Raw genomic sequence first — 69,305 nt, 5'->3', positions numbered from 1 at the left:
TTTAGGATAATGTGTGTGGTATACAACCTCTCTCATTCTTCTTTACATTCATTATTGTTTGGTTGTTGTTATCCCTCATCATCACATGTTTACCACCCAAAAAATGATGAAGGGATCTTTATCATACTTATATAATACTCGGTTAACATATTAAGGGAAAAAAACAATATCCAGAAGATATTATGGAGCATCCTATATTATGCTATCGAACTTCAGATTTGTAGTCCTCATTTGAGTTGCCTTTCTTATTATATTGTCATTAAGACTTTGCATATTAGTGTGACAGCATCTTGTTGGTCCCAAATCAAGTTCAAATTGGCCATTATTCATTCCAACCTCAAGCATGAAGTTCAAATTTCATTCTGCTAGTGAACCCACTGAAAAGAACACCATTAAAAAAATGACAAACGTGAGACCTTGGCGTATGAGCGTACAACAATATTTTATAGACCAAGTTTACACACAAAAAACAAGCAATTAAATACAAAAACCATCAAAACCATATCATAAATGTCAGAGATTCCAGAATGTCTCCTAAAGAGAAGCTTCCATACAGTAAAATAGTTGTTTTAATGCATCCTATTGCATAAAGATTTCTGAAATTTTAGAATATCAGGCATAAATCCTTTAGCATATTAAGATTTTTTTAGACTGATCTTTCTAAATAATTGAGATTTATTTTGTTTAGGATTTCCGCATATAATTTGAATCTCAATTTCTTTCTTTGTTTTCCAATTTTTTTATTATCTCTTTGCTTTCACGAAGCTTCCACCATTGTGAAATCCATCAAAGGTGAAATCTATGGTGTCGCGTTGTGACTGATGATGACGATGATGGATTTAGCATTAATTATTCTATATAAAAGATAACAGTTTTGACATTAGCCTATAGAGTGAACGTAAAAAAGAGAGAAAAGAAGGAAGAGGCCCTGAAGGAGCAAGAGCAAAGAAACGGTGCTTATAGATGGACGGGTGATGCAAGTCGTGGATGGATGTTTCGTAGTCATAGAAATCGTTGATGGACGGTTAGTGGACAATCGAGTTATGGATGGATGGTTCGTGGATAGAGGGAGAAAAAAATGAACATATAGTGTTTGGGAAGAGAAACTGAAAATTGTTTTAATATTATTCATATGGTTAAAACTCATATAATGGATTATTATTATTAAATTTAATTGTGATTATATTGTATTTAATCAACAATATCACAAACTCTAATTTATTATAATATATCTACAAAACTACATCCACACTTAGACTACAAACATAAGTGCATCCACATCTATATTATATAATCCACAATATATTTGTCCACACAATTTAAATTTCAAATTTTATAATTTTAAAATATCAAAACATATATAATATGGATCTCAAAATATAGAAGAAAAACAATTATTTTTTAGTTTAGACATTATATTGATATTTTTAAATTATAATATGAAATAGTAACAAATAACATATGTTGGGAATAAATTTCAGTTTATCAAAAGTCATTTTGGAGAGACAATTAAAAATAAAATAAAATGTAAATGTTGTTATGTCTACGTTAAGATGTAAATTCACTTTAAAGATCTTATGGTATAGAATTGTGCTCAATTATTCCAAAAACCGAACCAAAGTGACCAAATTTTGGGTAACCAAAAATAAGTAACCATAGAGAATCAAGTTGTTGGGCGTGAGGATAAAATGGTCCAAAAAACACCAGCTGTCCAGAAAATGTACGTCACATGCCGCAAATGTCTCTACAAGTGAAAGTAAACATAAAAGTGTTTTATATGGTAAACAACTCATAAAAGAAGCGTAAACTTTTAGAGTCTTTTTGCGAGTACTCACTCACACAGAGGCCGGAATCATGTCCACAATTTTCATCATGAACACAAACGTAAACGCCTCTTCCTGAAGCTTCTCAAATTAGACAAAGGCCATGCCTTGTTTATACATTGTATTTGGGCCATAAAAGGCTGTAAAATAATGTTGAGGCCTTCTAAAATTAAATTGGGCAATATATGCATCCTCGTTGACCGTTGTTAAATAAGTATATCGGTTTGTTTCGGTTATCATGGACACGGTTTACCTCAACCTTTCTTTTTTAGTTACCCTAAACCCTATTTCTGGCGTAACACGTTCCATCCTCTTCTCCATCTTCTAACCGTGCTAAACCTCCAAAGTTCTGAGACTTGTCTTGATTCCGACAGAGAGAATCACCATGGCAGCAGCGAAAGGAAGCAGCGACCGGAGAAGTGTAGGAGGAGCGTTGGATGACGAGAATCTTGTCTTCGAAACGACCAAAGGGATCAAACAAATAGCGAGTTTCGACGAGATGGGGATGAATGATAAAGTTCTTCGCGGAGTCTACGACTACGGTTTCAAGAAACCTTCTGAGATTCAGCAGAGAGCTGTGATGCCTATCCTCAAAGGACGCGACGTCATCGCTCAGGCTCAGTCCGGTACGGGCAAAACCTCCATGATTGCCATCTCCGTCTGCCAAATCGTCAACACTTCCTCCAGAAAGTGCGTCTCTTTATTATCCTTTATTTTGCAAAAATTTCGAATTCACATTGGTGCTTAAATGATTTTGCTTTGTAATTAAGACAAGGAACACTTAAGGTTGCAATGTCTGTTTCTGCAATTCACTAAGCCACTTGGTTATTACATGGTTACTGATTTTTCTTCTGTGATTAAGACAAGGAACACTTACTTAAGGTTGCAATGTCTGTTTATGCAATTCACTAAGCCACTTGGTTATTACATGGTTAATGATTTTTTTTTCTGTGATTAAGATGATTAAACTTGATATGATCTGTTTACTAACCTACTTGGTATGTAAAAAATCTTGATTTGCAATTAAGACAAAGAATTCGTTTTGTTTACTAATCAAATATCCAATTGGTACTACTAGTACATGGTTAATGATTTTGTTTTGTAATTAAGGTGAGGAACACTTACAAAAAGGCTGCAATGTTTCCCTTTACTGCTGTACTAATCCACTTTTTATTACAAGGTTAATGATCTTGCTAAGAGTTATTTTATGCTGCAATATATGTGTGTCACGCTTGTATTACATTTGTTGCGTGATCTCTGTTTTTCTTATTTACTAACCTAACTTGGTATTTTTTGTTGTTCTTAAGGATTCAAGTGTTGGTCTTGTCTCCATCAAGGGAACTGGCTTCACAAACAGAGAAGACGATACAGGCCATTGGAGTACACACCAGTATTCAGGCACATGCCTGCATCGGTGGTAAGAGCATTGGAGAAGACATCAAGAAGCTGGAGCGTGGTGTGCACGCTGTGTCCGGGACGCCTGGTCGAGTCTACGATATGATAAAGAGAGGGAGTTTACAAACCAAATCCGTCAAGCTTTTGATCTTGGATGAATCAGATGAAATGCTGAGCAAAGGTTTGAAAGACCAGATCTACGACGTTTACAGATCTCTTCCACACGATATTCAGGTTTGCTTGATATCTGCTACTCTTCCTCAAGAGATTCTGGAGATGACAAATAAGTTTATGACGGACCCTGTGAGGATACTTGTGAAGCGTGACGAGTTGACTCTTGAAGTGAGTGATTCTTATGCTTAACTCTTAGTTTCAACAGCCATGACAATACACCATTTTTTCAGGGGATTAAACAATATTACGTTGATGTTGGGGAAGAAGAGTGGAAGTTCGATACACTTTGTGATCTTTATGGGAGGCTTGTTATCAATCAAGCAATCATCTTCTGTAACACAAGACAAAAGGTAAAACAGTTACTAATGTTCTTAAACTCTCTGGTCTCCCTATACTTTTATGTCACATAGTCTTAAACGTTTGAGCTGCGCTTTGGAATGTATAAGGTGGATTGGCTAACTGAGAAGATGAGGAGTAGTAACTTTATAGTCTCGTCAATGCATGGAGACAAGCGTCAAAAGGAGAGAGACGAAATCATGAACCAGTTCCGGTCTTTTAAAAGCCGTGTTTTAATCGCATCAGATGTATGGGCACGAGGGATTGATGTTCAGACAGTATGATCTCTCTCTTTCTCTCTCTACCTCTTTTAACTATCAAAGCTTATAAAACTATCCTTATGATAAAACTATCTTTATCATGCGTTAGGTTTCTCATGTCGTAAACTATGATGTACCAAATAACCCGGAGCTTTACATACATCGCATTGGACGAGCTGGTCGGTTTGGGAGGGAAGGTGTTGCGATTAACTTTGTGAAAAACTCTGACACGAAGACTCTTCGTGACATTGAGAGGTACTACGGTACTAAAATCCGGGAGATGCCTGCTGATCTTGCCTAAGGATCTTGCTTCCTTGAAGCTGAGGAGGTTGAAGAATCTGTGTTAAGGCCAGTTTTGTTCTTTTAACTTTTTGAACCTGTTGGTTTAGGCATAGCTCTCTCTATAGACAGTGTGAATTTATATGTATACCGAAGAAAGTTCCTATATTTAGCTAGCATTTTAGAAATTGTGATGCTAGAGTTCGGTTTAGTTCGCAGAATTGTTGGTTTGGTCTAAAGCCGGTTGAAATGATTCACGGCAACGGCTATTTCAAAGGCTTGTTTACATAGTCTTAGACCTGGGGAAAAAAAACTGAAACCCGAGATCCAAACTGAATACAAATTTTAAGACGGGAGAATCCATATCTGATTTGAGCTGGATCATTTAAAATGGTTATTTGAAAATCATACAAATTTCAAAAATCCAAAAAAAATTCAAATCTAAAGATTTGAATTGATATTCGAAATAAAAATTTAATTATCTTTTCTATCAAAAATAAATAGTTAGTTTCATCTTCGTTCCGATATGATATTTAAAAATGTGGAAGTACTCTAGACTATTGGTTAAGGTTTAAAGGCTTCTACACCCAGGTCTGAGGTTCAAATCTCAGATTATGCAATTCCTTGCAGATTATAGGATGCGAAGCTTTCGGAGGTTCCAAAGTACTGTAAGCATAGCCGTTCGTTGTGGTCGCCTGTTGTAGTGAGAACCTGTCTATCGAGGATGTCGTACATGCAGAACCGTTCGTGGTTTCAAGTGTTTCGGGGAGAGCTTCATCGTGGAATCATTATTCGTGGAGCTGTTCATCAATATCGCATATGTTGCAGGTAGTTGATCATCATATGTAATAGATTTAGAGATTATAATGATGTAATGTGTTACCCAGCGTTAAAAAAAACGATATATAAAAATATCCAAACCAAAATATATTATCAAATGAATTTTAATTTGAATCAAAAAATAGATCTAGATAAAATTGTAGAAAAAGATTAACCGAACTTCATAGAATCCAAACGGGACTTATAAAATTGAACCCAAAATCCAAAAAAAAAAGACAAATTCTCGGAAATACCACATTCATAGTATCACTTTTTATGTTTACACTAACCATTTTTACCCTCATTTTTAGTGAAGGATAAAAGACACTTATACAGATTTACTAATCTAAATTTAGTGTTTAGAGTTGAGGGGTGGGATAGGGTTTTTGGAATGTAAATATATAAATATATAATTAAAAAATATAAAAAAAATTTAAAATAGTTTCAAACATAATTTTCGATTTTCAAAAAGAAATTTTGAAAAAAAAAGTTTCAAAAAAGAAATTAAATTTTTTTATAAAGAAGTATAATTCGAAAACATTAAAAAAATTATTATTTTTTGTTTATTTAAATAATTATTTATTATATATATAGAGAACAATATTATAAAAGTCTTTTGCCACTTAATGAAGAAGATATTTTTAAAAATATCTTTTTAATTATGAACAATTTGCTCTCCAAACTCCTCAACAAAGCAGTGGTGAATAGAAGTATTGGCTGTCACGCTATGTGCAGTGTTGTCAACCTCACGCACCTAAGCTTCGCCGACGATATTGTTGTTTTTACTGATGGGTCACCTGCTTCACTCAATGGAATTCTGGCAGTGTTTCAGGAATTTGCTCGGATGTCTAGACTGCGGATAACTATGGCCAAATCTACTGTCTTTGCGGCGGGAAGAGGTAAACTGGTCCTGGAAGCTGCTGCAGGAGCAGCTGGCCTCTCAGTATCAGCTCTTCAAATTAAGTACTTGGGTCTGCCTCTCACAACAAAGACAATGATACACAATGATTATGAGCCTCTACTGGTGAAGATTCAGAATAGGTTACTGAGTTAGACAAGTAAAGCTCTCTCTTTCGCAGGTCGTCTACAACTAATTTATTCGGTCATTGCCAGCATTACGAACTTCTGGTGCTCAGCATTTTGCTTGCCTAAAAGTTGTATTGATGAGATTGAAAGTATGTGCTCAACATTTCTTTGGAGTGGCTCTCCAAACATAACTACTCGAGCAAAAGTAGTGTGGGATGAGGTCTCTAGCCTTAAGAAGGAAGGAGGCTTGGGGATAAGGAAAATCAGAGATGCCTTGCTGGTCTTTGCACTTAAATTGATATGACGCCTTTTCTCAGTTTCTGAGTCTCTGTGGGGTAAGTGGGTAAGGCAACTCTGTTGCGAGATGTCTCCTTTTGGGACGCTAGGGAGGGCTCAACAGGTTCTTGGGTCTGGAAAAAACTTTTCCAGCTCAGACCGATTGCGTAGAAGTTTTTCAGGATAGATATTCATGATGGAAAATTAGTGAAGTTTTTGACATATATTTGGCACCCTATTGGTCGTTTGATTGAAATTGTTGGAGATCGTGGAAAGCTGAAACTTGGCATCAGTAGACAAGCTTGTATAGCGGATGTCCTTGTGGGAAATGTGTGAAGATTCTGCCACACACGGGACGTTAATGTTAAGAGCATGATTGACAAATGTAACTGATAGTGCACTCTGAAAAAACGGGAGGATGATTATGGAAGAGATTTCTCTGCTTCAGTAACATGGGAACTGATTTGTACTAGACGACCTACTGTCCCCTGGAGTAAGCTCGTGTGGTTTGCACAGGGAGTACCAAGGTATTCGTTTATAACTTGGTTGGCAATCAGAGATCGGATATCTACGGGTAGCAGAATGAGAGCTTGGGGACAGGTTCAATGTTGTTTGTTATGTGGGGAACCGGATGAAACTCGTGATCACCTGTTTTTCGCTTGCCCATACACATACACCCTTTGGCTACAAGTGATTGACTCACTCTTGCAGCCAGCTCCATCTCCGTAATGGAACGAGATTTTAGCAAGGATAATGGCAGGTTCTGTGGGGCTGCTATCGTCCATACTCTTGAGACTAGCTTTCCAAGTGTCCATCTACTACATATGGAAGGAACGGAATGGGAGACGACATGCTCAACCTGCCACGCCTGTTAACCAGCTGGCTAAGTTCATTGAAAAGACTATAAGGCAGAGGATCTTATCTACAAAGTATTATGAGAAGGAAAAACTGCAGGGACTATACAATGCTAGTTCAGCTCATGCTGATTAGGTTTCTTATTTTTAGGTGGGAGTAAATTTATACCAATTAGTTGTACATTTAACATTCTTCCCGGTGATCAATAAATTTTCACAAAAGAAAATCTAATTAAAAACCGATCGCCAATCCAACATCGTACCAAACTTCTTTTCCGCAATCCGGTTTGCAATAATGTCCCCACCAAACGTCCGTTTGGACAAAAATATAAGCAGGAGGGAACCCTCTTCATAAAGCAGAGACTTCTATTGCTATACTGTCGAAAAAAAAAGAAAAAAGGATCCGTCGTCTTCGTCGTCGTTGTTGACCCCCTTTCAGCCATTAAAATCCATTTCCTTGCAATCTCCTCCCTTCACCAAACCCCATCCTCTTGTTTCCTTCCTAGCTCTGAAAGATCCGGCCTTTTCACGACCAGGTCGTGTATCTAACCTCTTCTCAGACCTCAAAGCTTCCTCCTTTCGGGATCCTATGGAATCTCAAGACGACGTCACCAATCAAACCCCATCTCCATCGTGCAACCTCTGCGGAAGACTCATCCCTGAATCCACCACCGCCCCCGACGATCTCGAAATCTTCAGCTTATGCGGAGACTGCAAGTTCCTCCTCCTCCAAGACTTCGGCACCACCCCTCCTCCCTTGACCCGTCGCCAAACATCTCGGAGAAGAAGGATGAGGATGAGAAGGAGGAGAAGCAGCAGCAGCAGGCAAGGGAGCTCCTCCGAATCCGTCGCCGATCAACAACAGCAGCAGTTCACCCATCTGATAAGCATCGCAAGACAGAGCCTCCAAGGTAATGAAACCAGCTCTCACGCGACACCAGACGGTTCAGCGAGATGGAGGGTCTTGTCCGAATCCGAAAGCGAAGATCTTGATAACTTGTCGAACGCTAGCTTTAGCCTCTACAGGTTCTCTTCGCTTGGTAGTGCTTACGGTGGTGAGTCTGATGCTGCTTCCACCGACATTGAGTTTGACACTGATATCGACCCTATGCACGCTGGTCTGAACCAGTGGATCTCAGACGACGAAGACAGAGAATGGGAGGAGGAAGGAGCAAGGCATAGTAGAACTCCAAGTGAGAGCAACAGCTCCGTGACTCGGTTTGATTCACTTGACTTAGAGAGAACCTTCCGTCAAAGAATCATAGAGAGGAGACAAGCGTTATCTCGCAACATCTTCACTGGTCTGGAAGATTTGGAGTTCTCTCGCTACCCTGGAAACGTTGCTGACTATCTCGACGAGAGAGGCTTTGAGGAGCTCCTTGAGCAGCTTGCTGACTCCGACAACTCGAGAAGAGGTGCGCCGCCTGCTTCTATGTCCTGTGTCAGGAATCTTCCGAGGGTTATCATCCGAGAGGAGGGGCTAGATTGTGCGGTCTGCAAGGAGGTTTTCTCACTCGGTAATGAGACCACGCAGCTTCCTTGTCTCCATCTGTACCATCCCCATTGTATTGTGCCTTGGCTTAGTGCTCGTAACTCCTGCCCGCTGTGCCGGTACGAGCTTCCGACGGATGATAAAGACTACGAAGACCGGAAGCAGAACGTGGTGGATGTGGTGAGCGAGGATAGCTCTTCTGATGATGATGGCACAGAAGGTGGGGAAGAGGAGGATCATGATGTAGTGAGAGGTGAGAGTGAGGCTGGTGTGAGGAGTGTTAGCAGAGGAAGATGGCTGTTTCTGGCTGCTGCACCTGTTGTGAGTCTGGTTGGGGTTGTGTTGGCAATGTGGCTTAGCAACCCACAGAGGAGGAATATAGTATTCTCTCATAGCCAACGAGGGAACAGGAGCAGAAGATGGTTGCCGTTTTTTTGACAGCAAGTTCCAGTTGTTGTTCCAGAATGTGTATTATTATTACAGACCCTAAGATGTTTGAGTTTTTTTTTTGTTTGTTTCTGGATATTGACTTGTGTTGTTGTTTCCACATGTTAGTTTAATGGAAAGCTTAACCAAAGTTGTGTTGTGTGTTGCAAGTCTTCTTGATTGAATCAAAGTTATAGCAATGGTTAACTTGTATCGCCTCTTTTGATTATCAAGATTAACATTGTTTAATGTTCTTCAGGTGAGTTTGTATGATCTTTACTAACTGTTTGTTGCTGTTACCTTTCTATATATATGTATTTTTTTGGTTTATCTATTGCAGCTTACCACATTGCGTGGGCGGCCAGAGAATCTTGTCTCCACACCTGCTTGTTGTAGAGCCCAAGCCATCAGTGACTCACTTTAATTCTGGATATTGCTGAGGAGTGATGTATGCTTATTTCCCTTGGAGTTTCGTAATAGTAGCTTTATTGGATGATGTTCCATAGTTTTCAAATTCACTAGATAACCAAGTAACCGTTCTTCAAAGACAACAAGACGTTGCCAGTGCTTTCTCATGTCTGCTACACGAGGTAACACATCTGTGTATAAGAAAACTATTCCATTGAATAATGTTCCTCTGAGATGTCTTGAATGGTCGATTGAATTATATGTTAGTAGTGTTTAGCATGTTTGGTTTACGGTTAGCAGTTGTGGTTTTGATTCATGATGATGATGATCAATGTGTGTTTCTTGTCTTTAATTTGTTGCAGTGCTCAGGATAAGCTGCTTCAAATTCTTCCTCTCTTGGACCTAGAATTGGTTCAGAACAACAAATACAAAACTCATCCAACATGATAGACATTGGTTTTGATCTGCTGCCACTTTGAAAAGTCTTACCATTGGTGTTTTAAGATTCTTACCCTGTCCTTGAAACCTTTTTCAATGCACTGGGTCACAAACTATGATATACTTTCGATTTATTCAGAGAAAAGAAAAAACAAGAACTCAGGCTCATGTTGCAGTACTGGGTGAGAGTCATAAACTCTCATTTAGTAGGAAAAAAAAAACTAATCTTAGGTTGGTTGAGGCACATATGAAGATGCCCCTGTATTTACAGCATAGTGTGAGATGAATGACTTTAGAAGAGTATGTTGATATACAGCACCATCCATCCAGCCATTGAGAAGATGGCGAAAATGTGAACCCAGAAGAGCACAGCAGCCGATTCTCTCCCACAGCCTCTAAGGTTTGCAACAGCACCTGAGAGCACAGAGGTAGGCATTGTGTGCTGTAATAGCAACACAAACTTGAACATCTTGTCACCAGCTGGAAGGAAACCAAGTCTGTCTGCTAATGTCACTATCCCCAGTCCTACTGGTGGCACCAACACCAACCGTCCGAATATAATCGCCGCTGTTGTCTTGAAACCAAGTCTTGAACTTCCTGGTCCTGAAAAACATTTGCAAGCTCAAAACAAGGTTGTAATGAAATGAAAGAGATCAGCTATGTTTTACCGTTGACGAGATTCCCACCAAGTGCCAGCAATATACAAGGGATCATGGCGTCCCTGAGAGCCAAATGTTTCAACGGTTAATTAACTCATTGTTTTTGGTAGAAGACAAGTGAAGAGTGTGTTTTGCTTTACCCAAGAATCATGCAGCTATCTGTGAAGAAGAAAAGTGGTGCACCGTTTGTAAAGAGCAACTTCTTGGTGAAAGGTATTGCACCAAGTACCATGGCAAGAATCTGGGAAGCAAACAAAAAACACTTCCAGTATTAGTTACTAACATGGTGAAGGCAATCGAATAGAACAGGCCAGAGATACTTACTGAAGCAATTATTGCAGGTTGGATGATTTGCTTCAGTTTCAACTTCTCATAGAGGTAAACAAAGAACTGTGTAATCTACATCATCACGGAAGCAAAGTATGCTAAACTTAGTAAGGACTATATAATTAGAAAAACCATAATTGCATTTTTGTCACCTTGCTTTTCCTTGAATCTACTACTCTTGTTCTAGGTTCTGCGGTCTGTACAGGGAGGTGAACCTGAATGGATGAAACGTCCTTAGTGCGATTTTGAGTAAGCAAGGGGACTTGCTCTGGAGCAGAGGAATCTAGTGGAAGGTTTTTCAAAGGAAGGTTGTCATGTTCGCCATCAAACCCTTCAGGAGGAGGAGCTAACATCTGGTACACATATGTGTAGAGGATGATGGCACCAACCTGACAATTAAACGTTTAAAAAACCTCTTGGTTAATTGAAGTCCCTAAAAGAGAGAGACGAATCATATAATGGAAACTAGAGGAGGAAAATGAAGCAATGTCCAACTTCATAAACACTGATGCAAGAAAATAACAGTGTCACACTGTAAAAGGAGTGAGAGAGCAAAGGGGATAAAGTTGAGAAGCGTACCCATTGACCAAAAGAGATGTAAGCAGTGCCATCAATGCTACATTTTTCAGAGTCACCAAAGGGGTTGGAGGTGTCCCTACATAGAGCCGCTAGTAACACAAGAGGCACATTGCCAATATTACCTGAAACCAAACAGACAAACAAACAAACAAACTGAGACTACTAGTCATAAACTGCAGAGGAGACAAGCAGTAAGTGTGTAATGGGGTACTAACCAACTCCGATTTGTATGATGGTGAACTTGAAATAAGGGTAAGGAGGACGAACAATGGTGGCAACAAGTAAGCCAATTAAAGACCCCGAGATTGTACCAAGAACAACGTTCACAGGAATAAACCACCTGACAGTACAGATCAAAAGAATAAACCTTTTATGAACCCAATAAAAAGAACCAAGAAGAGACTTATTATAGGGACAAGAAACAAAAACCATTGAAGCATCTTCTGGAGAGTAACAGCTTGTCCGAGCTGGGAGAAGATCAAGCACGGAAGCAAAAGCGAGAAGACCAACTGGGAACCGGACACAAACACACTTGTTGAGAGTCAGAGAGAGAGAGAAACACAAAAAATAAAGGAAGAAAGAAACTTTACCCCGTTCAAGAGTTTGCGGCCAGAGGGAGGCAAGATGTTGACGTACTTAGAAGCCATGAGAAGACCCAAGAAGCACATGGTGAACACTTTAGCTATAGGCATAACGGCGATTTTGATTGTACCTAGAACAGAGTCGCCAGCAGCAGCCACCGCCGGACTCTCCATGAAATCGGCGAGGATCCTCGCTATCATCCTCCTGGCCGAAAAAAAAACCCTTGAATTCTCAGCAAAGGAAGCCAAAGGCAGAGACTTTTTGTTGACTGGTTGACTTTGGGCTATGAATCTGAGAGAGATCTGGAGACGGAAGACAAAAACAGCAAAACAGAAGTGAATAGTTTCTGTTCTGATAACGAGAGAGAGAGAGAGAGAGAGAGATCTCGATATATCGATCTCACCAGAGATTCTCGCTCTCTCTTTCTCTCTCTTCCTGTGACTGCCACGTGCCTTTACTTACTCCTTCTCCTTTCTAAGCCCAAAAGGCCTGATTCAATTAATTGTTTATTCCAATCCTTTATTGTTTCAAGAGTAGTTCACTTTACTCAAGTTTCCAAGTATTTTTTTGCTTGTAAACTGTCAAGTTTCCAAGTTAAAAGAAGAAAAAAATATTTTATCTGCTAAGCTAATAAGACTACAGCCGGTAAGCCTTGCAAAATCAACAAGAAGACTGATCTGTCTATGATACGGGTATGCCTGATGACTTAAACCGAAAACCAAATCCAACTGAAAAAAAAAACTAAAATCAAAACGATATTAGCAAATATCCAAACAATTTCTGTTTTTCTGTATCAACAAAACTGAACCAGAAGCGAGAACTGAATTGATACACAAAATTTTAGTCTACAGTTTACATACTTAAATTTTTGAGTTATAAACAATCTAAAAATTTATATTACATTAAATATCCAACAAAATCGAATATCTAAATATTTCCATCCAAAATATATAAAATTATCTGATATTTTGATTAAAATTTAAAAATATAATATTTATTTGAAAACCCTTAATAATTATTTTTTATCCGAATTAATAAAATTTATCTGTAAAGATTCAAAATTTTCTTGGATATTATAGTTAGTTCCTAATCTTGTTATCTAAACCGTACCGAAATAATTAAACCAAAAAACATAAACAATATATGGAATTGTAAGAGGTTCAGATTTATGAGAAATTTCTTAAAATATTCTCAGTTGGTTACCAATTTTTTAAAATATACTCTAACATTTAGGTTTAGGGCTTGGTGATTATTGTTTAGGAGGCATGGTTAGGTTTATAAACTTTTATAAATATTTTACAAATTACTTTAAAACATTTATAATGATATAGGAGAGTTAATTTATTTTTTATCACAATTTAATGTATCTATAAAATGGTTATCTTTTAAAAGTCTAACCACTAGTTTCTAACCTGCACTTTTATATTTAAAAAAAAACTAATTTAATAAAAAATAAAAATGTTTTGGTCTATAGATAATATTATATATTGTTATTGCTTCATATGTATATTAAATATAAAAATTATATAAAAATAATATTTTATTTTTAACCCGTACTATGAATTTTCGTAATGAACTGTTATAAATCTATGTATTTTATTTTCTTAGAGAATATTCTATATAAAAAATTATTATATAATTTATTTAATGTCAAGTTATTGATTTTAACATCTTATTTATAAACAGTTTTTCATTTTAGATGAAAATTCATTTTATTTAAATGAATGTGTTTCATAATAATTTGTTTCATATTAAGTGAAAATATTTTAGTATTTAAACCTGCAAAAAGTTAGTTTGTATAAATTATTTGAGTGTTTTAATCAATTTTTTATTTATCGACTAATTCATATTAAGATTAATAATAAAATTATTAAAAATGTGAGATCTAATGTTTTGTATTGTTTGGACTTAAATTATTATGTTGTTTGGAAAGATGATTAGTAGTATAATGATATTTTACATAATTATATTTAGTGAATTTCTTGTTTTTATTGATCACCAATGATATTTATGTAATATTTACACATGACTAAATGTTAGGTCTTATGTAATATTTTCTTTTTAATACGATGGATTTGAAAAGTGATATTAAAATTGTGGCTAGATTTATCTTCTCAATCGAAATCAAGAGCAAACAAAAAGCCATACTTTTTAGTGCGTAAGCAAATAAACTAATTCGTCAAGCTATTTGATGGTGGCCAGGTGTGGGTTTGTGCTTTGGACGCATCCTCCCTAATAGTGAAATCATGGTACCAAGAAATTGAAGGTGGCCGGGTGTGGGTTTGTTCTCTGGACCCATATCATATACTAATAATGATAGGAGAAACTATTTTAAAATTGTTGAACTAACTTATGGTAGTTGACTAGTTGTTATCCAAAAGATCACCAAGATTCACCTGAGTTGTCAGATGTTTTCTTTGATATGCACTTAGATGGCAAAAACAAAATTCCAACCAACAACAAAAAATTTGCAAGTTTTTCATTTTGTAGAGTAGTATCACAGTTTTGTGATTAAGTTTAACAATCTAAGGCATGATTGTATATTTGAGACTTAGTTTCCAGCACAACAGAGAACTTTTGTCTCGTTATGTTATGTGTGAACATGTAGTCAACATAACAAACAGATCGCCCTGGGAGATAGTGTGTTTCTAGGTCGTTAATCTTCAAGGAACGGTTGATCCCTCGAATCATAATTTTTTTTCTTGGGTAATCTCAAATGATAAAAGTAGAGTAATCTCTTTTGACTTCAGAGACGAATGAATACCTGCCAAGGACACTGCATTAACGACGTAAGTACGCTTCTTCCAGTGTTCTCCTAGATTTTGGTAAATGGGAAGACTAGAACAAATTCTCACAGTTGTATAATTTGCTCTCTCTCCTTAGTAAATCTGCCATTAAGGATGACTCTGAAACTGTAGCAATGATCAAGGAACTCTTGGAGGGGACATCGAGTGTAGTGGATCAAAATGTAAGTTCTTATAGCAACTAGTCAAGATGGCTGCCTTCTTCTCTTTTATAACTTATAAAAGCTATATGTTTTGATCATGGAAACTTGGATAGTTAAGCTTATAACGCAAGGAGCTTGTAGTGGTTTTCAATTTCATTTGTTACCTTGAAATCAGGGATTGAGAATATATCTCAAGTGTTAATAAAGATGCATTTTATATCCAAGGTAAGCTGATAAAGATATTCCTCATATATCATTTCTGTTGTGTCTTCTTTTCTTCAGCTGTTAACCCGCGGACAAGCGATCTTGTTCTAGTCTCTTGTCCTGTTTTCTAGTCATTAAGATTTACTCTTTTGTCCAAAGCACAGGTTAAATGCCATGCAAGAACTCAAAAAAAGTATCGTTGATAAGGTAAAGATTTGTTGCCAAGCTTGAGAATAAGTATTTGCTGATTTAGTTTTTTTGTGTGTGTGTTTAATGTCTGTAATAGCATCAGTAGGGATGTCAAATGAGCGGACTGTCCATGGGCAATCCATGTCCAAATCAGTTTGGACTAATATCAGTTTGGACTAATATGGACACGCCCAAATCTGTGCAGAAAATATTTTGTTCAAATGGACGACGTTCAAATACACCCATGATCCAAATGGACAAAACCAAATGGACAAAACCAAATGGATGTGGGTGGCCCAAATATTAAAAATATCTAGGATTTCATTTATTGGGGGGGGGGGGAATCATAACTTTATTTTCTTGCCGTCAGATTCACGAGAGAGCGCTTCTTGGCTTCATCTTATTCACAGTTGCTCTCACTCTCTTAACTCAATCTTCTCGGAATCTTCCTCTTCCTTCTTCAAGGTATTATGTATATCTTCCTCTTCCTCTTCCTCTTCACATTTTTGAGATCTGGGTTCAGACAAAGTTTCCATCTTTCTGGGATTTGTAGTTTCAATTTTTCTACGATTTGTAGACTCACTTAGACTTTGTTTCATCTAGTTTATGCAGGCCCTAAACTAGTCCAGTGTACATCTCCAAGCTCTCTTATCCGACGCTTCGACCAAAACACTCAACCAATCCTTGTTCTCCTCCGATTTGGGTTTTGGTAACTATCTATGTTCTTATCCTTAGATGAAACTGGGTCTGATTATATGCATGATTCTAAATCTGGGTATGTGTTTTAATGGAAGGAACTGGTTTCTCTCATGATCTGAATCTTCAGTTTGTTAATGCTAAGTTTTGTTATCATCTTGTTTATGCAGGCTTGTCACTTAACCAGTCCAGTATACATCCTTGCAAGCTTCATAGCAAGCTAGATTCATTGTTCTGTTGGCTAAGCCTCAAGGTATTCTTCATCTTCATCTCCTCATATTCCTTGAATCACACATTGTGGACTTTTGGTTTGCGTGGATAACTGAATATAACGGGTAAGATCATTTGTCATGGCTTGTTTTGACGAGTTTACGGCTCCCTTTGCAATCTCATTGGGTCATTTATTGTTTGTTTGTTACCAAATCAGTTGAGTTTTGTTTAGTGAAGAAACTCCACTTGAGATGAGATGATTATTTAATAGTGATTTTTATACTGATTTTTTTGCATGTTTAACTCGTGTTAATTGATTTGTTCGCTTGTCCATGTTGCTGAATATCTCATTTGTTTGTGATGATTTTGTTTACGTGTCTCTGTTTATGTTAGGTGATTCTGAAGAAGAAGAATAAGAATAAGAGAAGGAAGGTGAATTTGAAGAAGAAGGTGGAAGAAAGAAGAGAAGGAAGTGAGATTAAGTGAATGAATGAAGCAAGTTTAATTCTAAATTTAAGTATATTTTATAAGACATGAAGTTTAACTCTAAGTTTAAGTACCTTTATGTAAAACATGAAGTTTGAGTCAACGTATCTTTTGTAAAACATGAAGTTTAATTAAAGTTTAAGATGTTATATATGAAATTTAAAACATGTACATCTTTTAAATTGAAAATTACACTTTTTACGTTAAATGAGCATTTGGACCCCATGGGCAGTCCAACTGGTCATGGTCTTATTTAGATTTCGACCAAAACCGTCCAAAAAAACAGTCCATCTGGACACGCCAAATCCACCAAGTCCGTCCAATTGACATCCCTAAGCATCAGTGATATGACATGTATATGCACATCAATTAACATAATATGCATAGTTGCATACTACCACAATCAGATGGTACGTCGATGTAGCATTTTAGGATTGAATCCACATACATTAACGGTTACACTAAGGTTATATCAGAAACAAATAGAGCTAAGTCAAAATAGATTTGGTTGATGATATTATCAACCAAAAGTAAATAAATGGCATAACATTAAACGATGTAAAAATCAGAAAGACAAACCGCTAGATCAAGGGTTATTTTTTAGAATCCTAAAATCATAAACCAAACATCTTTCAAATGAATAATTTAAAACCAATCTCAAACTTGATTAACAAAGCTAGATCGACTCACTGTCGTGGTACCGAACCATTAATCAAGCAATCATAATATCTAAACTGTCGTTTGAATAAGAAATTGAAGATAAGAATTATTGATCCAATTCAATATGTTCACTATTTGTCTAAACATCGACATTCGTTGGTTAAGAAAAATAACATATCTATGTTCTTTCTAGCAACCTAAAATAATTTTGGTTGCTATATTAAATCTAGAACCATATGCTAAGTGATCAGTTTAACAAGGGTAAGGGAAACTATAGTGGAGACAATCAAAATATGAGTCTTTGTTTGAGTTTAGTTCAGTGATCCATAATCCTCTATCACCTTAAATCTAACTAAGCGGTTACTCAGACATGAAGAAAGACAACACAATCACATATGAGAAAGAAATCATGATCAATAGAATAAAAATCCAAAGGAGTTTAGAAATCTTCTCTATGTGTGTAGATATTCTTCTCTCAAGCTTACACATCACCAAAACCAAAAGAATGAATAGAAAACCGAGTCCTAAGTCCTTTGCCCGAAAAGATGGCTAAAAGTGATAATATGGTCTATAGGCGATTACCTAAGTTTAAAGGAAAAATCTGTCAAAATTAGAGACTGGATATTTTCCGTTTTTTTCGTGAAAAGGGAGCAGTTGATCTATTTTCTTTCCTTGCATGCTTCAGGTTTAAAAAAAAATGTCTTCTTCGCAAGGCATAACGATGGTAAGTAAAGCATGCATAACTTCTGATCGCACCGATGGATTAAACTCAAACGTGTGGAATTGGAAAGCTAACACATTTTTCATCTCATATCCAGTTTCAGCTCAATCTATTGGTGGGAATGCCTTCAGACACTTCTAAACTCTGCCATTTGTGCATCTTAAAATGCATGTTTGCAGTGAAAATTACTCTTTTCGTTCAAACGATCTAATCTTTATCCAAAGTGTTCTTCCGACATGAAATGATTCAAAGAGGACAAAAAGATTCGATAAGGACTTGAAAACATTTTTGAAAACAATGTTACATCATGTCAAAAACATGACACATCAATCAGTGGAGTCAAGAACATTCACAAAGGGGTTTGTAGATTTAAACAAATAGAATCTATAAGCGACTGTCTAAGTTTAAAAGGAAGAATATGTCAAAATTAGATACTGGATATTTTCCCTTTTCCCCATCAAAAGGGAGCAGTTGCTCCATTCTTTCCTTGCCTGCTCCGTTTACAAAACATTGTCTTCTTCCCCAGACATAACAATGGTCAGTAAAACTTGAATAACTTGTTATACTTGCATAACTTGTGATCGCACTGATGGATTAAACTCAATGCATTGGAAACCCAAATCATTTTTTCATCCCATGTCCAAATTTTAGCTCAATCTATCGTTGGGAAAGCCGTCATACACCTCTAAACTCTGCCATTTTTGCATCTTAAAATGCATGTTTGCAGTGAAAATTACTCTTTTTGTCCAAAAAGTTCTAATCTCTATCCAAAGTGTTCTTCCGACCTGAAATGATTCAAAGAGGAGTAGAAGATTCGATAATGACTTGAAAACATTTTAGAAAAAAATGTTACATTGTGCCAAAAACATGACACACCAATCAGTGGATTCAAGAACATATTCACAGAGGGTTTTGTTAGTTTTGAACAAATAGGATCAATAGTATGTATCCCCAGACGAAAATTTACGTACACAAACACAGAGACTCATGGAGTGGATTATGGGTACAGATAGTTTTTTTCTGGTGAAATTGTGAACTTAGATATGACATATCTTGGCCGTAGGCATTGTGACACAGACATGAGCATATGTTTTCTTGGATGCTTTTGTCCCTGTTTTTGGTTCTTCGTCGCCATTGTCCCCATGGCTAAGGAGCATACAGCCGCAGTTGCAACCGTGAACACCAGATCACTCATGATTTTCATGCTTTGTTCTTGCTTCTTGTTCGTGGAGGCTTTGACCACATTGACCGTTCGTCTATTGGTGTCGGAGATGGTTGCCGGAAGCTTTGAGACTGCCGAGAGAAATGAAGATGTTCTGGTCATTGAAGCCATAGAAAATGGTGAAGTTGACTCACATGTGTGATCTCCTGATCTCTCTTTATTCTTGGAGTACTATTTTTTGTGTGAATGAATGAAAAATTGAATTTTGTTATGAAATAACTTATAATTTATAGTATCGAGAAATTTAAATAAGAGTAGAATTTAATACCCGTAGGAAGCAAATAACACTAGTATGAGGGAGAAAGTTTATTATAAGGAAGAAGAAGAAGATGTAATGGTTCTTTGATTATAAACTCTTGTTCTTGTTTTTGGTGTACAAAAGAGTGAGATGAGTGATGGTATTTATAGTGAACAACAATACATAAAATAACAAAGATGGTGCTTAATTTGGTAAATGAGTGGGTGATCATAATGCTTGATGAGTAGATGATCATAGTGCTTGAGTTGGTAAAGGGGTGGATGATCATAGTGCTTGAGTTTGGTAAAAAACAGCTAACTCAACAGATGTTCAAATGCTTAAAGGAAAGACAAGACTTACATGTTGAACATTTGCCTCCAAGCAAGTTTGCTGTGGTTGTACAAGTGATTTACTGACATCCATGGTTTCTTCTGGCATTCCAGAGATAGATTCTTGATTCTCACTCTCATCAAACATAACATCCAGGCGTGAAAAATCTTTTGCCAGACTAGCTGCTATATCAGTTTCAAGCTTCTTATCACTCCTCTTCTCAGATAGAGGTGTCAGCAGATCACGCGTGCGTTTCCTCAGGATTGACTTTGCACCAACCAACGTCTTTTTCCCAGTGGGAGACTCCCACAGCCTAAGCGGGCTCATGCACGCCATGCTGGACATCAGCAGCTTGCGTATGCCAAGAGGGCTATAATCGTGGACCGGATCGTTGAAAGCAGGTAGGTCCAGGCTTGGAAAACATAGACTTGATGATGATGCTCCCATATCCTCATGATGCTGCTCGCTTGACATGTTTGTTTCATGCTTAGGAAGAGAGTGTGGCTTAGCTTCTGCCAGAGAAGCAAAATCGTTCACTGGAACCAGCTTTTTGGAATCATTTAAATGATAATCTTCGGTGGAGTTGTTAGGCCCTTCATCAACACAAGTAGAGGTTGAAGGATCATTGATGCATATGAAGCTACCATTTTCATTAGTCTCAAAAGAATGACATATCAATCCGGATGACTTCTTGGAATACTTATCGGGTGTTATGATTAAGGGAGCCGGCCGAAGAGTTTCTTTGCCTGAGGCGGGTGTTGCAATGGACATTGAAGAAGAGCTCTTCATAGGAGATTTTGTAGCTTCTGAAACCTGGCTGTCTGAAGCTGATGCACACAAAACCTCGTGTGGCTCTTGGGTTGAAGATCTAGAAACACTGACCCCTTCGCTCTCTTGATCAAGGAAAAGAACTCTGCAACATTCCGTTTCAGATGTGTTGGTGTACGCAGCTACATCTATATTTGACTTGGAGTTCGGAGCCCCTAGAGAGGCTTCCTTCCTCTCCTTGGTGTATGTCATTGGTAACCCTGACATGTTCTGACTCATCTCCAGTGAAATATCCGACAGATCCTGAAAGTCAAATTGGTAATCCTGGCTCGTAGAAGCCGAGACGTTATGATCAGGAAACTGTGAACAGTCCTCCATGTCATAAGAGGCTTCTGAGATGGAGACTGAGATATCTTCCAACTCTGGATAATAATACTGAGAGTTTTCACACGGGTGAAAATGTTGCCCCATGTTCATTATACCATGTTCTATTTCTTGCTCTGCCTGTCCACTCACGCAGCCACTACCATCCATAGTACTCTGCATAAAAGAGTTTCTATCGTAAGGAGCTAGAGGCATGGCTTGGTACTGATCCAAAAGGCCAGAGGACATATAGGAATCTAGTTTCTTCTTAACTGAACTGTGCCAGTGGTTTTTGATTCCATTGTCAGACCTGTTGATAACATAGCAACGCAAAATAAATTGCTAGAACAAATAGAGATGCACGGTTATCTTATGACAGTAAAAATATTAGTACCTTCCAGGCAAGAACTTTGTTAACTCTGCCCATCTATTACCGTAGACTTGATGAGCACGAATCAGAACCAGCTCTTCTTCTTGAGTCCAAGCTTCCTTGTTTATGGCAGGATTGAGATGATTATGCCACCTATTGAGATCAATCACACCCTTTTGAAAAATCTAGAGATTGAAAAGCTTTCAAGTGCTTAATAAAACACTGTTGTTTATAGAGAACAGTACATATAAGCATACCTCTCTCTACATTGCTTTCCAATACGGCCAGGTAAATACCGAGCAATAGTGGACCACTTCTTCGGCCCATATTTTTGGATTAACTGAACAATCATATCATCTTCCTACACACATGTCAAATGAGAGCAATAAGCACTCATAGAGGATGTTTAGGAAGTATAAAGCCAATAGGGTTAAGTACGCAAGAAGCAGATATAAAAGTAGTGAAGAAAAAAGATGTGTCACCTCCTTTGTCCACGGCCCTTTAACAAGTTCAGGATTAAGGACCTTCTGCCACCTGTGGAGGCATTGGACATCAGTTCGATCCTTGAAATATTCAGCTGGAAGTTAAGAAAAAGCAGACCAGGCAAAGATGTGAGATCGAATTAGCCAAAGAAACGTCAGCAAAGTATATGTCAAATTGTGAAATTTTACCTATCTTCTTCCAGTTTTTGCCTTTAAAATTGTGGACAGCCTTTTTCAAAATCTCATCCTGCAAGGTCAACAAATGATCAAATATGCAGATCAAAGAATGACGAAACGCACAATTGAAAAGGCCACTTCTTGTGTGTCTCTGCTTTAGTGCATTACATAGATATAATCTAAGAAAAATTGCATTTTAGGTATAAAGAACAAGTAATTATTATGTAGCATGATCAATGATATCATGCAAATGAACACACACAGGGTGGACTTTGTTTCATGCATCAAGCAAATGAAACCAGATTAACCAATTGAATCAAGCGGCACTGGTAAAAAATGTTTTTAAAATAAAAGCTGAAGGAATCATGAAACTATACCTCTTCAGCCGTCCATTGACCTCGAGTAGAACGTCTAGTTGGGCCACTAGTCCTCCTATAAAATCAAAACACATATTGATTGTCATGCAACTCAGTTCTAGATAGGGCCAAACATTACAACCTAGTAAATCAAACAGATAAACACAAAACCCCTGTTCGTTTTACCAACGCGGCTGCGTCTCTGAATTATCACTACGGTTAGGGCGAACACAGCACAGTCAAGACAAATCCGTTTTGTTTATTTCGACGCTGCGGCAAATAAAAGTCAGTAAGGAGAACGCTGAAAATATCAGCGACAGCGGCAACTCCGGTTTCCTTCCCCCCGATTATCAGCTTGCGACTGGAGGCGTCTTTAAAACTCTGAATTTTCTTCTTTTATAGGGTAATTGTTGGCCGCTGCCGCCACTAGGGGCGTCTTTAAAACGAACAGGGGTAAAGAGAAAGGAAACAACAATAACAAAACAAAAAAACATGTGGGCATGAATAGATGTGATATGTAGAGGACATGAAAACGGTTTTCTTCACCTTATTAAGTAAAAGTTATATAAAACAAGAAGAAGCATACCCTTGACGTGATTTCGAGGGGTTCCCTTCAGTAAGCCCATCAGGAGGAGGAGTTGTTGCACACTCACTTTCCATATCTCTTCAATAAAAATGCAAAAATAGTAACCCCAGTTCCCATGCGCTGTCTTTCTTCTCTGCAAAGTTATTCCCCACTCCGTCAATTTACATCATTAGGACTAAACATACACCAAGCTTAACTTTATTACAGCAACAAATTGGTGTTTTTTGGGATCACATCTCGAACATCCAGACAATCAATTCAAATATGACATCATATACCCTAATCAATCTAGATACTACGATTGATCAGACCTAGGTCGAGATCTCTAACTATGAAACTAGAGAACTCACCGACGACGAGCTTCAGAAACGGAAGCGATCAGATCTCAACTAGGGAGACCACAATGGTCCCAATTAAGCCCAAATCGCAAACGAAAAATCTCAGATTGGAGGCAAAAACACACTTCAGACTGTCTGATTAACTGAGAGAGGAGTGATTTTAAAAACTTTTGGGATCAAATGGGACAAGGAAGATAAAGAGAGAAATCTAAACGGTCGGCGTTAGCTATTTTCAAAACATGAATGGCGCAACTTCGAATTTGCAAAACGTTTCGTTTTTCCTATCTAGCGGCTCTGAGTCTAAGTTAATCTCAGCCGTCTATTTTAAATATTATCTGCCACGTGTCTCCTATAATATTTTTTCTTGTCTCATCGTCTCCTATTTTTTTTTAAGTTCTCAAGGGACATATTACCTAGTGTTATGAAATAACTTATAATTTACAGTATCGAGAAATTTAAATAAGAGTAGAATTTAATACCCATAGGAAGCAAATAACACTAGTATGAGGGAGAGAGTTTATTATAAGGAAGAAGAAGAAGATGTAATGGTTCTTTGATTATAAACTCTTGTTCTTGTTTTTGGTGTAAAAAAGAGTGAGATGAGTGATGGTATTTATAGTGAACAACAATACATAAAATAACAAAGATGGTGCTTAATTTGGTAAATGAGTGGGAGATCATAATGCTTGATGAGTAGATGATCATAGTGCTTGAGTTGGTAAAGGAGTGGATGATCATAGTGTTTGAGTTTGGTAAAGAAGTGGATGATCATTTCAACGCTTAATTTATAACAAATTTTAAATTTTAAAAGTATAAGGATGTGACTTTGTTTCAAATTCTATATATTGCTATAAGAAATGATCTCGACGCAAACCAAAACAGCTGCATGGCCTTATCATTCTATGTTCTCTAATTATTTTATGAGTTGGTGATGATTGTGTTTTAAATGAGAGTTGATTTTAATGAATTATGATCCATTTCCTTGTCCAAAATGTGAATTTAGAGCAAATGGATTGTTGCCACGTGTGTTCGTGCTATCTTTTTGCAGGGAGGAAGTTGGTCGTTGAATCAATATAAGCTCATTCCAAAGAAAGAATACTGGAAAGCTTCTGTATGTTTGGTATGTGAAGTAAAATTTGCCTTTCTTGAAGAAAACAATTTTCACAGAAAAAGCAAAAACTTAAACGTAAAACGTCAAGAGCCCAATCCACTTCTTTGAATACAAAAATGGACGAGTAGTCACAAAGCTTCTTCTAGGCCATGCAGAAGCTAACTGAATTAAATTAGGAGGGGCCATTACTCCATTGCTCAAAGCCTCCAAGTGTAAAAATATAACAAAGTAAATACTGTTGTGAATAGAGAGAAAAAGTAAATCGGTTAATATTATTATTATTTCATAGACTAGATACATATATATAGGAATACAAGACTAGGGTTTAGAACCTCTAGAAGATGGGCTTATGGGCCTATATGGACGTCCACATAATAGTTCATAACACTCCCCCTTGGATGTACATTAAAAAATATTTCCTAAAGCGCATAAGATGCTACCTCATTAAAAACCTTACCAGGAAAATTCAGTGGAAAAAACCGTGGTGAAGGGAAAAAGAGTGCAGCACGCATCTACTCCGCCTGATGAGAACATAACTTGATATATCTGATAGGATACAATCCATGTGATGAAGTAACTTCTTCATCTTGGGGTTGGACCGGTTTACTTCTCTTAGCAGATTCGACACTCCTCACTAAAACTTGAATATCTTGGTGACCGTAGGATAAAATTACTTCAAACGACTTGGAAATCGAAGCTAACATCCATGTATAACTTTAGGCACCGATCTGTCTCTGTTAAGATGAAAATATCGAGCGGTATTTTCAATATCATACGATATTAGGTATTCTGAGAGAGCTTGTACATGTCCCACGAAAACAGCCATATCTCTAGTTTTACCATGGAGAATAACTTGATTCAAATTGGAGATGAAAATATATTCAAAGATTTTCTCTGGACACAAATTTCATATTTTAACTCCATCTAGAAGGTCTCCTTTGGTTGGAAAACTTTTGACCTTCGATTCTGTCTCAAGAATGGAATGTGTTCATACATTGATTCTTCTTCAAGTATGATTGATCTATCTCATTTTCTCCTGCTTCTTAAATCTTGAAAAATAATTTGGAAGATTGATGACATTCCTCTTTAGGTGTCTATCATTAGCGTGTTATTTGTTGCATCGTTAAAACCTTGACATGGAAAACCCAGTGGGACAAAACCAATGATAAGGAAAAAGAGTACAACTACACGCATCATCATATTCTCCCCCTGGAAGCATAACTTTTGGGAGATGTATTATCATCATACATATCATCCTTTTAGGAATTGCTATAAGTATATCCTTAGTGAATAAGCTCGTTTGATTGTCAGATAATCTTTTAGATCATTGGATTGTAGTCCGTAGTATCTATTTCACACAAAATATCATATCTTGGTATATTAGGACTCTGTATCCAAATTTCCATTTATTGACAATCTTCTAAACTTTCACATTATGCATACTTATACATACGAGTTATTCCTTTGCTTTTTATAAAAGTTACAAGTATGACTATCTTTCTTGTCATACGAAATCACATCTTTCAATCATGAAAGAGATGAGTAAATTTTCAATATCATGGTACTTCATGACCAATACTTTTTCTTTCTTTTATATGCTCAATATACTCGCGCGGTAATGTTCTCGAGAACTAGCATTTACTGCTTCTAGCAGTCCAAATCCTTATAGGGTTTACTGCTTCTTACAGTTTATACCTTTTGGATCTTTCACATAAATTTCATTGTTCCAGTGGCTCTCAGTTCTTTTTCTTTGTTGCCAGACTAAAGAAACTTGAAAGTTGATGCTTCCACCACATGATGTGTTTCTTATACCAATTTCAGGTCTTTGTGAGAAGTCTTGTGCAACTACTCTTTTGCTTCTCATAACTTTTCATCATCTCATTCATTCTTTCACATAATAACCTATTTATGTGCCACTGGTTTTACACCATTAGGTGTATAGACTACTTGTCCAAATACTCTCTCTTTCCAAGAGATTTAATCTCGCATCTATTGCTTATTTCCATCTTGGCCAATCATTTCTTTGTGTACACTTTTCAATAGATGGTTCATGATCCTCATTCTCATCAACTGCTACATTGCATGCATATATATTTACGACGTCGATTTGATATCAGTTCCATATTTTTCCAGATCTGACATAGCTATTTGAGATTTCTTTATTCTCAGGTACCTGAATTCTTTCTTGTCATGTTTTATATCTCTTTTCGAGATCCTTAATATTTCATTCCTCAATTCTACCATTCTCATTCATGCTCCTTTTCTTTTCTGAAGATTATTTTATTTGGAACCGATACGTCTTTCACGCTTCAAGCGCTCTTTAGACTCATTAGCAGTTTGATATTGTCCTTCTGGGACATCCATTTTAATTGGAGCATTTACAGCTGGTACTTGTGACTTAATCACTTTCTTAGGGTCAGTAAATGAGTCTAGCAACTCATATGCTAATCTTTGTAATAGAATTATCTCCATACATTCATTTTGGACTACTATTTACGCTCTTTAGTCTGAGGATCAATGATAATTCATTCAACTCATTTTTTCTCCAGCTGTTTATTTTCTCCCCCTAATGTTGGATAGACTAACTTTCGAGTCTTTAAATAAATTTTATAAAATCTTCTAGATTTTATCATCAATGGAGATCATATCCAACATATTCATAACCTTCTTTGAGGTCCCATCTTTAGCGGTGTGGTGGAGTAACTACAACTTATCCAAAAATTTTAGATGGGGATCTTTGGTTCCTGATATAAAACCAGTTTGATGGGGAGAGTTCTTAATTACTCTTTGGCATTATGCGAATCAATGCTGCTACATCTTAAATATGAACATTAGCTACAAGGTGTTCATCATGTATCCATACATGCATAAATAATCATCAAATGCTTGTGATTTCACCAGTATTACCAATTAGTCTCACAAACATCAGGTTGCGGATCTATAACAAGGATACATACGACCTTCTTGTCGATGCATATGGTGGATGATCAGTTCACCAGTGGGTGATCAAGCCCACAAACAGCTCCTTGTATAAATAGAATCCAAATCTATTTGACTGGTGAAAACTGTATTCTTGCAATGGCTTGTAAGAAAGCAGCATAAAGCAAATCATTCGTAAGAATCTTTTGGTTCTTCAACGAATATGCATATGATTATCTTTCGCATCATTACTAAACCGGGATGGCATAACTGGTTTGCCAAACATTACACTTTCGGTAAACTTCTAGTTTACTATTACATTTATCTCCATTTTCTAATCATTGTGTAGTACAATACAATAGGCCTTGGGTAATACTTTTAATTGAAGGTATTCAACATTTCCCTTTACTTAGTGTCTCAAGCATTGTTTGATTTTAAATCCCCTCGTTTTATTTTATAAATGACTCCTTGAGTCTCTTTCTAGTGTGAACATACTTCTGTATGTTCCACTTATTAGGGATGTGGGGTTCTCTAATTCTCTCCCTCGAGATAATGACACTCCAAGTTCATATATCAAGAATTAAATCCCACTTTAGAATCAACAACATACCCAATTTAAGGTCATGTTTTATATCTTAGATCATTTTGACCTACGAGATTTGGGAAAGCATAACACAGTAATGATTTCAACTTGTGTTTCCATAGGCAAACATGTATCTGCTCCTCTATAGCTTCCAATAATCTTGATACTAGAATACATTGTACTCACACACTAGTTTCTTTTCTTACAGGATAAGAGAAATATCATCCTTATTTTATCACTTCTTGTGAGAATATCTTTTTGAAAGAAACTTATTGGGATATACTTTGACCATATATATATAACGTCTATAACCATTTTTGTAGCCACTTCTTCGGGAAATAATGTGGTCTTTTCTTTCTCAATATATAAAATGTCACATTCACTTCAGGGAATGGAGCATAATCAAGTAGACATGATTCATCATCTTACATCAGTAATAGCTCATTGTTTTTCGCAGTCTCAAGGAGACAAAATATAGTTATAAATTTCTTTAATCTCTTTTCTCAATCGTGTGTCTGCTGGAATTAAACTTAACTGCCAGCATAGTAGAGATTTATTTACAGACTTCAGGTCTCATAATCTTTAGATGCAAAATACATAATGAACTTTTGATAATCACATTCAAAGGATTATACCTTTTCTTTCGATTGCTCTACAAAATTTATGGATTTTTATGGTCAAACTTTAAATTTAAAACTTTATACAATGTTAATGAAATATAATAATCAAATTATATAAAAATATGTATTAACATAAGCATCTTATTATATCAAGAAATATATACCTATAGTAATTATTATATTGACTGAATTCTTAATTCATGCTATTTAACAAGGTTTAACCAATCAATCAATTTAGTGAACAACTTTTATACCACATGTATCAATTTTCAGGCGAATTATTTTACTTAATCAAAATGTAGTTAACCTTTTATATAAACATGAAAATAAAATACTTATCTTGACAAGTAAAAGTGAAACGGAGATGCGAAATCCAACTGCTCATGTTTCCGGTTGGTTATAATTTCACATGATCTTTCTCTTTTAGAGAGGATAATCAATCCTGAAATACTTAAAATTTGCTCATAAAATATGGCTGATGTGTTAGAAAACATCAATATATAATGCCAAAATTAAATTTATGATAACTAGATCATAGTCTATCAATATATTTTTTTTTTACTTAATTCCAAATCAACATTTAACAACATAAATAGAAACATGCAATATTTAATACTTATTAATTATATTTAGGCCTTACGACAAAATCCCACATGAACCAATTAACTAAACCAAAACCCATAAAACTTTATATGTTGAACTTAAAAATGCATTCAGAATGATTCAACTAAGAACTCCACTTCAGAATAATTAAACCAACATCTCAAACATTTCATTGCGATCTATCACATTATATGGGATGGCGTGAAAATTTTAGATCAAATAAGTCAATTGATATAAAGCATGAATCAGATCAAAAATTTCATCTTAAAGCATGTCATGTAGAGCTATAAACCATGAACTAAATATTATTGAGAAATATATGCACCACTTGACTAAACAAATTGAACCAAATAAAAAACATCTCTCTTATCAATTTTTAACGAACGATTATGACCTTTTAATAAAAACAAGCTTTCATTCATATAACTAAAGTCAATCTCCGAAATGTTCATTCATATAAAGTCTAGTAATTTAAAAGTCAATCATCTCGTCATCATAAATGCTTAATATCTAAACTTTAAACTAGGCCATGAGATAAAACAAGGTGAACTCAATATTCATTAACTCTTGTCATTCAATAAAATTAAGTGGAAGGAGATAGATAAACTTCCACGTTCATGAATATAAAAGCAAATCAACGAATCTTTGTCAAGACATGACTATTATGTAATTATGTCATGAATATAGTGTCTAGCTTTTAATATTCTCAAGGCATCTCTCCGTAAAGAAGAATAAAAGAGTCGAAGACTAATCAAAGTCAATAGATTAATTACCACACAAATCAATGAATACTATGCAACTAATCCAACGAGTATGAAACAAACGAGGACCAAAGGAATTACATTGAGCATGAGATGATTAAATAGCAGATCAAATAATATTTAGTTATTGAGGTGGGAGTATTCACCTCTCGCAGCATAAAGAATTCGAACATCTCAACATATGCAACTTATAAACAATAAATCATGATATGGTAATTTGATAATAGCCGATCTATATAAAACAGGACGTACTTATCTCGATCGTGAAAGCAAAGTCGGAGTTCACGGCCAAGATTTTGTTTGCTCAGATAGCTAGGGTTTGAGATTAGAGATGAACGGTATTCAGATGATAAACTAATGCGTTACATTTTTATTCATAACTCTTTTTGTTAGATGTTTTTTTTCTCTTTTTTTAAACACTAAATACTTCATTGAAAGATAGAAATTACAAGAGTTAATCAAGGATCCATATCAATCAAAGCCTAAACAAAAAGGTGGTTAAGCCATGAAGGAAAACCAACAGAAATATATGATTGAAGAGATCTTCCTTTATCACACTTCTAGCAATGAGCTTGGCTCCAATGATATTCTGATAAGAGTGGAATTGAGCTTTACAATCAACAATATCATGCAGCCAAGCTAATAATTTGGAGGAATAAAACTTGAGTGAAGGCCAAGCTGAAGGTTTAGTGATTGCACTAATAATATCATGATCGTCATAAGCAAATATGATAGCATTGAAATGAAGGGTTTTCATACTTTCTAATGCTCAGCTCCAACTTTAAAAAGATGCTTCCAACTTACTAGAAATTCTAACAAAAGATCTCCTACCATTCATTAAAACTTTGCCTTCACTATTCCGAAGTATCCAAGAGGCTCCGCTTTGAAGATTTTCATTGTCCCAAGCAGAAGCTATGTCACACTTAAGCCAAGAGTTTGTTGGAGGTTTACATCCGAAAACAATCTTCTTTTTTCTTTCCAAATCAATGGCTCTTTCTTGTTGATCAACTTTCTTAATCAGGTACCAATGATCCATTTCATCATCAATAGCTCTAATAAAGGAGGAACCTAGAGCTATTTTACCTTCAAACATAAAAGAGTTTCGATTTTTCCAAATAGACCAAATAAGCCAGGGTCCATTTCTTCTAATGTGTTCTGGAAAGAGCCTATTGTTCCTTGTCTTTAAAACATATAAGATGTTGAAATAGACAGAGGAAGAATCAAACCCATTAAGAGAATGAGGGAAGTTGATATTTGCCCAAGTTTGTATTGCATTGGTGCAAGTGAAGAGGACATGATTTAAAGATTCTCCCTCCAGTCCGCATAGTCCACATAGTCCGCATATCTGACAGCGTGTATCAATCTTCATACCTCGTTCTTCAAGGTTGTCTGCAACTGGCAAAGCTCCACTGATAACTTTCCATAAGAAGATTTTGTTTTTTGAAGCTGTATCAAGTGACCAAATTCGATCCTTGATACCATTCAATGATGGTAACATACCTCATGCTACAAAAGCGTCTTTATTGGCTACCTTTTCAGCAAGCCAATATCGAGATTTTACTGTATAATCTCCTGAGCGAGAATGATTCCATATATAAAATTCTGGTGATGAGATAACAGACTTGATCTTGAGATTAATCTCTATATCTTGAGTGTAAAAGAGATCTTCCAGCAAGGAGATGTTCCAATGGTGAGAATTAGGCAGTAAAAGATCGCTTACTCGAAGATTTAGTAGATCAGCAAAAATATTCTACATAAGTAGGATACGCAGTCTATCACCATCCACTAACCAAGGAGAAGACCAAACCGAGAGAGATTATACAATTTGATTTGAAAAATATGCGGTTTTAATACTTATAAAGATATTAGTAAATTTTGTAAAACTAAAAACTTGATGCTTATGCCTAAAATAACATATTATTGAAAAAGTATGTTCAAATTTTTGTTTCTTGCCATTTGGGAATTTTAAGAAAAACTAGATTTGGACCCGCACAATCGTGCGGGTATTAATTTTCATGTTTATATATATATTACATAATTAGAATATATTTTTAAAGTTACTTATATATTTAAATGGTTATGTATAATTATTTTAAATATAACAATTTGATAGTTTTCATTCTGTAAGTTAATTGATTATTTCAAATCATCACATATATTTGTTATTTTTTATTATATATATTTTAAAATTATTTTTATTCAATTATTATGATCCGTAATTCAAAGCGCTAGATTATTTTTATCAATATTTTTTATGTTTATTCATTTAGGATAATAACTATATATATATATATATAAGTTTAAGATAAGTTAATTTTATACATGAATAATCTAATTTACTAATGTTAACTCATTCTACCAACATATTATATTTCTAGCATAAATTTTTAATGTTTGAGAAAATAAAATATATTAATTTATCAGTTTAAAATAATTTTATCATATTTAGTTAAATACAATGTTTTATTTTAAAATGATAGATATAACTATAAAATAGTAAAATTTGATATAATTTTTTTCATTTTGTAAAAGATAACTGAGTTAATGTATAATAACATTAATTTCATTACTAATTACAAAATTAGTGAAAATATTTGTATACAATTTTTGATAAATAAGATATTGTTATAATGTTTTTCAACACATTTGTTAAAAAAATTAAATATATTTATATTTATATTTTAAATTAAAAGATATCAAATTATATTATGATTTAAGTAGTTAAAATATTATATATTAACATTAAGGAAATACATTTAATAAAAAAATTAAATGATGGTCCAAATAAAAATATCACACATGAATCAAGGTGAGTTTGTTAACCAAATAGCATATACTAAATTCTGACCCGCCCTTTTTAAGGGCAGGTATACTTTTTGTTTTACATCTTTTTAGGAATTACTAGTGAGTGTCCATTTTAAAAAAAAAAACCACACATGAATCAAGGTTGTAACTTCTATTTTAATATATAAGATAGTACACAACATAATATTTTACGAAATTTGAGTTATTTTGAATAACAATATTCATATACTATTTAAATAGACTTCTCTTTTTTTTCTCAATTCAAATAGTCTCTAAAAAAGCATGATTCGAGTAAACAAACCACTAGACGTTGACCCCAAAAAAAAAAAAACAGCAACTAGTCACTATGTATATTAATGGAGATATCGTAAAAAGCAAAGAAAATGATGCTATAATAAATGAATTATCATCCAATGAGACACTTGGATAGTGGCAGAATCGTAAATAAGTGGAAAAGAAGAGGAAGCAGCGGTTTCATCACGAAGAACAACAACACAGCTTTTATTTGAAAATGGCTCCACTTCACGAGGTCTCTCTCCTTTCTCTCTCGCCGTAGGCTTTACTCGAGAACCAGACCCAAAGATTGGTACTTTCGTATTCATTATATTATATATGTATATGCTACGCACATTGTAGAGAAAAACACAATTTAAAATTACGAAACAAATAAGTTCTTTGATGTTGCGTTTGAATTCTCCAAGGTTGTCTCTTTCCTTGTCTGCTTTCGAGTGATTCTCTCTCCCTCTCTCTTTTGCAACGGTAACAAAGGATTTTACTTTTCAAAATCCGACAGAGAAAGAGACAGACAAAGAAAAGACCAGAACAGGAGCTTTCATCTAGTCTACTCTTAAACTGATGTCTTTCTTCTTCTGACACTATTTACCAGAAAAAGACAGAGACAAAGACAGACACTTTAGCTGTCTTTTTTAAAGTTGGCGGTGAAAAAATGGAGAGAAGAAACGAACGGACGATGATAAAGAGATCGAAGTGGCAATACCCACAAGTGGGCCTTCCTACGCCGAGGATCCTTCAGCTGCCACGTAGGCAAGGTGTGCGACGGAGTGCAGCAAAGGGGAAGACAACAACACCTTCTTCTTCTTCTTCTTCTTATTCTTCCTCGACTCAGAAGGATCAGAGAGTGAAACTGGAGGTTCTGTTTCACCAAGAGAGATCCTTTGATCGAGGAGGGGGACCTGTTGTGATGGATGAGGGAAGGAGAAGAGAGAAAGTTGCAGAAGGGAGAGAGATCGGTGGGTCGTCTTCTAGTGAAGTAGATGAAGCCAAGTGGAGGTTTCAGACGGAGATGTTGAGATCAGAGTGTAACTTGTTAAGGATTGAAAAAGAGATTGCGTTGAAGAAGATGGAGAGGAGGAAGAAGCGAATGGAGAAAACGCTTAGATCTGCTGTTAATACTCTCCTCTCTGTAAGTCTAATCTGATTGGTTTATTATGTATTATAAGTGTGAGTGTAGTAACTGTTTTGAGTTTGAAGCTGTTTTTGATTTGATTCATTTAGGGGAAACAGAGAATCTCAGAAGGGAAGAAAGAGAGCAATGTTTTGGAAGATGAGATAAGCTATTTGATTGAGAAACTAAATGAGTTAAAGTCTCCAAAGGTCAATAAGGACATGAAAGAAGCTAGAAACTTCAGACATAACTTTGACAAGAAAGCTTCTGTTTTAAGAAGAGAGCTGGAGAAGTTGGATGAAGGAGAGGTTTGTGTTCAAGGGATTCAGAAAATGGCTGAGGCTAGCTTCTTGGTCAACAGCAATAACGGCAATGTGAGTGACAACTAAGATTACTTAGTCTTTTTTTCTTTCTTTTTGCATGATCTTGACTTGTTTTCTTCCGCAGATAGATACATTGAGTAGTAAAATGGAGGCGTTGTCGATTCTCTCCAAAACCATTGATCTTCAAGATTTATCTGTACAAGACACGTATACTAAAAAAGACTGTTCTAGACATTGCAAAGCAGTTATGAGAAAGATCACGGATCAAGTAAGAGCAGAAGCTGAGCAATGGTCACAAATGCAAGATATGTTGGGTCAAGTGAGGAATGAAATGGAGGAACTTCAATCTTGTCGTGATTTCTGGCAAAACCGTGCTCTCGAATCAGATTCTCAGATACAGAATCTATATTTCTCTGTAAGATTGAATTCAAACCTCCTGGTATTAAAAAAATAAAAGATAAAAAAGTATATTGAAGACCCTTTCTTTATGAATCTGTTTTAGGTTGAAGGTTGGAGAAGAAAGGCTTTATCATCAGAAGCAAAGTTTAAGAACATACAAGCAGAGGTTTGCGGGTTACAAGAAGAGATCAAAAGATTGAGGAAGGAAGGTAATAAGTTAGAACCAGAGAAGAACAAGTTGCCAACAGAGTCAGAGAAGAGAGTATTGATTTGTAGGTTGAAAGAAAACAGACATAGCAACAATGGAGATTGGTCTAAGTACAGTGAAGGAAGAACAGCAAAACCGTCGTGCTCAAGACAGCCTTTGAGAGAGATTAAGAACGGTTCAGTGGCAGTAACAAGGCAGAGAAACACTCCAATGTCATGAAAATGTAACCTTGTTTTCTTTTTCTGACAAAAAAAAAACAGATTTTTTTTTCTGGTTATCTATGGTTAATAAATTCAAATTGAGTTCATGAAAACTTGGGTGAACCAATGTCAACTTCAAATTCACCATAAAATATGGTTTCTTTTGTCAAAACTCCTTAATCCAGTGGTTTGATTGACGAAGATTTGAGTTATAAGCCTTATAAAATGAGATTAATAGTCGTTTATGCTACACTAATAGAAAAAGGTCTACATGATATCTTCGCATAATGGGGGTAGCATCGCTACGTGCCACGTGGATCTTCATAAAATGGAAATACAACTTCATTTGTGGTGTTAGTAGAATTGTTATACCTGAATTATCATAAAACATACTCCCTCTGTTTTTTTTTAAAATGCATATTCTAAACTTTTCACATATATTAAAAACTCATTAAATATGCATTGTTTTTTTGTGATTAACAATTTTTCATAATTTTTAGTCAATAGAAATTCAATAAACACCATTAATTTTTTTGAAACTTACAATTTTCCATAAAATCATACATTGAAAAAATAAAAAATGTATTTTTTTGAAACAACTTTTTTTCCAGAACATACATTTTTTTAGGAACGGAGGAAGTATTAGATTTGTTGGTGGCATAATCGTATTCTAAGAATTCTATCCACTCTTTGAAAATGTTTTGATTGAATATTTATTAAAAGTTAAGAATTTTTATAATTGATTAATAAATTAATACTATTAAAAAAATTATAAAAACGGTTTTTATTATGTTTATATTGATAGTGAATAAAATAAATCATAGATTTTAGAAAACTAATTAATCTAAACTTAATAATATTAATTAAATTCACTCATTCACTATTTATAGTATAAAAGTGTGTCAAATGAATGCAAAATAGTCAAATATATAATTCTAAAAAATTCCAATCATTTTTAAAGACAATGTGATATCATATACGTTATCACTTATAGAAATGATTAAAATATTTTATATTTTAAAAGATAAAAATCATATGGTAAGTTATTTAAACGTATATTAATCAAGAAAAAGTTTATTTAATTCATCTATTAATATAAACAAATGAATTAACATTATTATATGATAAATCATTTAAAATTATATTATTTGGTAATTCATTTAATTTATTATATGGAAAGTCATTTAATTATATTAATCAAAGTATTTTTCACTGGATTTTTCTAGAGTTAATATACTATTAATATAATTCATATAGTTTGGATTATAGTAAAATTAGCATGTTTATTTTTAATAGAAAAAAGCATACATAAATAAAAGAATAAGAGAAAAAATAATAAAATATGTTTGTTGCGTTCTTGGTATTTTTATATTCTTATGTATTTAATTTTTATTTGTTTGTCGAGGGACATGTACTTTTTTGTGTTACTATAAATGTGAACTAATTAGTTTTATGTGTGTTTTAAAATGTTAAGATAAATTTATTAAAGAAGTTCAATAAAAATGACCATATCTACAATTGTTAAAGTCAAAGATGAAAAATATAATGTAAATTGAAAGTTAAAAAAAAACTTATTTAAAAATTAATGAGCTGTGTTTTTTACGCTATAATAAATTTTTAAAATGTATGATAATAAAATTTTAACAAAATTTATACAAATAAAAACATTAATATTGGATCTCACGTTAATATTAAGTATATATGCCTAAAATAACGAGATTTGGTATTTAAAAATTAAAATATTTTTTTTTCTTATTAGTTAATCAGATTTAATTAATATAGGTATGTTTTAATTTAATTTAAATTAAATTAAAACAATAATTTTAAAAGATATGTAAACTATGATTAGTTTTAATTAAAAACATTTGGTTGAATGAATTAGTTTTTGATAAAACAGTGTGATGATTAGAGATAATTTAAGAAAAAAATTGTTTGCTTAACCTATTTAAGTTTTATGTTAAACACTAAATAAAAAAATGAGTGAGAAAGTGTGATTTGGAACAAATTATGAGAAAATTGCTTAAACTACCATTTTCCTGATACGTGTTTTTATGTTTACCTTAACCAAATTTTTCTTTAGTTTTAAAGAGATAAATCATACTATATATTATCAGTTAGTTATATTATATAATTAAATAAAATACTTTAGCATTTTTTATAGAAATATATTTAATGGTTATATATTATTATATAAAAGAATTATGTTTGTAGGTAAGGAATTATTATAACTTTTATGTTTTAAAAGCCCACACAAAACCGTTTACAAAATATCTTTCATGATAAAAGCCTCCGATCATTGTATTGGTCATATTGGAGTTACACAAAAAATACTCTTTTTTTTCTCTTTAGCGCTAGAGTATTTTCGATTTTTCATGTGTTAAACTAAAATATAAAGTAATTCTACAACCAATTATCTGAATTAATTATAATATTGTTTTTGTAAGAGAAAGATTTTTAATGACTAAGGTTTATGTTTTTGAACTATTTTAAATCTCACATATCTTCTAAAAATATATATACTGAAATTTTTGATTATCCAAATATTCAAAATTAAAAATTTAAATTTAAATTTCTAATTATTATTTAAAAATTATAACAGTATAAAGATAATATATATTTTTTTATATAATACAAAGACCCGCAAAATTGCGGGCAAACACCTAGTATTTATTAAAAGTTAAGAATTTTTATAATTGATTAATAAATTAATACTATTAAAACATATTTTTTGTTTTTGTTTTTAACTCAATTAGTTTATAATGAGTAATCGTAGGAACGTGATTAAGAGGAGTCACACACTTGGCAGGGAGCAATCCCGTGGAAAACTCTAACGAACCCTCCCAAAAATGGCGCGCTTGGAAACCGAAACAAAATGCAGAAAAGCTAACAAAATATCAGTTTTGGACATTTCAAACACACCGAAAAAAAGAGAGAAGACCTGTAAGAAGAATGAGCAGCGAAGAAGAGAAGACGGTGTGTGTGACAGGAGCTTCAGGTTACATTGCTTCATGGATCGTCAAGCTTCTCCTTCTCCGCGGCTACACCGTTAAAGCCTCTGTTCGTGATCCAAGTCTGTCTCTTTTCTCTATTCAATCTCATTCCAAAACAACGTGTATCTTATAATATCTCTTACGTTTAGATAGAATATTCATTTTTAATGAAATTTGAACGCATATGAAATGATTAGAGATGTAGATAATTTAAGATTTTATAGATTGGTTATATATGTATGTGTGTATATGGTTTAATGTAACAGATGATCCGAGAAAAACAGAGCATTTGCTTGCGTTAGAAGGTGCAGAGGAAAGGCTTCAATTATTCAAAGCAAACTTGTTAGAAGAAGGCTCTTTCGATTCAGCAATCGATGGTTGCCAAGGAGTATTCCACACCGCCTCACCGTTCTATCACGATGTCAAAGATCCTCAGGCTGAGTTACTTGATCCAGCGGTGAAAGGAACAATCAATGTTCTAAGCACTTGCTTGAAGACTCCCTCTGTTAAGAGAGTCGTCTTAACCTCATCTATAGCAGCTGTTGCTTTCAATGGCATGCCTCGAACACCCGATACCATAGTTGATGAAACTTGGTTCGCCGATCCTGATTATTGCAGAGCTGCCAAGGTAAATAAAAAAAAAAGAACAACTTAGGGTTGCGTGGTGTACAAGCTATCACTATGTTTTTGCTGAAACACTCTGTTTTTTTCTTTTTTATTAAAGCTATGGTATGTACTCTCCAAGACATTAGCTGAAAACGCAGCGTGGAAGTTCGCGAAAGAGAACGATATGCAGTTAGTTTCGATAAACGCAGCAATGGTGATTGGTCCTCTGTTACAGCCAACGCTCAACACTAGTGCTGCTGCGGTACTAAGCTTGATCAAAGGTGAAGCAAAGATAGAACAAATTGTTTGATTTAGACGTGTACTAAGTTTAAAACATTGGTTTACATTTTCAGGAGCACAGACGTTTCCTAATGCGACATTCGGGTGGGTTAATGTTAAAGATGTAGCCAACGCTCATATCCAAGCGTTTGAGAATCCAGAAGCTAATGGAAGATACTGTTTAGTGGAGAGAGTTGCTCATTACTCCGAGGTTGTTAACATTTTGCATGATCTTTATCCTGATTTTCAACTCCCGGAGAAGTAAGTCTCTCTTTTAACATCAGAAACAGAGCAACTCTGCTTTTTTTCTTTGTATAAATTGTTAACTAAAGACAAGATTTTGATTAGAATCTACTGAAATTGTTGTTCCAGGTGTGCAGATGAAAAGATATTTATTCCAACCTACAAAGTGTCTAAAGAGAAAGCAGAGTCTCTTGGGGTTGAGTTTGTGCCATTGGAGGTTAGCATAAAGGAGACTGTTGAGAGTTTGCAAGACAAAGGGTTCATCAGATTCTGAGTTTCATCCCCAATATTAACTCAAACCAGAACCAGACTTGGATCTGTTTGTGTTTTACTCTCATGTGTCTTATTTATTTGTGGTTATTTTTCCTTTATTCAAATCTGAGTGCATGTGTTGCCTATGATATTGTGAACATTTTTTGAATCATTTGGTACTTGTTTTTTCTTGATTCGCGCAACCGCCTGAGTATTGGTTCTTACATTTTTATACATTGATATTTGTTTTTCATAATTAGTGTTATATATTTTAGATGGATCATAATATAACTAATTGTATTAAAAAAACTTGGACCGAATTGGGTAATATGGTTATTTTTTGTACAAATATCCGAACCCGTATCAGATACAGTTATTATTTAGATATTTTTAAGTTCCTACACATCAGAACCGAATTCATCTGATCCAGAATGACTCAACTCAAAACCCATACATAAATTTATAATATTCAATCGAGACTTAATTTTTTTTCAAAAAAATGATATTCAAAAGAACAACATGTATCTAAATGGATAGCCAATGTTCATGTCTAACTGATTATATAAACTAATAAAAAGGAATCTTTCTATGTGTTTGGCTAAATTAAGTGAAATAGAAAAAGTTTTTTATTTAGTAAAATAATTATATGGAGTGAAAAATTAAGTGACAATAAATGTAATACATTTTATTATTTTGATTTAAGTTATTATTTTATTCACAAAAACATGTCTTTGAATTATATGTTCGGCTACGTATTTTTTTACCAATTGAAACTAAATTTAAAAAAAGTTTTAATAAAACAAACTAAACTGAACGTTTAACCTTATGCAAAACCCAGTTATTTTATATTTTTGATTTTATAATTGACACAAAGTTAATGTTGATTAACTAATAAATAAAATTCTGCATTATTATTATTATTATGTTAATATATTTAATGATCTGATGTATTGTTAAATTAATATAATTAATGAAATTGTTAAACTGAGTAAAATATGAAAAGAAAATTAATGTTATTATATGAATGAAATTACTAAAAAAACACTATATTTTTGTTTATAATTGTATCTATGTTTCTAAACAATTCTCATTTGTACTGGTATCCATGTTGCCAAACAGTACCAAAAATTACTTCAGTTTTAATAGATTGGAAGAGTCTATATGTCAACAAGTGATATTTGCCTCATTATCACCTTTGCCCTCTCTACACAAATGTTATCATTATGAGGAATAAGTAACAAAAATAACATATAAGATGACTTTTGCGATTTAAGTTTTATTCAAGCAATAATAGGATCTTGTGTGTGTTTGCAATGTTTTATGAAAAAAATCTAAAAGGAGGATAATCATTTAGATGATCCAGTTGCTGTCATTTTTCATCTCTGATTCCTCTGACCATGTTTGCTGCACATTTTCCCACACAAGTTCTTCATTTTCCTGCAGATTGCAATACATTTTCAGTACTCAAGAAACTGAATCTACTCTTCTATATCTATATACTAGTGATAAGTGCAAACACCTCTTGATCTTCTCTTACCTTTGAGGTGAATCTAACAGTTGTTGTACAGCATTTCCTTTCATTCCCTGCAATATATATCCGCAATCTGAATATCAACAATTAAGGAAGATAATAGTCCATTTATGTGGGTTTTGTGTAGCATGTTAAGGCCTTTCATTACCAGTTTGTTCCCACTTATCAAGCTTTACCATCCAAGTCCCATGAGTAGTCTCTGTTGCCAGAACCTGATCTGTCCAAACCCGAAACTTCTTGTCCTTTTTGTCTCCATGATACTTTCCAAGCTCATCAATGGTGTCTATCAGAGATTTTTCAGTACCAGATGGATGAACAAAGACAGCAGCAGGATGCTGAATGTGGTTTTTGACAAAAGGATAATATCATCATTAATTAGTAAGATTTGGCGATAAAGAGAGAAACAAGGGTTATAACTATATATACTCACACATGAAGCTTTGAGACTTGCTATGTATGCATCACAGTTCTCAACTTCACCTCTTCTCCATCTCTCATAGAACAAGAAAAACATGACAACCTCATGACCCGGGTTCACATTATCCTCCTTGCACTCGAATAAGTCAGAAACATCTCTAGGAGAAAGATTTGGACCAAGCTTAAAATGACCAATGGCTTCTAAAATCCCACCCACACACCTCTCACTCGCGTGGATTATCTTTGCATTGTCTTTCGCATTCTCTGCATACCACTCTAATAACTCCGCTTGAGAGTTTCTCACCTGTGATAACAATAAAAGATATTTCAAAACATGAAAAGAACAAAACAGAGATTCAAGATGGTGAAACTAACCATGACACCATAAACATTAGGAATGGTAAAGAGCTCGGTGTCGTTTCCAGAGTCACCACAGACAAGAGTATTAACGGGAAGCCTCCCTTCAGCCTTGAGCTTGTTAAGAAGATAAGCAAGAGCTTGTCCTTTTCCTCCACCTTTTGGTAAAACATCTAAAGCTTTTCCTCCACTGAAAATGATTTTGATCTCCAACTAAAAAAAAAAAAAAATACACCATCATATACCATGTTGTGAGAGTAAACGGACAAGATTAAACAATGGTACTTACTCCACGTTTCTCCAACCGTTGGTATAGCTCCTTGGTCACTTCTTGAGCCTTACTCTTGTCAATGAAGAAGCTAACCTTGTTTGGTCTCTGGTCACAATCTCTCTGCATTAAATGAAACACAATGTTCTTCCATCACAAAACCATGATACTATAGAGACTTTGTTTATGTTAATCAGACAGTAACCTGAAGAGTTAACTCAGAGAACTTGCTGGTTTCTTCTTCGACGATTCCTCGGTCCCATTTATGGTTCATGATTTCAATCCAACTATCATCAGTAACCATGGACTTGCCATAAGCTATCTCAGTTCCTACAGAGGTAATGATAACATCAGGAGTTAACATTGGTCTCTCTTTCCTCAGTTTCTTGTACATGGGCAGTGTTCTTCCTGTTGAGAAAACAAGAAGAGAGTCGTGGCGAAAAGCTTCTTCCCACAGTGAACTGAACCTCAGTAAAGAGAGATTTTCAGGATCATTATGATGATCAACCTTCAAGAAGACAAAAAAAAATAATAGACATCAAGAACCAAGATTCAGAGCAAAAGATAATGATCAAACTTCAAGAACACAAAAAATACAGATCAAGAATCAAGAATCAAGTTTTAGAGCCAAAAGAAAAGTTTGTTAATTGGTGTTTTGTACCATTGTATCATCAAGATCCGAGACTATCATGAGACGAGGAGGAGATGTTAGCCGCTCCATGGTTAGAAAATCAGCTTCTTGGAGAATGAATCGTTTAAATCAAGAAATATAATAAGATCACTGAAATCAAGAAATGAGATCATCGAGAGCCATTAAAAACTAGGGTTTTTTGGTGAGATGAGAAAGCTAAAGCTTGTAAGGGGAGATTCTAGATCGGAGACAAACCTGAGGGTTAGAAAGCACGTTTTGGTGTAAGAGAAGAAGAAGAAAAAGCTTTGGTTTTGAGAAATTGAGAGTGAGGGGTAGAGCGGGGAAGAACAAGTAAACATTTCCCTAAACTTTATTTAAATTGTTTTTTCTTTTTTTTTTTTGTATTTTCTTCCACTGATTATTATTTTCTTTCTCCTTTCTTCCATGGAATATTCCCTTTTCCACGTTAGATACCTACCTACTTACTTACTTTAATAAAATATAATCTAAAATTTTGCATTTCTCCATTTTCACACGGAAAATCGACAAAAAAATCCTCAATTTTTGAAAATAAGCCAAAAATATCTTCAACTCAAAATACGCCATTTTAACCTTTAACTTCTAGTCAAACACGAATAAATCTCATACTTTCGTTGATCAAATCATTTTAGTCTCGTCAAAAGTCAAGCACTAAAGTCAACCGTTTAGTGTTGTTAGTTATATTTAACGGTTGACTTTTAATAAGATTAAAATGGTTTGGTCAACGAAAGTATGAGATTTTTTTTTTTGTTCCAATTTAAAATTTGAGGATTAAAATTGCTTACTTAAAATTTTATTAATCAAAAATTTTTGTTTTTTATTACAATAAAATTATAGTTTTTCATATCGATTGTAATCACGAACTTAATAAAATATGTTCGAATAAGCTTATTTATAATATTTTAAAAAATGAATTAAAAACTAAAATTTGTTATAATTAGAAGATGAATCAAGTGAGTGATATCACTCAAATGACCCTAAGGAGTGAATTACTCTGTCAAATAAGAGGTTCAGATGTAGTACATAGGGATCGAATCCAGAGAGACTCTAGGATTACACAATAGATTATGGTCTTTGAAATATGCTAGATTAATTGGTTTATAGGTTTTAAAGCAGTAAATGGATTTGTGAGCAAGTTTATTGCTCGATTGATTTGTTTTGAGGTTGTTAACATTTGAGAGAATAGCTAGATTCAGGTATGTTCTCTGGTATGGTAAGTAATACTTAAATTCGGTCTTTAGGGGTTTATTGATATTAATTATTCTTGAATTCAAACTAAGATATAATCAATCTGATTATCTAATCTGGATCTTGGATTTCAACTCTCGTATGTCAATCACGAGAAAGTGTCGATCGATGATGATTCGTTACGAATATCGATCGATACACCTTTCAAAATATCGATCGACAGGGCTATCGCTGCGTTGATCGATACTTCTTCCAGAAAGCTTTACGGACATGTTTGATTTATATTCTCTAATTTACTAGATCAACTCTCGTCTGTATCTAGTCAGTTAGATCATACTAGTTTATTTTCAGGCATTGAGTCAAGCAATGGCTTGATCTCAATTAATCCTAAGATCTAAGTTTAAAGGGTGATCAATCCTAAACTTAGCTTTAAGAATAATTAGATGAAGAACTATATTTTTTAACACCCTAACAATTGTTTGTGTCAGTAATACATTTATCAACCTATTGAGAAACCTAAATCTAACAGTAAGGACTACTCAGACATATTCATAAAACACATAGTTATGATGGTCTGAATAATACTTAAATGAAATAAACAATAAAAGTAAGCAACAAAATAAGTGAAAGCAAGGGAATTCAAGATCTTCTTTGTTTTGCAGTGTTGTTCTATCTCTCCAATCCTAAGCTCTCTCCTTTCAATGGTGGCCTCTTGCTTCCTCCAAATTAGGTCTAAAAAGGTCTCTAGGCAAGTCTGCCTCTAAAATGATACAAAACCCTAATAAATAGCCTAACAGGCGGCCAGAGACTTAAGATGTAATTATTGAAACTTTTGTGAAACTTGAAATCTTCTAATTTGTCATTAACTCTCGGGTGTCTTCGCTGTCGATCGATGAGAAGAGGTCAACATCAATCGATATTTGTTGGCAACCGTCGGTCGATATTTCTTGGTAACCGTCGACCATCTCCTATTTCCAGCAAAGCTCAAAAGATCTACAAATAGCTCCAAATACATCATTTTCTTCTAGTTAGTACATGAACCTGTAGTTTCTCTAAATAGACTCTATATAATAGTAAATATATCTTAAAACACTTATAAACCATGGCTAATAATGCGTAAAATCCATGTTCTATCAACTCTCCCATACTTACTCTTTTGGTTGTCCTCGAGCAAAACATACTAGCAGTCTCTCTGAAAGAGGTTTCAAACAGTAGGGACTCATACAATTTTAAACTTAGAATCGTCACCTCTACAATATTGCAATCCACATCTAAGAATTCTCAATCACAAAAGCACATCATAGTATATCCTAGCTTATCAACCAAATTCACCTAGCTAACAACTTAGCAAATCTTGTCTGACATTCCCCTCTACCAACCTTATTTCTTAGCATAAATAAAAGTGCAGGCTTTACCTTGGGAGTATCGATCACATGATGCAAAGATTTTCAAACAAGTATCTGGACCTGCAGGTACACATTAGTTCATATCCTCTCTCCACTAATTTTCTCTCTTAATCAAAGTCTGCTTACATTTGCAAGATCATTGACCATGATTGGACAGACTTCCATGAATCAAGACTTAATGGTGGTTGCCACCAAGTCCTGTTCACTTCTTTTTGACCTATATTCTAGGATTATTTGTGAAGCAAGCCTTAATGGTTGTAGCCACCAAGTCATGTTCTAATCCTTTACATATATAATTCTTATGAATCAAGCCTTAATGGTTGTAACCACCAAGTCCTGTTCGAACCATATATATATATAATAATAATAAATTTTTTTTGGTTGAAATCTATATTTCGAAAATAGAGAGAGAGAGGGTGATAAATCTATATACACAAGGCTTTACCTTACAGACTTGTTTGAAGAATCCGATCCCATGTATACCAAGCCCCAAGACAAGCAGTTGTGTCAGGTTTAGTGCTGGAGGTCAGCTTTGGTTCCTTCAAAACAATCTTAGCAAGAGTGGATAGTTGACAGGTTGATCCACTTTAGTATCTTTAGTACTATCTGCAATCAGTAAGTCTAGAATGGTGCTAAAGAGTGGTTAGATAACAAGGAAAAATCTAATAAGTTCATAATCACCTTCTTTACTCAATAAAAACTTTATGTTTTGAAAATATGATTTAAAAAATTCATGAATAAATAAACTAATGTCAATGAGTACCCCCAGACTTAAATTTCACTGTCCCCAGTGATATTCAGTCTAAGATTGGTTGGTTAGAGAATGAATAATAAGTACTAAGTTAGATGTTAGACAAGAGCAAAGAATGTTCGTACCCCTCTGTCTCGAGTGTCGATCGATATACACAACTCTTTATCGATCGACATAAGTGCATCACCGTCGATCGACCTAAGTACCTCTTCGTCGATCAATAGCGCAGAAACAGAAAATTTATGTGCTAGCTGCAGCGTATCAAGGTGTCTAACTCATCATAGAATCAGTACCAGTCAGCTATGTTAGCTCTGTTAGACAATCCAAACACATGCAAGGTTAGCAAAATAGATAAATTCCAGTCATAACATAGAATAATAAGTTCGAAAGCAAATCCTAATAGTATGAAAGTAAAAGAAAACATAAGTAGATAAGTATAGAAATATGAGGACTAGTCCTCATCAGTGGTGTCGTCGCTGGAGGTGCCTCTGCGCTGGCGTGATGGTCCTGCTGCTAACGGTGAGCTGGATCGCACACTCCTCCTGCTCGAACAGCGACATCTCGATACTCTAGCCCAGATGGCAGTGAGAGCATCGACTACGATGCACTGGAAATCTCCCTCAGGGCGTGTAAAGATGTCTGGCATAGGTGGGAATGGCAGGAGTGCGGCCTAGGGCTGATGCGGCTGAGGTCCTCCAGGTCGCTGGACCGTGTAGCATCGCGGCATGGTCGCTGGACCGTGTAGCATCGCGGCATGGTCACTGAGGCTCGGAGGAGGTGTGGGTCCGGGCGGAACTGAATGCTGGTATGGCTATGGTCGAAATCCGTGAGTGTACAAAGTGGCAGCCTCACCAAGTGCGTGCCATTCTCATCCCTGAAGCACCAGTCGCGGTCTTCCTTGAGCCACTGGGTGCTCGTAAGATGCGCTGCATCCATGTAGATGATCCGGTCATCCATCTCAGCATCGTCTAACGGAACTCTGCAATGTATGAAAATCGGGGTAAGTAGGCTCCCGACTGTCTACTTCTTCCTTCCTATTGACTGGAACGGCTTCATCTTGAGCTTGACCAGATGCTCAGCAAATACGGCTCCAATGTTGGGCCCCAAGTCGTCTGCGGGCTCCTCGATGTCCTCCATGTGAACCAAACTCTTCACCGCGTGATAGACCAATGTGAGCTCCTGCACCCGAACCTTACTAGGTTCAATCTTGCACAACAGAGTGTTGGCAAGGACCTTCATGAAGTAGCGCAGAGTCGGGTGACAGATGTCCGTCTGAACAGTCTTGGCGGAGTCGAAGAAACCGGTGGCTATGTGCCCCCAAAATGTCGAGATCCCTGCGAAGTCTGGTACGATGTCGTGCTGATGCTCGTTCTCGAACCCATAGATAGTGCAGAGAGTCGAGAGAGGGACTCTGTAGTGGATGCCACGAATGAAGAAGGTCAAGACACCCTTGTTAGCTCTCTTTGGCCTCTCGTGGGCATAGTAGACGTTTACTGTGGCCATGAACTGACGGACCACCTCCGGGTAGAGAGCTTGTGGGTTAGTGGCCATGTTCCCCATACCCAGCTCCTCGAACAAGTCCTTGAGGTCCGATTTGATGCCCAAAGCCCGGATCACATCTGGATCGACGAACCGCGTCGGCTCGATGGAGACCTTCAGCCTCTCATTGTAGAATATGTTGTCATAGTTGTCCCACGTGTCCTTGATCACACAGTTTCTACATGCCGAGCTCTTCGCTGCTTTGTGTGTGTCCTCGAAGTGGTCAAAGAGCGGAATAGGTTCGTCTTCGCGCTCGCGTGGCCAAGGGTACTGGTCGCGAACCGGTGGTGGTGGCGGAGCTGTACAACTGCCGCCTACGTTGAACCTCCGCTTCGTCCTCCTTTCATACATCTGCAACCAAAACCATAAACGAAAATAGGGATTCAGTTTGGTTTGATGGTTTGGTGCAATATCGATCGACAGTAACGGGTCGATGTCGATCGATATTTGTTGTGACAATCGATCGATGAAAGTTGTGTATCATCGGTCAATTTCACCTTCGCGGGAACCTGCAAAAAACCCATTGATGCACTTCGATTTGCATGGCATATATAATCGTCTTAATCGATCAGTAATCCCTATTCTATCACTCCTTTAGCACAAATCGATCGATAAAGGCTCGAAAATCCCTGTTCTAACTCATTTTCTATTACAACCCTAGCAAGAATGAAAATTTAGAAAATTTCATGTTCACACCATGATGATGTATGAGTTAAGCGATCTAAGCGGATAGAGGGCTGAAAATTGAGTGGATTGAGCGAAAGAATCGTTGGATTTGGCCGAAAAACGAGAGAGAAAAGAGATGGGAGTGTTTTCGTACGGTTTTCGGGTTTGTGTGAATGTCGACTTAATATTAGCCCGCGTCTGTTGGTTTAATGTCGATCGATGACGAAGGGTCTTCGTCGATTGACAGACGTTATGTTTTCCGCAGTTTTTTTTTTTTTTTACTAAATCCTAATTATCTAAAAACCAGAAATGGGTTGCCTCCCATTTAGCGTTTATTTTAAGTCTTTAGCTTGACTCGATATTCGATTTAATTATCGGGAGGGGGGTCTAAGTGTATAGGCCCGCTAATTTGTGGTTTAGCCCAAAAGTATTTTACTCGTTGGCCATTTACCGTGAATTCGTCTCCTTTATTATTTATAAGCGTAATAGCTCCGTAAAAGTTTGACGTTCACAACCGTAAAAGGACCTGACCAACGAGATGAGAGTTTTTCAGGAAATAGTGTTAGGTGAGAGTTATACAGCTGCACTTGATCATTTGGTTCGAAGTGTCTGGAGATGATATTTTTATCATGATATGCTTTCATTTTTTTTTGTATATCTTTGAACTCTCGTAGGCTAAATGTCTTATTTCATCCAGCTCTTTAAGATGTATGAGCCTCCTTTCGGCTGCTGGTTTGATGTCGAAATTTAATAGTTTAATAGCCCAGGCTGCTTTGTGTTCCAGCTCAACCGGTAAGTGACATGATTTTCCATAAAGCAGGTGAAATGGGGTGGTTCCTAAAGGAGTCTTGAAAGCAGTCCGGTAAGCCCAAAGTGCATTGTCCAATTTTCTAGACCAGTCTTTTCTAAGATTTCTTTGATCTGTCGATTTGAGACTTCTACATGCTCGCTTGTCTGCGGGTGGTAGGGTGTAGCAACTCTATGATGCACTCCGTTCTTCCGGAGTAGTCCTTAAAAAATTTTGTTAATGAAATGTGATCCACCATCACTTATGACTATTCGGGGAATTCCAAATTTCGGGAAGATAATGCTTTTGAAAAGCTTAATAACTACAGATGCTTCATTCGTTGGGGAAGCTACTGCTTCGACCCATTTTGATACATAATCAACAACGACCATGATGTATTTATTCTCGTAGGAGGAGGGAAAATGACCCATGAAATCTATCCCCCAACAGTCAAATACTTCTACTTCTAGAATAGATTTTTGTTCAATTTCATGTCTTTTACTGATTTTTCCTCTCCGTTGACATCTGTCGCATTGTGCTATGAACGCATGAGCATCGCGAAACATAGTCGGCCACCAGAATCCCGCTTGAAGAATTTTTGATACCGTTTTAAAGGTTGGAAAATGTCCAGCATAGTCGGATCCATGGCATTGGAATAAAATATCGGGTGTTTCAGTTTCGGCGACGCAGCGCCTATACATCCCGTCAGAGCAGTGCTTGTAGAGATATGGTTCGTCCCAGTGATATCTCATAACTTCTCTTAAAATTTTCTTCGCTGTATTCCCTCTCAGCTCTTCGGGTTCTATGTCAGCAGCAAGATAGGTCACTATATCAGTGTACCAAGGTCTGCTCCTTGAACATTTTTCGACTGCGTGCACTTCCCGATGCAGACTTTCACCTACGGGTGAATCATGGTCAGGGTGCAGCTCGTTGCATGCGACATTTACTTTTATATCGAAGGTGAGGGTTATGGGATTTATTTTTTTGTTTAGATCATCTGGAGTGTCGATCGAAATAGTATCTATGTCGTCGATCGACATAGCATCATTGTCGTCGATCGACAGTTCTTCGGAAGTGAGACATACATTTCCGACAGATGAATCCGTTTGGTAAACATTTTTCGTTGGTAAGAAATCAACGATAGGAACGTCATCTTCTATTCGAATCCGAGAAAGATGATCTGCAACTCCGTTTTCTACTCCTCTTTTATCTTTAATCTCTATGTCGAATTCTTGAAGTAGAAGGATCCATCGCAGGAGTCGAGGGTTCGCATCTTTCTTTTGCATTAAATATTTAATCGCAGCGTGGTCAGTATGGACAATGACTCGCGAGCCGAGCAGGTATTGGCCGAACTTTTCAAATGCATAAACTACAGCAAGCAGTTCTTTTTCTGTTGTTGCGTAATTCCTTCTTGCCTCGTCGAGTGTTCGACTGGCGTAGTAAACTGCACGTAACTTTTTGTCTTTTCTTTGGCCTAGAACTGCTCCCACAGCGAAATTGCTCGCATCGCCCATGATTTCGAAAGGAAGATTCAAGTCAGGTGCTTGTACGATGAGGGAAGTTATCAAGGCTTTATTTATTTCCTCAAAAGACTTTACACATTCTGGTGTGAAGTCGAATTTAACTTCTTTACAGAGGAGGGAAGTGAGAGGTCTAGCGATTTTGCTAAAATCTTGTGTGAAACTCCTGTAAAACCCAACGTGCCCGAGAAAACTTCTCACGTCTTTTACGTTCGTGGGTGCAGGCAAGCCGGTCATTATCTCAATATTCGCCCGATCTACTTCTATGCCAGCAGCGGACACTTTATGTCCTAGGACGATCCCATCGTTAACCATAAAGTGGCATTTTTCCCAATTCAGAACGAGGTTGTTTTCTTCACATCTTGCCAAGACTTTACATAGGTTATCGAGACAATGTTTGAAACTGGATCCATACACAGAGAAATCGTCCATAAAAACTTCCATGAAATCCTCTATCATATCTGTGAAGATTGACATCATGCAGCGTTGGAAAGTGGCGGGAGCATTACAAAGACCGAAAGGCATCCTGTGGTATGCGAATATTCCGTAAGGGCATGTAAAAGTGGTCTTTTCTTGATCATCAGGATGTATAGGGATTTGAAAAAATCCGGAATAACCGTCAAGAAAACAATAATATTGGTGATTTGCCAATCTTTCCAACATTTGATTAATGAAGGGTAAGGGGAAGTGATTTTTCCTTGTGGCAGCGTTCAACTTCATATAGTCGATGCACATCCGATGTCCGGTGACTGTTCGCATAGGGATGAGCTCGTTTTTATCATTCTTCACCACAGTGATTCCGCCCTTTTTTGGTACGACATGTACAGGGCTAACCTAGTTGCTATCCGAAATTGGGTAAATAACCCCTGCGTTTAAAAGCTTGATTATTTCCTTTTTAACAACTTCTTTTAGGTTTGGGTTTAGCCGCCTCTGGTGCTCCACTGATGATTTTGAATTGTCTTCTAGGTGAATCTGATGCATGCACAGTTCTGGAGAAATACCAGGGATATCCTCGAGATAGTATCCGAGGACTTTCTTATATTTTTGCAGTTTGTTTAATAACAACGCTTGTCCTCCATTAGTCAGGTTGGCGTTCACGATTACATATAAGAATTTTTATAGAGAAAAACATATTTGAGTCCAGCTGGTAGTTGCTTTAACTCAATCTTTGGTGCATTTTCGGGATCCCAATCTTCTGAGGGAGATGGTTGTCGATCGACAGCTTTTTCCAAATATCGATCGACGTTTATTTCTGAAGTGTCATCCTCTATGTCATCAACATTCGCTAGTTCCATACTTGCGCCCATCAATCGTGTGTATTCTTCAGCTCTGCTGTCGACACTAATTGTTTCTTCCTCACTGGACGTGAGTACTTTTTCCAGGGGATCGTCTGAGCACAGGTCTATGAAAGATTCTTCAGCCAACTCAGAGATATTGTCCACGTAGGAAGTTTGTTTATCGATTAAGGGTCGTCTTATCAGCTTTTCCATGTCGAAGGTCATCGGAATGTTTCCAATATTTAGACATATCCTACCTTCCTTGACATCGATGACCGCACTAGCTGTAGCTAGAAATGGTCTACCCAAAATGAGGGGGTCTTTCGGTTCATTCTGATATTTTAGGACAACAAAATCCGTAGGTACGTGACAGTCGTTAATCATTATTGGCACGTCGTCAAGTACTCCCTCTGGTACTCTAACGGATCTATCGGCAAGAACCAAAGTTATTTTGATAGGTTTGAACTCGTCGTATCCCAGGGATATCGCGACAGAGTGTGGCATGAGGTTTACGCTGGAACCTAAATCACAGAGGGATCGAGGAAAACTTTTATTTCGTATACTGCAATCTAGAACAAAACTGCCCGGATTAGGTCTCTTGACCGGGATTTTGCCTTGGATTATTGTCCTTACTTCCTCAGAAACCATCATGACGCTGCGTTCAGCAGCTGGGAAGCTTTTGGATACCATATCCTTTACATATTTCTTTATTGAAGGTGATACTTTTATGGCATCACTCATTGGCATTTCCAACGTGATCTTATCGAATGCTTTCTTGCAGATCGCTTTATCCAATTCTCGCTTAGTCTGTGTCTTTTTAGGAGGGAAGGGTGGTAGAGTCCTATACACTCTCTCTCTACGGTTTGTTTAGCAGGAGCCGAGCGTCGATCAACATTGTTCCCAGTTTGTCGATCGATATTTACCGTAGTGGATCAATCGACGTTGGCTTCTCCTTGTCTATCGATTTCTACATCTTCTTCCAACTCCTCTTCTTCCTCCTCGAGGTCAATGGCTACTTTCTCAGTGATGGACTGCTCTTTCTCTCGAGGTGTTTCTGATTCGGGATTGGGACTATCGAGGATTATTGGTCGTGACCTCTTTTCACCGGTTTTCTCAACTTCAGCACGTTTTTTCGCGTTGTCGATATCTATTGTGCTCGGGATGAGGCATTTTCTGCTCCTTAGTAACACAACATTAACTTGACATTTCGGATTCGCGTCAGTTCGCCCAGGGAGACGTCATGTCTCCTTTTTGATGGCGGTTGAGTTTTCCGCGACTTGACCGTCCAGTCTCTTAATTTGTTCCCTTAAAGCATCAAACTTCCTCATTAGCTCACTGTAGATTATGTCTATCTTTCCGTTCAGATCAATGGCCATTTTGTGATTTCCCGTGAAAGCTTGGTTTAATCTAAATTTCACTCTGCCTTGGCGTGATCCAACAGTAGCATCGTAATTTTGGATAAAGCTATCGGGGTTAGGGATAAGGTACCTATTTTTCAAGGTGGGGATATCTACGAAGTCTACTTGTTGTTCTAATTCAGAAAGGGTATCATCGTCAATTTGGTAAATTCCAAATTGGTTTTGTCCCTCTAGAGCAGAATGAAGCGAATCTAGAGATTCTTTGATTTTGGCTAAAGGTGGCCCATCCATCGAGTCAACTCTCCTTCCTCGCTCTACGTCCATCATTTTGTAGGATCTACCTGTAGCTACATTCTTGATCAAACGCTTTGCCTCTTCAGGGTTCCTGGTACTAAAGCTCCCTTCACTGGCTGTATCAAGCGTGATTTGGTAGTGCAAGTTAATACCTCCGTAAAAGGTATTAATGAGTTGTGATTCTGAGTAACCATGGTGGGGACATTCAAGTTGATAGCTCTTGAATCTTTCCCATGCGTTTCTGAATGATTCCCGTGGACCTTGATGGAATGTGGAGATTTTCTTCCTTACATCCCAGTAACGTGTCTCATCGAAGAATTGATTAATGAAGGTATTCCTTATCTCCTTCCAGCAGTTGATCTAGCCATTTTCTAGCGTTGCCTTCTACTGGAAAGATTCTGCAGCGATTGTACTCGTCAACCATCATATCTTCTAAGTATTCGATGTAATCGTGTGAGTGCTCTGAGACGGTTCCACGGAAGAGGTTTTGACGTACCAAGACTAAGTATTCGAAGCTGACCCCGGATTTCTTGGTATTGTCTTTTGGTAATTTAATGGCGGACCTATTGGAATAGGTCCTCCCATGGTTTAAGTAGTCTTGCAGAGGCAATTTTATTTCATGATCTCTTTTTGAGATCGAATTAATTTTAACAAGGATTCCAGTCCCCTGTTCTTTCATGATTGAGTTAATTGCATTGCTTAGTTGACATTTAGGTTATCCTAGGACTACTCCCTTATTAGAATTATAGGTAAGAGAAAACTTACCTGCTTCCGGCGGGGTGTCTTCGATCGATGTTTGATGTGCGGCGTCGATCGATTTTTCCGTCGACATGTCGCTGGATGTTTTTGTCGCTTCGTCGATCGATATCCGTCCGAAATCCATATCTTCCATCTTTAAGTTCTTGTGTCAGCAGGAAAAGATGGAAAACTTTTAGCAAATTTAGTAACAAAATCTAGACTGAATTCTAAACTTAATTTAATGGTAATAAGAAAGATTCCCCGACAACGGCGCCATATTTGATACCACTCAAATTACCCTAAGGAGTGAATTACTCTCTCAAATAAGAGGTTCAGATGTAGTACTTAGGGATCAAATCCACATAGACTCTAGGATTACACAATAGATTATGGTCTTTGAAATAGGCTAGATTAATTGGTTTATAGGTTTTAAAGCAGTAAATGGATTTGTGAGCAAGTTTATTGCTCGATTGATTTGTTTTGAGGTTGTTAACAGTTGGGAGAATAGTTAGATTCAGATATGTTCTGATGTATGATAAGTAATACTTAAATTGAGTCTTTAGGGGTTTATTGATATTAATTGTTCTTGAATTCAAACTAAGATATAATCAATCTGATTATCTAATCTGGATCTCGGATTTCAACTCTCGTATGTAAATCACGAGAAAGTGTCGATCGATGATTCGTTACGAATATCGATCGATACACCTTTCAAAATATCGATCGACATGGCTATCGCTGCGTCGATCGATACTTCTTCCAGAAAGCTTTACAGACATGTTTAATTTATATTCTATAACTTACTAGATCAACTCTCGTCTGTATCTAGTCAGTTAGATCATACTAGTTTATTTTCAGGCATTGAGTCAAGCAATGGCTTGATCTCAATTAATCCTAAGATCTAAGTTTAAAGGGTGATCATTCCTAAACTTAGCTTTAAGCACAACTAGATGAAGAACTATATTTTTAAACACCCTAGCAATTGTTTGTGTCAGTAATACATTTATCAACCTATTGAGAAACCTAAATTTAACAGTAAGGACTACTCAGACATATTCATGAAACACATAGTTATGATGATCTGAATAATACTTAAATGAAATAAACAATAAAAGTAAGCAACATAATAAGTGAAAGCAAGGGAATTCAAGATCTTCTCTGTTTTGCAGTATTGATCTATCTCTCCAATCCTAAGCTCTCTCCTTTCAATGATGGCCTCTTGCTTCCTCCAAATTAGGTCTGAAAAGGTCTCTAGGCAAGTCTCCCTCTAAAATGATACAAAACTCTAATAAATAGTCTAACAGGCGGCCAGAGACTTATGATGTAATTATTGACACTTTTGTGAAACTTGAAATCTTCTAATTTGTCATTAACTCTTGGGTGGCTTCGCTGTCGATCGATGAGAAGAGGTCAACATCGATCAATATTTGTTGGCAACCGTCGGTCGATATTTTTTGGTAACCGTCGACCATCTCCTATTTCAGCAAAGCTCAAAAGATCTCCAAATAGCTCCAAACACATCATTTTCTTCTAGTTAGTACATGAACCTGTAATTACTCTAAATAGACTTTATATAATAGTAAATATATCTTAAAATGCTTATAAACCATGGTTAATAATGGGTAAAATCCATGGTCTATCAGTGAGAAATGCGAAAGACAAGTTCGTTAAAGGGATCTTCGGTTGACAACGACAACGGTTTATATACATCAGCCGCCGGAGATCCCTTTTACGCACTTACCTTCCTCTTTTTCACTTGTTTCATCTTTTATCGAGTATATGTGATCATACTTTTAACAACAACGTGTTTAGGGTTGCCTTAAAAAAAACAACGTGTTTAGGGTATTACCTTTAACTTTTATGTTTTTATTCTTAAAATTTTTTTGAACATAAGCACTTAATTATTTTATGTTATATCTGAAATTACATTATAATTGTATTTTTAATTAAGTTTTTTGTTAAACAATTTTTAGTGTTTAATTCATTTTAAAAATATTATATCCAAACTTATTTGAGAATATTTTATTAAGTTAGTCATTCTAATCGATAAGAAAAACTACAATTTTTGTTGTCACAAAAAATATGAAAAACAACAATTTTTAATTAAGATATTTTTAAATGAGAAATTTTAATCCTCAACTTTTAAATTGGATCAAAAAAATCTTATATTTGTGTTGATCAAGCCATTTTGATCTCATTAAAAGTCAACAGTTAAATATAACTAATGGCACTAAACTGTAGACTTTTGACGAGATTGAAATGGCTTGGTCAACGAAAGTATGAGATTTATTCATGTTTGACTAGAAGTTGAAGGTTAAAATGGTGTGTTTGTGAGTTGAAGATTTTTTTTGGCTTATTTTCGAAGGTTGGGGGTTGTTTCAGGCTGAAGAAGTTAAAGAATTGATTGATGTGTTGCAAAGTAATTATTTCTAAATCATAATGCTTTCCTATCATGCTTTTTTTGGGAATTTGTTTTTATACCAAAAAACAGGTACATTGTCCCATTAGGCTAATTCCAAAGTGTAATTGTTTTATTAGGCTAATACTTTCTTAATTGTCTATTATACCTCTAAATCAACTTAATTAAAATTTAAAACAAATTAATTAATTTAGTTTATTATATATGTTACGAAAATAAAGAAATTAAATAGAATATTTCCAAAATGGTAACATAATATTTCCTAGCCACGATTTGTTTTTTGTTTTTCTGTACAAAAATTGTTTTTTTTTTCAAAAATGGTAACAGTATATTTCCAAATATTTTCATAAATACACTTCTCAAATTTTCAGAATTGTTAATAATTATCATAAAATTTGCATTTTACTATGCGTAGAATCCATTTAACCCTGTTGATATCTGTTTCTACATATTTTAGATTTTGAGTAATGTGTATATTGTTGGCTCTACATATTTTAGAAAGATAGGCAAAACGCAGATTGTGTATTCCAAATATTTTTAGATTATTTTTATTGCCGTAGATCATTTATTCTAATCTTATTAAATTTAATTAAAAATGTGGATGACTTATTCAAATCATAGTGGATCAAATGAAAAACGTGGATTTCATTTTTTACTTTGTAAAATGTGCATTCTACATTCCATAGAACGAAATCTTAAATCTTTATTTAAACATTTTTTAGAACAAAATATATACCTCTACATTGGTATATATGTATTTACAATCCAGTTTCTATTTTTTTCCTTTTTTTTTTTGGTTTGTAAAACAATTTATTTATTTATTTATTGGCATTATAGGTAAAACTAATACAAACTTGAGATTAGTCTAATGGGACAATATACTTTTTTTTGTCTAAAAAACAATTTTTTTCGTTTTCGACTCCTATCATGCTTTATTAATTTTTTTTAAAGCTTTAGATTTTTTTCCTAATTTGTTTTATTTTTGGTGGTAGAAAAAAAAAGATAGAGCATTTATATTTAGCTTTATAAAATTTATATGTAAATCATTAATTTTTTAAAAATCTAAAGCCAGGATCTTATAGCAAAAATAACCAAATAAAAAATCTGCAGTTTTAATTCTAGAATAAAGAAATATAAAACTCTAGCTCGTTCCAATTAAACCCTAAATATAATTTTTGATGCTCCGTTGCTCGTAGTCAAATCAGATAATTTATTATTATTGTTGTGAAAAGGTTGTTTAATCTCTTTTAGAATATATGGATAAATTCAGAAAGCCCTCTTTTAGCATATGCAAGTGGGATAAAATATCAAAATATTTTGTTTGTTATGTTCTGTGAACCACATATAACATGTGATTTGAACCACACACACACACAACACTTTTAATATGTTAAAAAAATGTATTATCTGAAAGTAATCTTTATTATTTGTGAATTTTATAAAAATATTATTAAATTTTAAAATTTTATTTATTAAGTATAATATTATGAGAACAACTTCAGACTAATTAAAATCAGAATATCTTTTAATATCTTTATTATTTGAACTACAATATATAATTAAGTTTTATCAAAACTAAATCTTTGTTTAAGAATGTGTTCGTGTGTGTTGTGGTGTGCATGGATGGTGTTAAGACTAGCATATATAATGAGAGATATTTCTCATGAGTGTTAAAGTCCTTGTAAAATGTTACTTTGATTAATAAAAATTCAAACCACAGAAAAATAATTAACATGAATATTAACAATCACAAGTTAACGTGACGATACTAATTTTACAAAAAATAACACATCAAGGATGTATTAACAAAGCACCGCCATGTAAAATTGTAATAGAAGTTTGAGGATATATATATATATATATATATATATATATGTCAGTTAATTAAATACCAATTATATAAATCAAACTTTATATATTTTGTCATTTTGGATGAATAACCATTTGTGACAGACGTAGAGATAGTTATGAAGACGGTTTAACTTTTGTTTTCTGTGAGAATAATGAAGACGGTATAACTATAAACCATTCTTATGTAATAGCTAAACCCGAAAACCAAATAAAGATCCAATGAAATAAAGATCAAAAATCAAAAATTTGAAATGAGAAATTCTCTTGTCACAATTCTTTTTGGTTCTAGTATAATTTTTATCGAGTGAAATTAGAGAGTAAAGACAACTAAATAGATAACAAAACTCAAAAACTATGTGCAATTACTTCATATCCGATAAATCCAAAGCGAAAACACATCGAACCAGATAAACTCGACTGTAAAGAAAAAGGAAAAGCACTAAATACCAAATATATTAAACTAAGTATTTGAATAAATTATTCGTGTAATCTATACTATTAAAGCAGGATCCTATTGTCATAATTACCTTAGGGGCATGTTTCCTTCACTAACATTGCATGTTTCATTAAGGGCAATTAAGTAATATTAATAACAAATCTATATTGGGTCATTATTTTTGGATCCAGCCCAAATCAAATCTCTCTTGGGCCATTTGGGCCTATTAAAAAATCAGATTCAATTCTCACCTTTTTTTTTTCCTTTGGACCATTGAGTCCAAGTTCAAATAATTTTTTTTCAACTATTCTTAATTATTATTTTTTTCTTTTCTTAATATAATTTAAGCATTCATAAAAATAATTGAATTTTTTTATTGAAAAGTATAAATCTTTATTAAAAGTATATAATTTTTTAATTAAAATATTAACCCCATAATACAATTAATTTATCAGAGTTATACCAACTTAATTCATTAAAAAAATAAAGTTTATTTTTTTTAACATAAATAGTCATTTAAAATGAAATACGATAAATAAAGATAAAATTTTTAAGTCTTTTATAAAATAAAACACAAATATATGAAAATGTGACATTTATTAAATATTTGTCAATTGAAAAAAAAACAAAAATAAACCCGCGCTTTGAAAGCGCGGGTCAAAATCTAGTATATTATTATTTTAGGTACTCAATGAAACCGTAGAATATTTTGGATATTTATTAGGGATTGCATTCAGATTTAATAGAATAAATTTCTGAGATTTTAATTTTTCGAGTGTTTTTGGTCATCCATTCGAGTTTGAGTTTGGTTCGAACAAAACCCGAGAACTCGAAACAACATAAAACAAGTTCAGTATTTATGTCGGATTCATTTCGGTACAGGTTCATCAGTCGGGTTCGATTCGTGTTTGGTTATTTATCCACTCCTATATATACCTATTATCATGTACGCCATCTTTAGTTTGGCTTAACATTTTATCCAAGAACAAAAGAAAAAAAAACTCTTTGAGTGGAATCACCGTAGCCTACTGGTTAAGGTTTAAAGGCTTCTATACTCAGGTCTGAGTTTCGAATCCTAGACTATGCAATTTCTTGCGGATTACAGGAAATCCATGTTTCAAGTCTCGGAGAGAGCAATTTATTAATGCAGACTACAGAAGAAATGTTTACAAGGGATCTTCAACATGTTACAAGTAAATCTGGTCAAGAGTGGATCTTCATAGGAGGACCGCTCAGATGATGCAGTTAGGCGTAGATCCTCATAAAGCAGGTAGTACTGTCGGTTGTCGAATCGTCTATGTAATATTTCTCATAAATGTAACGTGATAAATCAGCATTATAAAAAAAAAAACTGTTTCATGTACATGGTGATAGTTATGAAGAAGGTATAATCCATTCTTATGGTGTCGCTTTTTAATGAGACAAAACACGCTGACGTTTTCCATCTTAAGAAAGAAAACGACTAGACTAGAATCCTATGTTGCAAGAAAGCTTCATCGGATGTACGCTTCCCGATTCCGGAACCAAAATCGAAATTGGAACCTTGTGGAAGTTTACGGAATCTCGCTTCCAAAACGCTTCTAAAATATTCTTTTTAAAAACACATTGGAAGCGAGATTCCGTTTTGGAATCACGCTTCCGTTATTTAAAAAAAAAAGCACAATGTCTTATATCAATAAAAATATAATATTATAGGTTTTAATTTATATAAAATCCAAATTTTAATAGTATTGAATAGAGAGAATAGAAATATATAAATATTAAAATTATATATTCAAATATATTATGTAATTATAAAGTATTAAAATAATTAATACAATAATTTATTTTAAATTTAATTTATATGTATTTTTACAGTTTTAATATGAAATCATTTCAAAATAATTATAAATGAATAAATGCTTTATTTTAAATTTAAATCATATAATTTTTAGTTCTAGATTTTTTTTTAAGTTCTTATATATGTATATATATATGCATACGCTTCCAATACGTACCCATTTCCTAATGTTTTAAAAAGTTTCGATTTTGCGATTCCATACGCTTCCGGTTCCAAGTACCCACTTCTCTTTCCATGTAACATAGGACTGGACTATACAAACCAAAACTAACGCTGCGCCGTCTGGCTATTAAATTAAGTTTCTCTATGCCGTTTTCTCGTTATAAACCAGCACACATTTAATACAAACGGCACAAATGTTTAAACTTACGAAACTAAAAAGCAAAAAATCTAGGGTTCATCTAACCTATCCGAAACCATGGAGAAGAACGAGACTCGATCAATCAGTGAGTTCGCAGACGATTTGTTGCTGAAGATGCTACACCGTCTCCCTAGCAAAAACGTCGGAGCCACGAGCGTCTTATCAAAACGGTGGCGATCTCTATGGAAAGAGGTGAACACGTTCAGGTACGACGGCAGCACAGTAGGCAGAGAGTACTGGAGATTGGCACTGTTCATCAGCAAGCTCTCAAACCTAGAGAGCTTGGATCTCAAGATCAACACCTACCGTACGAACATATTCATCAACTATTTGGTTAACATAGCAGTCGCTCGATCTCTGAGAAAGCTCAGAGTCGACATGTTTTGCAGCTCCTTTGAGCTGCCCAAAAGCTTGTTTATTCATTTGAGTCTAGACGGTTATACTCTTGTATTCTCATTCAATCTCTCTCTCTGTGTTCTCTCACTTCATCACAGGTAACAACAAGAAAAGAAAAAACTTGTATATATAATGTTTGTCAAATTCAAATATCTAACTGTCTCTGTGTTTTGCTTTGACTGCAGACTCCTTATCCTTCTGATGCTACTTCCTTCCTCTCTCTTGAACACCTAGAGATATGTTCATGTTCTTCGGAGTGGTGGAATCTACTTACCTTTATACTCAATGACGCTCCTAGGCTTCGAGTTCTCAAGGTCAATTTGGTATGTGGTTTTCCTCCTTTGCTACCTTTCTTTATTGTATGCCGAACAGTAACAAAATGTATTGTTATATCTATATCATATAGTTTCGGAAGCACTGTGTCCAGCGCGACGGGATGGTTTCGTGGAACCAACCAAGTTCTGTTCCTGAATGTTTATCATCATCTCATCTTGAGATCTTGGAGTGGAGACAATACAAGGGCACAAAGACAGAGATAGAAGCTGCAAAGTACATTCTATGGACCAACATGTTGGTAACACGAGAAATGAGAAAACAAAACTTCATAGACGGACGATTAAATGCGGAAAACAACATTCTTATTGACGTCATCATCATGAACATCTCTATCTTCAGAATCATCATCATCACACAACTAAAACCCTCTGCAGAACTTAGACCCTTCCTTGTTGGTTACAATCTCTTTCACACAAGTAAAACACTTGTATTCGTCAGCCAGCTACTCAAGTACTCCACCTCCAGTTCTTCAAAAATTCTTTAGTGTTGTCTTCTTCTTCCTTGTTCAGGTGCTTCATCACAGTTTCACCCATTGAACTATTCTTCATCACACATCTTTTGATATCAAGATTTTACCCGGAGACAAGTGTCTCCACAGCACCTGAATCTAGGAATGGCAATCAAGGATCTGGACCGCGGGCCTGGCCCATAAAAGCTTGCTGTGGGGCGAGATTGGACATCCATTTGGTAAGCCCGCAATGGGTTCTTCATTTTTGGAGTTTTAGGTTTCAATATATCTTTAAATGACTTCTATTATTCTTATTTGCAGAAGATGAAGTTGATGGTGAAGAAGATAAATCTCCATCTTTTTATCGCTTGTTGGTGATCAAGATGAAGAACAAGAAGTGTGATTGGTGTTTTCTTTTTATTTGTTTTTGGGAATAGCATTTTTGATTTGGTGTTTGTTTTATTTAATTTTGGATTCAGAAAACTAAAACATTTGTTATGAACTTATGCGTTATAATATTTCGATTCAACAACTAAAATATTGTTTATTTTTAAAATGTTTGGAGTCTAACAAAAGTAAATAAACTAGTGTTTTGATCCCACTAAAATCTTCAACTAACAAGTGTATTGCCTTATCTAGTTCAGTTCAATCCTTGATTAAACTCACTTACTGATACATCATGAAACTGATGAAGCGTCCTGAATCATGTCTTGAAGCGTTCAGGAGTCATATGTCCGTTTGTAATTCTATATCCCGCGGACCGATCCGCAAAGACCTACATGTTTTGTGGTACGGGTTTGGTCAACCATTTTGAGGACCGCAGCCCGCGCGGGCGTGACCCGCCGTGACCCGCTCGAAGACGAGCCCGCTGCGGTACGGGACGGGATGGGACGGATCAACCTGTTTGACATTCCTACCTGAATCTATAGAGTGTTCAACGCATCAACCATGCCAGATACGTACTTCCCCTTGACCTGGTTCTTAAAGTACTTCCCTTGTAAATAACTCTTCTCTGCAATGAACTTCAAGTTCGCAAGGGGATCAAACATATTTGACTGAACCGGCAAGTATCAGCCTAGCTACGTTAGGCTGGCTTGTCGTCTAAGGATTGATGTAGTACTGTCTGCTCCGAGACGAGAAAACCGAAGTGCCGAATGTTATGCTCTTCCGTGACTCTTTGGAAGCTCAGCAGAAGACTTGTGAAGCACGTCTTTGATATCACCGCACAGAGTTTCAGCTTCTGCAACGCACAAGTATGGCGCGCTTAAAACAGTTTGGCGATTGACTCTACTCCTGATGTTTGATGTGGTTTCTTGTTCTGAACCGGTGTTGGAATTGAGAACCCGGTTTGTTTTAAATAAATGTATAATTGAATTAAGAGATAGAACACCAATTCGGAGCCAGTATACATGGTAGAGACTCGGCATGAAGTGAGAGTCCCACCAGGGTTCGAACAACATATTGATTGGTACAGTCCCGAGAGAAGAAAAGTTTGTTTCACTTCTTCCTCTGGCGCGAGGGGGAGTTCCGATCTTGCTGTCTGAGTTTGGTAGCTGATATAAGGTACCTTTTCTTTTTTGCCTTAAGCAGGTGAAGTGGCTACAACGACGTCGTTTCCTCGTTTCAGAAAACGACACCGTTTCAGAAACTCGATCAGACGAGAAGTGACGTCTGACGGAGAAATCCAAACAGAAGCGAAAACAAATGACGAGAGCTATTCTCCTCAGAGCTCTTACGAAGAAGAAGCTCGTCCTCTCGAATGCTCATCGATCCATCTCCTTCACCAACCTCTCTCGATGCGTATGCCCCTTTCTCCTCAACTTTTTTTTTCTTTTTTCTTTTTGTCTTTCAAGAACATCGATTTGCAGCTATAATGGATCACACCTTATCGTTCTTTCAAAAAAAAATCGAAAGTTGTAAACTTTATCAGCCTGTGTAGTGATTATTTCAATTTGATAAAAAAAAAAAGGGCTTAACTTTTTTTTTTTTGAAACACTTTTTTTTTTTGAAACACAAAGGGGCTTAACTTTATTTGGTTTTTTTTTGTTACAATCTTGATTAATTTTAGATTAGCACTCTGATTCTAGCGGAACATGAGAGTGGTTCCATCAAACCTCAGACAGTGAGCACAGTGGTTGCAGCAAACCATTTGGGTGAGAGCTCTTCAGTTTCTTTGCTATTAGCTGGTTCTGGCTCTTCTCTTCAAGAAGCTGCTTCTCAAGCTGCCTCTTGTCATCCTTCTGTTTCCGAGGTAACTAACACCATTCTTCATTTGTCCTTTTTCTTGTGGTTCTTAAATGTTTGTGCTTTTCTTTATAGGTACTTGTTGCTGATTCAGATAGATTTGAGTACCCTTTAGCTGAACCTTGGGCTAATCTGGTTGACTTTGTTCGCCAACAAAGAGATTACTCTCACATCCTTGCTTCCTCTAGCTCATTTGGCAAGAACATACTACCTCGCGTTGCTGCTCTTTTAGATGTCTCTCCTGTTACTGATGTCGTCAAAATCTTAGGATCCAATGAGTTTATCAGGTATACTCCTATCATGTATTGCTTGAGATTTTGGAGTGTTAGTAAAGATTTCAATAAAATAATTTTTTCAAACAAAATTTTGGGGGCTTGAAGCTAATGTTTGGAAATATGTAACGGAGTTTAAATCTTTTGGCAGGCCTATATATGCGGGAAACGCCTTGTGTAGAGTTCGTTATACTGGTGCTGGTCCTTGTGTGTTGACTATTAGAACTACATCTTTTCCTGTTACCCCAATAACTGAGTCAAAGAAAGCTACTATCTCTCAGATTGATCTCTCGAAATTCAAAGAAGGTTTGTTTAGTATTATTCTCTTGTGCATAGCCTTTTTGCTTTTTTTTTTTTTTTTATAAAAAAAAAAGTTGAGTATGCTTATTGTCCATTGCAGACGCTGTGAGTAGATCTAGATACGTGGGGCAATCAACTCAGGATACAGAACGGCCTGATCTTGGAAGTGCACGTGTTGTGATTACTGGTGGAAGAGCGTTAAAGAGTGTTGAGAATTTTAAAATGATTGAAAAGCTTGCAGAGAAACTTGGTGGAGCAGGTTAGTACATACATCATATATGCTTGTCCTAATCTGTTTCAAAAGTTTACATGGTTTTCTGTTTCATTTGTGCAGTTGGTGCTACTCGTGCTGCTGTCGATGCTGGATATGTTCCTAATGACCTTCAGGTAATGTTTTTGGATCTTCTTCCATTTTATTAAACTCCAATAAGAGTTTTATTTATGTGTGTGTGTGTTCAGGTGGGACAAACAGGGAAAATAGTAGCACCAGAGCTATACATGGCGTTTGGTGTTTCAGGGGCTATTCAACACTTAGCTGGGATTAAGGATTCTAAGGTGATTGTGGCAGTTAATAAAGACGCAGATGCACCTATTTTCCAGGTAACAAAGACACTAATGATACCCTTCTTCTCAATGTCAATCTTAGTATGAGATAAAACGATTGGCAATGAAATTGGTAGGTAGCTGATTATGGACTTGTTGGAGATCTTTTTGAGGTGATACCAGAGTTGCTGGAGAAGCTTCCGGAAAAGAAATGAGAAACTCTTAAGCTCTCAGGTTGCAGACCATAGTAAAGTAGCGTACATAGCAAAACTGTAATAAAAAAACGGTCTGAATAATCAGTGTCATAATCTTTATTTCACTTTTGATTCTCTGCTACGAATATGATACAGAAAAAAAGAAACCATTTGAAAAGTGTGCTTTTTTTTTGGGGTCAAATCCATTTGAAAAGTGTTTTAACTTTCAATATGAATTCTATTTTTACAAATTTACTTGTCAATAGTAAAGATCTTACATCAAGAATTAGAAAAAAATAAAAAGTTATGATCACAGTTAAGACTTAAGAATAGAATAATATTTAGGGCTTATTTACTATCTAAACAAATTTGCAAGTACAATTAAGCAGATAGCATTAATTTTTACATAATGAAGAATCTAACATTTACACCCAAAATTACCCGGTTATTTAATAAAAAAATATTATAATTGTAACAAGGAATCATTTATTTATTTTCATACATATTATTTATATATGATTTATTTTCATTAGTGTAGATATTTTTATTTTAAAAAACATGTACTATATAATTTTGATGAATCTCTAATTTGAAAAATTATTTGATATAAATTTATTGACTATAAATTTTTACTATTTACAATATGCTCATATGAAAAATTATTTTAATTTACATGAATAGGATTTCAATTATTTAAAATTAAAAATAGATTATATGAATTTAATTTATATTTGACTACTTGTTAATTTTAATTAATTAGTAAATTAATTCATCTATTATTATTTCATGACCGAGAGTTCCTTCTAATCAGAGCAACTTGTTTATTTGGGACAATTGCTGAATCATACTATTAGTTGAGTTCAGACTTCTGAGTTGGGGGACAAAATAGGTCCTGTTCTTGATCAATTCTCGAGTGACATTGGAAACGAGGTTCTCCATTCTATTGCACAATTTCTTCCGAGATCATACTCTGTTTGATATATTTCTATCTTAGATACAACAGGTCGAAAACTAAGACACTTCATGGGACATTACACTGTACATATATTACGATTCTTTCACTTGTGAATCAGTGTAAAACAATGTTCTTTAATGAATATGATTCTTTTGATTCAGTGGCAGCTACAATACATATGATGAGACTGATATCTTAAACTGCAAAGAACTCCTTATAAAATAAGACTTGAACTATACAATTAAGACTTGAACTATACAAGTCGAATGAAGGAATGATAAAATTATGAGAAAGCCAACAGATTCCAATTCAAAAGGTAAAAAAATACAATATTGCATTAATAAAGTAAAACTAACAAAAATCACCTTATAACTGTTACAAAAACACAAGACTCTCCTGTGGTCCGGACTAGAATAGAACGTACCCCAAAAAGTGTCTCCAATTCCATTTCTGACCCTGAATTCTTCGTCAGCAAATTTGATTTCTCTGAAGCTATTTCTCTTCGGATCAAAGTATACAATAGAAAACGTTGTATTATAAGATTGCAATGGTACATAGATAAACTCACCAGCATGATTTATACCATCTAGTACAAAAATGCATTCCAAACTAGGAACGTAGTGCTCTAAAGATGCATTAAATCAGTGTTTACACGACCACTTGTGTTTCTCTGCATCCTCCAAAATCCAAAATGTAATAGCTCCATTTGTAAAGGTAGTTTCAACAGCATAAGCTAACCTTCCCTCGTAAGACATTATCATATCACAATGGTTTGCCGGTAACTTCTTTGTCGAATGAAGATCTTGGTTGCGCGGGATGAGATATGGGGCATTCGGTTCGTCAATTCCATTATATATGTCGGTTTTCGGTTTTCCTGTTTTAAAAAATTGGAACCATTTGTTTTCAAAATGTTTCAGTTTGGTTCGGGTTTGGTTCCAATCGAATTAGGTAACCATTTGGGTATTTGTTTTAGATGTTTTTGGGTATTAGTGGTTACTTTCGGATGTATTCGAATATTTTTGTGTATATTGTTTTGATAACTTTGGTGTTTTCGGTTATACGAGATATTGCTCTTCTTGGTTTTTACTTGTTTCTTTGGTTCTTAAAAGATGAAACCATTAAGATATTCTGAAGTCCAGTTTAGTTTTGATTCTGTTATATTATTCAATTCAGTATGGTTCGGGTTAATATGTCCGACCTCAATATCTTAAGTTATAAAAAATGGCATATTACCTTGAACATGACTCAAATTAAGTGATATGCATAAATAAACCATGAACAAAGTACCAGACCTCATGCTTCACTGTATATTCTAGAAATTTTATTGTTTTGTTTACTTTTTTTTGTAATAGATGTTTTTTTGTTCTTTTTCTATCATCCCCTTTATATATGCAATACACTCTAAATGTATGCAGTTCAATAAACGAACAACGAGATTGACAATTCACATTTTTACAGGAATTTTATTTTTAGAAAATAAATATTACGAATTTATATAGTTGACCAGGTCAAAAAAAATCACAAGAACTCCCTCCTTCGTGTTCATTTCAAGCTGGAGAAAAAAACACTAAAAATAAAAAAATTGTTATGAATATTGTATTGATGCCTATTATGGAAAGTGTTAGATTTATTTGATTGTTAAATCTACTTGGTTTCCAAGCTACTCTAAGACCCGGTTTACATAAATTATGGATCCTGCGTTTAGATTCTTTATCCCCAAAATTATAACTATATTTCTGTAAATTCGCAAATTAGGAACCTAGTCTTTATATTACTTAACAAATCTGGACTCCAATTTCTTAAAGAATTTTTGTCAAAAAAAAGAGAGGACCTTGTGCTTGTGCACCTTGAGCTTACCCTAAGAGCTGGCACTGGTTATAATCCTATATAAAAAGTAAAAACAAACATTAGAATACTACACATCAATTCTTCTTCCTCTCTTCTTATCACATGTTATCAGTACAAGTTTCTATATATTTAAGTACCGTCTCACTTCAGTCTTTCGGATATTAAATGTTTCGATTAATAAAAACAAAAAATGTCTATGATATTAGCGATGTCTATGACTTCTTCGTTCTACCGAGAGAAAATTTGAGAGACTTTGTATTTAAATTTGTTTTGTTATATTATAATCGTTATT

At 35.3% G+C, this 69,305-nt stretch overlaps 9 protein-coding genes, 2 long non-coding RNA genes and 1 pseudogene across 12 annotated transcripts; 8 read left to right on the top strand and 4 right to left on the bottom strand.

Moving 5' to 3' along the window:
• Nucleotides 1–2,114: 2,114 nt before the first annotated feature.
• Nucleotides 2,115–4,556, top strand: LOC106331530 (DEAD-box ATP-dependent RNA helicase 34). Its single transcript, XM_013769909.1, has 5 exons — nucleotides 2,115–2,513; nucleotides 3,131–3,560; nucleotides 3,623–3,742; nucleotides 3,839–4,006; nucleotides 4,098–4,556. The coding sequence occupies exons 1-5, from the start codon at nucleotides 2,209–2,211 to the stop codon at nucleotides 4,287–4,289; spliced, it is 1,215 nt and encodes a 404-aa protein (XP_013625363.1). The 5' UTR covers nucleotides 2,115–2,208; the 3' UTR covers nucleotides 4,290–4,556.
• A 1,191-nt stretch (nucleotides 4,557–5,747) lies between these two features.
• LOC106331178 lies at nucleotides 5,748–6,140 on the top strand. The gene has a single exon (XM_013769505.1). The coding sequence runs from the start codon at nucleotides 5,748–5,750 to the stop codon at nucleotides 6,138–6,140; it is 393 nt and encodes a 130-aa protein (XP_013624959.1).
• A 1,489-nt stretch (nucleotides 6,141–7,629) lies between these two features.
• LOC106328028 lies at nucleotides 7,630–9,327 on the top strand. The gene has a single exon (XM_013766384.1). The coding sequence runs from the start codon at nucleotides 7,832–7,834 to the stop codon at nucleotides 9,170–9,172; it is 1,341 nt and encodes a 446-aa protein (XP_013621838.1). The 5' UTR covers nucleotides 7,630–7,831; the 3' UTR covers nucleotides 9,173–9,327.
• A 783-nt stretch (nucleotides 9,328–10,110) lies between these two features.
• Nucleotides 10,111–12,549, bottom strand: LOC106328899. The gene is made up of 9 exons (XM_013767439.1): nucleotides 12,162–12,549; nucleotides 12,001–12,080; nucleotides 11,787–11,911; nucleotides 11,572–11,693; nucleotides 11,145–11,381; nucleotides 10,990–11,064; nucleotides 10,806–10,906; nucleotides 10,675–10,727; nucleotides 10,111–10,609 (listed from the first exon to the last, which is right to left on the bottom strand). The coding sequence occupies exons 1-9, from the start codon at nucleotides 12,351–12,353 to the stop codon at nucleotides 10,299–10,301; spliced, it is 1,296 nt and encodes a 431-aa protein (XP_013622893.1). The 5' UTR covers nucleotides 12,354–12,549; the 3' UTR covers nucleotides 10,111–10,298.
• Nucleotides 12,550–15,837: 3,288 nt separating this feature from the next.
• Nucleotides 15,838–17,034, top strand: LOC106333757. The gene is made up of 4 exons (XR_001268451.1): nucleotides 15,838–15,958; nucleotides 16,097–16,202; nucleotides 16,360–16,442; nucleotides 16,793–17,034. It is a non-coding gene; the product is annotated as an uncharacterized LOC106333757 (long non-coding RNA).
• Nucleotides 17,035–19,303: 2,269 nt separating this feature from the next.
• On the bottom strand, nucleotides 19,304–19,599 carry LOC106331177 (annotated as a pseudogene).
• A 457-nt stretch (nucleotides 19,600–20,056) lies between these two features.
• LOC106331176 (myb-related protein 3R-1-like) lies at nucleotides 20,057–23,727 on the bottom strand. The gene is made up of 8 exons (XM_013769504.1): nucleotides 23,509–23,727; nucleotides 23,159–23,291; nucleotides 22,594–22,648; nucleotides 22,229–22,286; nucleotides 22,040–22,134; nucleotides 21,815–21,918; nucleotides 21,582–21,710; nucleotides 20,057–21,497 (listed from the first exon to the last, which is right to left on the bottom strand). The coding sequence occupies exons 2-8, from the start codon at nucleotides 23,230–23,232 to the stop codon at nucleotides 20,057–20,059; spliced, it is 1,956 nt and encodes a 651-aa protein (XP_013624958.1). The 5' UTR covers nucleotides 23,233–23,291; nucleotides 23,509–23,727.
• A 9,694-nt stretch (nucleotides 23,728–33,421) lies between these two features.
• Nucleotides 33,422–35,488, top strand: LOC106332663 (intermediate filament protein ifa-4-like). Its single transcript, XM_013771140.1, has 5 exons — nucleotides 33,422–33,484; nucleotides 33,785–34,321; nucleotides 34,414–34,677; nucleotides 34,751–35,041; nucleotides 35,129–35,488. Exons 2-5 carry the CDS (start codon nucleotides 33,845–33,847, stop codon nucleotides 35,450–35,452), a joined length of 1,356 nt encoding a protein of 451 aa, XP_013626594.1. The 5' UTR covers nucleotides 33,422–33,484; nucleotides 33,785–33,844; the 3' UTR covers nucleotides 35,453–35,488.
• Nucleotides 35,489–38,343: 2,855 nt separating this feature from the next.
• LOC106333090 (cinnamoyl-CoA reductase 1-like) lies at nucleotides 38,344–40,008 on the top strand. The gene is made up of 5 exons (XM_013771572.1): nucleotides 38,344–38,503; nucleotides 38,690–39,051; nucleotides 39,148–39,310; nucleotides 39,383–39,569; nucleotides 39,681–40,008. The coding sequence occupies exons 1-5, from the start codon at nucleotides 38,383–38,385 to the stop codon at nucleotides 39,823–39,825; spliced, it is 978 nt and encodes a 325-aa protein (XP_013627026.1). The 5' UTR covers nucleotides 38,344–38,382; the 3' UTR covers nucleotides 39,826–40,008.
• Nucleotides 40,009–41,059: 1,051 nt separating this feature from the next.
• On the bottom strand, nucleotides 41,060–43,363 carry LOC106328735 (probable sucrose-phosphatase 1). Of its 2 annotated transcripts, XM_013767231.1 has the most exons (9): nucleotides 43,263–43,363; nucleotides 43,038–43,157; nucleotides 42,582–42,884; nucleotides 42,398–42,499; nucleotides 42,127–42,321; nucleotides 41,765–42,055; nucleotides 41,483–41,669; nucleotides 41,341–41,387; nucleotides 41,060–41,240 (listed from the first exon to the last, which is right to left on the bottom strand). In XM_013767231.1, the coding sequence occupies exons 2-9, from the start codon at nucleotides 43,095–43,097 to the stop codon at nucleotides 41,154–41,156; spliced, it is 1,272 nt and encodes a 423-aa protein (XP_013622685.1). In that variant the 5' UTR covers nucleotides 43,098–43,157; nucleotides 43,263–43,363; the 3' UTR covers nucleotides 41,060–41,153. The 2 variants fall into 2 exon arrangements, with proteins under 2 accessions (XP_013622685.1, XP_013622684.1); XM_013767230.1 differs by having other exon boundaries at nucleotides 43,038–43,352.
• Nucleotides 43,364–61,459: 18,096 nt separating this feature from the next.
• Nucleotides 61,460–63,096, top strand: LOC106332920. Its single transcript, XR_001268234.1, has 4 exons — nucleotides 61,460–61,971; nucleotides 62,059–62,196; nucleotides 62,280–62,896; nucleotides 62,979–63,096. It is a non-coding gene; the product is annotated as an uncharacterized LOC106332920 (long non-coding RNA).
• Nucleotides 63,097–64,263: 1,167 nt separating this feature from the next.
• On the top strand, nucleotides 64,264–66,412 carry LOC106331405 (electron transfer flavoprotein subunit alpha, mitochondrial). The gene is made up of 8 exons (XM_013769751.1): nucleotides 64,264–64,457; nucleotides 64,726–64,908; nucleotides 64,977–65,188; nucleotides 65,325–65,479; nucleotides 65,574–65,732; nucleotides 65,808–65,860; nucleotides 65,933–66,073; nucleotides 66,154–66,412. Exons 1-8 carry the CDS (start codon nucleotides 64,362–64,364, stop codon nucleotides 66,229–66,231), a joined length of 1,077 nt encoding a protein of 358 aa, XP_013625205.1. The 5' UTR covers nucleotides 64,264–64,361; the 3' UTR covers nucleotides 66,232–66,412.
• Nucleotides 66,413–69,305: the final 2,893 nt, after the last annotated feature.

This window comes from Brassica oleracea, chromosome C3 (assembly GCF_000695525.1).
Source record: "Brassica oleracea var. oleracea cultivar TO1000 chromosome C3, BOL, whole genome shotgun sequence".
NCBI classification, from domain to species: Eukaryota; Viridiplantae; Streptophyta; class Magnoliopsida; order Brassicales; family Brassicaceae; genus Brassica; species Brassica oleracea.
The sequence above is the reverse complement of the archived record's forward strand: the minus strand, read 5'-3'. Positions and strand labels throughout refer to the sequence as shown.

Coding starts and splice junctions, on each gene's coding strand:
- LOC106332663 (XM_013771140.1), top strand. CDS start 33,845: ATGGAGAGAAGAAACGAACGGACGATGATAAAGAGATCGAAGTGGCAA. Junction 34,678..34,750: donor TCAACAGCAATAACGGCAAT/GTGAGTGACAAC, acceptor TTTCTTCCGCAG/ATAGATACATTGAGTAGTAA. Junction 35,042..35,128: donor TACAGAATCTATATTTCTCT/GTAAGATTGAAT, acceptor AATCTGTTTTAG/GTTGAAGGTTGGAGAAGAAA.
- LOC106333090 (XM_013771572.1), top strand. CDS start 38,383: ATGAGCAGCGAAGAAGAGAAGACGGTGTGTGTGACAGGAGCTTCAGGT. Junction 38,504..38,689: donor AGCCTCTGTTCGTGATCCAA/GTCTGTCTCTTT, acceptor TTAATGTAACAG/ATGATCCGAGAAAAACAGAG. Junction 39,311..39,382: donor GGTACTAAGCTTGATCAAAG/GTGAAGCAAAGA, acceptor TTACATTTTCAG/GAGCACAGACGTTTCCTAAT.
- LOC106331178 (XM_013769505.1), top strand. CDS start 5,748: ATGAACAATTTGCTCTCCAAACTCCTCAACAAAGCAGTGGTGAATAGA.
- LOC106328899 (XM_013767439.1), bottom strand. CDS start 12,353: ATGATAGCGAGGATCCTCGCCGATTTCATGGAGAGTCCGGCGGTGGCT. Junction 11,912..12,000: donor CTCCAGAAGATGCTTCAATG/GTTTTTGTTTCT, acceptor CTGTACTGTCAG/GTGGTTTATTCCTGTGAACG. Junction 11,065..11,144: donor TAGATTCAAGGAAAAGCAAG/GTGACAAAAATG, acceptor GTGATGATGTAG/ATTACACAGTTCTTTGTTTA.
- LOC106331530 (XM_013769909.1), top strand. CDS start 2,209: ATGGCAGCAGCGAAAGGAAGCAGCGACCGGAGAAGTGTAGGAGGAGCG. Junction 2,514..3,130: donor GTCAACACTTCCTCCAGAAA/GTGCGTCTCTTT, acceptor GTTGTTCTTAAG/GATTCAAGTGTTGGTCTTGT. Junction 4,007..4,097: donor GAGGGATTGATGTTCAGACA/GTATGATCTCTC, acceptor ATCATGCGTTAG/GTTTCTCATGTCGTAAACTA.
- LOC106331176 (XM_013769504.1), bottom strand. CDS start 23,232: ATGGAAAGTGAGTGTGCAACAACTCCTCCTCCTGATGGGCTTACTGAA. Junction 22,135..22,228: donor CAAAAACTGGAAGAAGATAG/GTAAAATTTCAC, acceptor CTTAACTTCCAG/CTGAATATTTCAAGGATCGA. Junction 21,919..22,039: donor AAGGGCCGTGGACAAAGGAG/GTGACACATCTT, acceptor ACATGTGTGTAG/GAAGATGATATGATTGTTCA.
- LOC106331405 (XM_013769751.1), top strand. CDS start 64,362: ATGACGAGAGCTATTCTCCTCAGAGCTCTTACGAAGAAGAAGCTCGTC. Junction 64,458..64,725: donor TCACCAACCTCTCTCGATGC/GTATGCCCCTTT, acceptor GATTAATTTTAG/ATTAGCACTCTGATTCTAGC. Junction 65,189..65,324: donor GGATCCAATGAGTTTATCAG/GTATACTCCTAT, acceptor ATCTTTTGGCAG/GCCTATATATGCGGGAAACG.
- LOC106328735 (XM_013767231.1), bottom strand. CDS start 43,097: ATGGAGCGGCTAACATCTCCTCCTCGTCTCATGATAGTCTCGGATCTT. Junction 42,322..42,397: donor AACGGTTGGAGAAACGTGGA/GTAAGTACCATT, acceptor TTTTTTTTTTAG/TTGGAGATCAAAATCATTTT. Junction 41,388..41,482: donor TGATAAGTGGGAACAAACTG/GTAATGAAAGGC, acceptor TATATATTGCAG/GGAATGAAAGGAAATGCTGT.
- LOC106328028 (XM_013766384.1), top strand. CDS start 7,832: ATGGAATCTCAAGACGACGTCACCAATCAAACCCCATCTCCATCGTGC.